Source organism: Bos indicus x Bos taurus, chromosome 3 (genome assembly GCF_003369695.1).
Source record: "Bos indicus x Bos taurus breed Angus x Brahman F1 hybrid chromosome 3, Bos_hybrid_MaternalHap_v2.0, whole genome shotgun sequence".
NCBI classification, from domain to species: Eukaryota; Metazoa; Chordata; class Mammalia; order Artiodactyla; family Bovidae; genus Bos; species Bos indicus x Bos taurus.
Genome location: NC_040078.1, coordinates 57,545,589 through 57,613,813, shown reverse-complemented (window position 1 = coordinate 57,613,813; position 68,225 = coordinate 57,545,589). Strand labels below are relative to the sequence as shown.

The 68,225-nt window shown below is 37.0% G+C and overlaps 1 protein-coding gene across 3 annotated transcripts; it reads left to right on the top strand.

The window, feature by feature from the left end:
- Window positions 1–39,916: 39,916 nt before the first annotated feature.
- LOC113889664 (calcium-activated chloride channel regulator 1-like) lies at window positions 39,917–65,445 on the top strand. 3 transcript variants are annotated; one of them, XM_027536657.1, is made up of 15 exons: window positions 39,918–41,215; window positions 42,078–42,258; window positions 43,283–43,423; window positions 43,617–43,764; window positions 44,531–44,639; window positions 47,821–48,001; window positions 50,013–50,240; window positions 51,043–51,267; window positions 55,185–55,362; window positions 57,000–57,100; window positions 57,457–57,681; window positions 57,799–58,069; window positions 58,664–58,834; window positions 59,354–59,593; window positions 64,567–65,445. In XM_027536657.1, exons 2-15 carry the CDS (start codon window positions 42,100–42,102, stop codon window positions 64,905–64,907), a joined length of 2,718 nt encoding a protein of 905 aa, XP_027392458.1. In that variant the 5' UTR covers window positions 39,918–41,215; window positions 42,078–42,099; the 3' UTR covers window positions 64,908–65,445. The 3 variants fall into 3 exon arrangements, with proteins under 3 accessions (XP_027392459.1, XP_027392458.1, XP_027392456.1); XM_027536655.1 differs by having other exon boundaries at window positions 39,918–41,211; window positions 64,567–65,063; XM_027536658.1 differs by lacking the exon at window positions 42,078–42,258 and having other exon boundaries at window positions 39,917–41,215; window positions 64,567–65,063.
- Window positions 65,446–68,225: the final 2,780 nt, after the last annotated feature.

The window sequence follows — 68,225 nt, the reverse complement described above, 5'->3', positions numbered from 1 at the left end:
ATTGACTATGCCAAAACCTTTGACTGTGTGGATCACAATAAACTGTAGAAAATTCTGAAAGAGATGCCCCCTGAGAAATGTGTATGGAGGTCAGGAAGTAACAGTTAGAACTGGACATGGAACAGCAGACTGGTTCCAAATAGGAAAAGGAGTACATCAAGGCTGTATATTGTCATCCTGCTTATTTAACTTATATGCAGAGTACATCATGAGAAATGCTGGGCTGGAGGAAGCACAAGCTGGAATCAAGATTGCTGGGAGAAATATCAGTAGCCTCAGATATGCAGATGACACCACCCTTATGGCAGAAAGTGAAGAGGAACTAAAGAGCCTCTTGATGAAAGTGAAACAGGAGAGTGAAAAAGTCGGCTTAAAGCTCAACATTCAGAAAACAAAGATCATGGCATTTGGTCCCATCACTTCATGGGAAATAGATGGGAAACAGTATCAGACTTTATTTTTGGGGGCTCCAAAATCACTGTAGATGGTGATTGCAGCCATGAAATAAAAAGACACTTACTCCTTGGAAGGAAAGTTATGACCAACATAGACAGCATATTAAAAAGTAGAGCCATTACTTTGCCAACAAAGGTCCATCTAGTCAAGGCTATGGTTTTTCCAGTAGTCATGTATGGATGTGAAAGTTGGACCATAAAGAAAGCTGAGCACCGAAGAATTGATGCTTTTGAACTGTGGTGTTGGAGAAGACTCTTGAGAGTCCCTTGGACTGCAAGGGGATCCAACCAGTCCATCCCAAAGGAAATCAGTCCTGAATATTCATTGGAAGGACTGATGTTGAAGCTGAAACTCCAATACTTTGGCCACCTGATATGAAGAACTGACTTATTGGGGGAAAAAAAAAAAAAAACCTTGATGCTGGGAAAGATTGAAGGCAGGAGGAGAAGGGGATGACAGAGTACGAGATGGTTGGATGGCATCATGGATTCAATGGACATGAGTTTGAGTAAACTCCAGGAGTTGGTGATGGACAGGAAAGCCTGGCATCCTGCAGTCCATGGGGTCGCAAAGAATCGGACACGACTGAGCAACTGAACTGAACTGAACTGGAAGGTTGTTGCTGTGCTATGAAAGACATTGGCATTCTTGGACTCCTGAGGAGAGGAATTCAATCTGGGGCCAGTGACAAGACTTGATGGCTCAGAGATTTTGTGTAATAAAGTTTTCTCAAAGTATAAAAGAGATAGAGAAAACTTCTGACATAGACATCAGAAGAGGGCAGAAAGAGTGCCCCCCTGCTAGTCTTTAGCAGGAAGTTACGTACCTACTAGCAGGCTGCTAATTAGAGAAAGGAAATGTCTCAGAACTCAGAGAGTGGCACCAGGCCCCACACCCACAACATGCATTTTGAGATAACATTGGCACAAGGTGAGTCATCCAGGGCCATAAAACAATTGATATGAATCTTGAAGAAAGGCAGGTTTCCAAGCAGAGACACAGTCTCATAAACACAGCTTAAGAGAACATTTGCATAAGTAAAACATACTTGTTTGTCAAGTCGGTTCTGAGTCTTAGGTGGAACTGACTTGAAGAAAGACAGAATCTAGGGTAAATACATAGTTCATTAACACAGCTTAAGAAAAACATTTCCATAAGCAAAACACATTGGTTAGCTCAAGGTTTGAGAAAAGTTAAGTTCAGGTGGAACCAGGTGTCTTCATGGCAACACAGAATTTTAAAGGAAACCTTCTTTTAATTTTGTATAAAGAAGGGAAAAAAATCTGATACTTGTAGTTTGTTTCCTCCTGCTGCTTAGTGGTGGTTTAGTCACTAAGAAAGAGAGAAAAAACCTCTGACACTTGCAGCCTATTTCCACTGTTTGGAGACCCCTAGCCTTCCTGCCTGTTACCCTCTCAGAACAACTACAAAGCAACCTCTAAGCGACAGCCGATGACCCCAGGCCTCCGAGTGGGGGCAAGCTAAGCTCCCTGGAATGAGGTAGGAGAGAAGATGGAGACACAAAAAGGGAAAAGATGGAGAACTTCTAAATGGGAGTTTGGGCCCCAAGGGAAGGAGTCGTAAAGGAGGAAGAGATTCTAGAGCACTGGGAAGCTCCCTCACAGGGGGGCCCAAAGGGGAGTTGTGGAATCTCAGGCAAAACAAAGGACCTCAAGGGCAGAAAACAGAGAAAGTTGCACTTCTCAGCCCATAAACAGCCTCAGTTTTCCAGACTGAGCCTTAGTTAGCTTTGCTTTTAATTCATCAATATCACTTTTGGTTTCCCTTGCTCACCAAGTCAAACTCCTGTGGCCCCAACCAGACAGCAGGCTCAGGGAACCAAGAGAAGTCCACAGAAGCCCCAGGTGCAGAGGGCCAGCCCAGGGTGCCAAGAGACGTGTGGAATTCAAACGTGGAATTCAGAGCACACAAAACTTGCAGTGCAGAGGGCAGGTCCAGAGAACAGAAACACGTGAACACAAGCCCCGTGACATAGAGGCGGGCCCGGGGAGCCAAAACAAGTGCAACAAATCTCACGGTCTAGAGGGCAGGCCCAGTGAGCCGAAGCTAGTACACACATGCCCTGCGACACAGAAGGCAAGCTCAGGGGGCTGAGGGAAGCCCACACAGGCTCCATGATGCAGAGGGCAGGGCCAGGGAGCTGAGAAAAGATCCACACAAGCCCCTACCTAGCAACCTTCAGCTTGCAGTGCAGGGTAGGGCCAGGGGACAGGAGCACTGGCAAAGATTCCAGGGACAAGCAGGGGGCTGGTGGCAGTGAAGATATGCTGATATGGTCACTTTGACACGACTGAAGAAATAAATGTGTCTAACACTGCCAAAGCCAGGAGGACTGCCCAAAGACATACTGAACCCATAGACACCCCAAAGCCTACTACTGGACACTGTGCTGCCCTTCAGAGAGATGAGATCCAGCTCCATCAACTGGAACATAGCCACAAGCTCCCCCAACCAGAAAAACATCACAGGACACTAATCCAACCCCATCCACGGAGGCAGACTTCACAACCAAGAAGAACTACGACCTTGAGAACCTTTTTTTTTCTTTTTTCTCTTTTAAATCACACTATTCATTCTCCCTACATATGTCTGCCTTCACATTAACCTTTAGCAGTACTGTGGAGTGTTCCTCGTTGTTTTTCTTGTTAAAAACAAACAAAAAAAAAGTTTTTAAGGTTTTTTGTTTTTACCCTTTTACTTGTGATTTTTCTGATTTTGTTTTTGATATATTTGACTGCTTTTCTTAAAAAATACCAGCTGGAGCTATTCTTCAATATATATAAATCTTTTTCACATATGTCTCTTTACCTTTGCTTTTCTATTTTTTCATTTCTCTCTTTTTTTTAACTCTCTATTCCACTGCTTCCTTACCCCTTTCCTCTTACATCTCCTCTTTTTTTTCTTTTTCTTCTCCCTTTTTTCCATCTCTCTTTTTTCACCATGTAAGTTAAATTGCTGTGCTCTCTTTGCTATATTCCCCAGTTGGCAAAAAGTTCAGCCTCAGTTTTCCAGATTGAGCCTTAGTTAGCTTTGCTTTTAATTCATCAATATCACCTTTAGTTTCCCTTGCTCACCAAGTCAAACTCCCGTACTCTTTTCTTTAGAATACTTTGGTTATAACTGTATGTGTGGAAGTGTGTGTATATGTCCCATTATTTCTGTAATTACCTGCTTGATCTGCTTGATCTCCTTCCACTGGAACACAGGTACAAGTCACCCCTAACAAGAAGTCAACACAAACCACTCCTGCAACCTTTCCCTCCAAGGGCAAAAACCAAATGAAGAAGGAATACACTTGTAAAGCCTAGGAAAAGGAGACTTCACACAGAGCAAAATAGGGGGGAAAAAACAAAAAGACAGAGAAATACAGCACAAATGAAAGAACCAGGTACAAACTCACAAGACCAAAGAAACAAAGAGGAAATAAGCAATCTACCTGAAAGAGAATTCAGAGTAAGATAGTAAAATGCTCCAAAGACTTGAAAACAGAATGGAGAAAATGGAAGATACAATTAACACAGTTAATACAATCACCAAGGACATAGCAGAAATAAAGAATAAGCAAACAGAGATAACACAATTACTGAAATTAAAAATATTCTAGAAGGAACCAATAACAGAATAACTGAGGCAGAACAGCTAAGTGAGCTGGAAGATAGAATGGTGGAAATAACTGCTTTAGAGCAGAATAAAGGAAAAAGAATGAAAAGAATTGAGGATAGTCTCAAAGACCTTTGAGACATTATTACATGCACCAACATTTGAGTTATAGGGGTCCCAGAGGAAGAAAAAAAAAAAAAAGAAAGGCACCGAGAAAATTTTTGAAGAAATTATAGTTGAAAACTTCCTCAACATGGGAAAGGACATAATCAAGCCAAGAAGCACAGAGAGTCCCTTAGAGGATAAACCCAAGGAGAAACACATCAAGACACATATTAAGCAAGCTAACAGAGATTAAACACAATGAAAGAATATTAAAAGCAGCAAGGAAAAAGCAACAAGTAACATACAAGGGAAATCCCATACAATTAACAGTGGATCTTTCAACAGAAATTCTGCAGATCAGAAGGGAATGGCAGGATATATTTAAAGTACTGAAAGAGAAAAATCTACAACCAAGATTACTATATCTGGCAAAGATCTCATTCAAAATTGACAGAGAACTCAAAAGCTTTATAGACAAGCAAAAGTCAAGAGAATTTAGCACCAGCAAACCAGCCTTACAACAAATACTAAAGGGACATATGTAGCCAGCAAACGCAAGAGAAAAGAAAAACCTACAAAAACAAACCCAAAGCAAACTAAGAAAATGCCAATAAGAACACATATATCAATAATTACTTTAAATGTAAGCAAATTAAGTGCACCAACCAAAAGATACAGACTGACTGAATAGATACAAAACAAGACCCATATATATGTTGCCTACAAGAGACCCACTTCAGACCTGGAGACACATACAGACTGAAAGTAAAAAGATGGAAAAAGATATTCCATGCCAATGGAAACCAAAAGAAAGCCGGAATGGCAATCCTTATTTCAGACAAAATAGACTTTAAAATAAGGACTATTATAAGAGACAAAGAAGGACACTACCTAATGATCAAGGGATAAATCCAAGAAGAAGACATAACAATTGTAAATATTTATGCCCCCAACATAGGAGCACCTCAATACATAAGGCAAACTCTAAATAGGCGTAAGAGGGGAAATTGACAGTAATGCAATAGTAGTAGGGGACTTTAACACCTCACTTACACCAATGGACAGGTCATCAAAAGAGAGAATCAGTAAGGAAACGCAAACCTTAAACGAAACATTAGACCAAATGGACCTAATAGATATCTTCAGGGCTTTCCATCCAAATGCAGAAGGATACACTTTTTTCTCAAGTGCAGGAACATTCTCCAGGATAGACCACATCTTGGACCACAAATTTCTCAGTTAATTTAAGAAAATTGAAATCATATCAAGTATCTTCTCTGACAACAGTGCTATAATCACCAAACTTGCTAAGAGGCTAGAATTTAATTATTTCAACCACTAAATAGAAAGAAGAATTATATAACATGGTAGAAGTGCTAATTATTGCTACAATGGCAGTCAGGTTACAATATATAGATGCATGTAAGTAACATATATATATTAAATGTATACAATTTAAATTTATATATCATATATATTTACTTTTTAATAAACGAATATCTTATAACTCTATTTGCCAATGACATCTCAATAAAACTAGAGGAGAGAAAAGAAACTGATCCATAGTTAAGCAATCAATCAATAAAACTACAGTAATCAAAGGAGTGTGGTATTGGCAGAAGGGCAGACACACAGATCAGTGTAACAGAATAGAGTCCAGAAATAGACCTACACAAATACAGACAGTTGATTTTTGACCAAAAAAAAAAAAAGCAAAAGAAATTTAAATGAGAAAATAGCAATTCAACAAATAATGCTGAAAAGGTTGGACGTTCATAGGCAAAAAAAGAAATAATATTTGTAACACATATCTAAGGATTTATACAAAAATTCTCAAAAATTAATCATAGATCTAAATATAAAAAATAACACTATAAAATTTCTAGAAGAAAAGCAATTAGAAAATCTATATGATTTGGAGATGAGTTGTTAGATAGAAATCAAAAGTATGATGATATAAAAAAATTGATAATTGACTTTATAAAAAATGGAAAACTTTTACTCTGCAAAAGACACTGCTAAAAATGAAAAGACACCTGGGGGAAATGCTTTAAACCACATGTCCAATAACGGATGTGTAACTCAGCATGAAAAATATAAACAACTCAAAAAAGTGAGCAATAGGATCTGAACAGATATTCACCAAAGAAGTTATACAGGTGGCAAATAAGCATATGAAAAGACAGGCTTTGCCTGCAATAATATTTCCATGATGTTCTAATGATGATTTCTATTTTTCATTCCTTCCATATTTATTAACAGCAATGCTTTAAGATTTTTTGTCTTTTTTTTAAATTATTTTTATTGGACTATAGCTGCTTTACAATTTTGTGTTGATTTCTACTACGGGTAAAATGAGTCAGCTATACATATACATACATCCTCTCTTTTTTAGATTTTCTTTCCATTTAGGTCACCACAGAGCATCTATTAGAGTTCACTGTGATAAGCATTAGGTTCTCTTTTGTTATCTATTTTATACATAGTATCAAAATGCATACATGTCAATCCCAATCTCCCAATTTCTCCCACCCTATCATTCCCCTAGTATCCATACACTTGTTCTCTACACATGTGTCTCTATTTCTGCTTTGCAAATAAGATTATCTATACAATTTTCCTAGAGCAATGCTTTAAGATTTATCATTTCTCCTTTCTCCCTATTTTTATTCATGTCATATGGACTCAAGAACATTTATTTTATTTAATTTATAATTGAACACTATAAATACATGGTATAAATTTACCAGTTCAAATATTTTAAAGTGTAAACCCTTAACTATACACTGAGTTGGCAGCCATGTGGTAATATTGAGATTAGAAAAACTTTGTTGCCAGAGTTAACTTCAAGTGCCCATCTTGGTAAAAATCTACCACTGAAGACATAGTCATTACAATTACTTTTTATAATAATGTAGAAATGTAACTAATCCAATTCAGTGTCTTTTAATACATTCACAGTGCTGTGCAATCATCATCATTATCTAACACTAGAATATTTCATCACCCCAGAAACAAATCCCATTCCCATTAAGCAGTCACTTCCTATTTCTTCTCACCTCCCCCAGGCTCCTGGCAATGACTAGGCTACTTTCTGTAACCATGAGTTAACTTATGCTAAACATTTAATATCAATGGAATCATAAAATATAAGGCCTTTTTGTCTAGCTTGGCATCATGGTTTCAATGTTCATTTATGTTATAGCATGTAAAAGTAGAGAAATAGATTTAAGGGGCTAGATCTGATAGATAGAGTGCCTGATGAACTATGGACGGAGGTTCATGACATGGTACAGGAGACAGGGATCAAGACCATCCCCAAGAAAAAGAAATGCAAAAAAAGCAAAATGGCTGTCTGAGGAGGCCTTACAAATAGCTGTGAAAAGAAGAGAAGTGAAAAGCAAAGGAGAAAAGGAAAGATACCTATTTGAATGCAGAGTTCCAAAGAATAGCAAGAAGAGATAAGAAAGCCTTCCTCAGTGATCAATGCAGAGAAATAGAGGAAAACAACACAATGGGAAAGACTAGCGATCTCTTCAAGAAAATTAGAGATACCAAGGGAACATTTCATGCAAAGATGGACTCAGTAAAGGACAGAAATGGTATGGACCTAACAGAAACAGAAGATATTAAGAACAGGTGGCAAGAATACCTAGAAGAACTGTACAAAAAAGATCTTCACGACCAAGATAATCATGGTGTGATCACTCACCTAGAGCCAGACATCCTGGAATGTGAAGTCAAGTGGACCTTAGAAAGCAACACTATGAACAAAGCTAGTGGAGGTGATGGAATTCCAGTTAAGCTCTTTCAAATCCTGAAAGATGATGCTGTGAAAGTGCTGCACTCAATATGCCAGCAAATTTGGAAAACTCAGCAGTGGCTACAGGACTGGAAAAGGTCAGTTTGCACTCCAATCCCAAAGAAAGGCAATGCCAAAGAATGCTCAGACTACTGCACAATTGTACTCATCTCACACACTAGTAAAGTAATGCTCAAAATTCTCCAAGCCAGGCTTCAGCAATACATGAACCATGAACTTCCAGATGTTCAAGCTGGTTTTAGAAAAGCCAGAGGAACCATAGATCATATTGCCAAAATCTGCTGGATCACTGAAAAAGCAAGAGAGGTCCAGAAAAACATCCATTTCTGCTTTATTGACTTTGCCAAAGCCTTTGACTGTGTGGATCACAATAACTGTGGAAAATTCTAAAAGAGAATCAAGATTGCCGGGAGAAATATCAATAACCTCAGATATGCAGATGACACCACCCTTATGGCAGAAAGTGAAGAGGAACTCAAAAGCCTCTTGATGAAAGTAAAAGAGGAGAGTGAAAAAGTTGGCCTAAAGCTCAACGTTCAGAAAACGAAGATCATGGCATCTGGTCCCATCACTTCATGGGAAATAGATGGCAAAACAGTGGAAACAGTATCAGACTTTATTTTTCTGGGCTCCAAAATCACTGCAGATGGTAATTGCAGCCATGAAATTAAAAGACACTTACTCCTTGGAAGGAAAGTTATGACCAATCTATATAGCATATTAAAAAGCAGAGACATTCCTTTGCCAACAAAGGTCCATCTAGTCAAGGCTATGGTTTTTCCAGTAGTCATGTATGGATGTGAGAGTTGGACTGTGAAGAAAGCTGAGCACCGAAGAATTGATGCTTTTAAACTTGTGGTGTTGGAGAAGACTCTTGAGAGTCCCTTGGACTGCAAGGAGATCCAACCAGTCCGTTCTAAAGGAGATCAGCCCTGGGATTTCTTTGGAAGGAATGATGCTAAAACTGAAACTCCAGTACTTTGGCCACCTCATGCGAAGAATTGACTCATTGGAAAAGACTCTGATGCTGGGAGGGATTGGAGGCAGGAGGAGAAGGGGACAACAGAGGATGAGATGGCTGGATGGCATCACCGACTAGATGGACATGAGTTTGAGTGAACTCCAGGAGTTGGTGATGGACAGGGAGGTCTGGCGTGCTGTGATTCATGGGGTTGCAAAGAGTCAGACACGACTGAGCGACTGAACTGAACTGACTTAATGTAACAGTACTTCATTCCTTTTTATTGCTGAATAATATTCCATTCCTGGATATATCATATTTTGTTTATCTGTTCATAACTTAATGGACATTTGGGTTGTTTCTATCCTCAGGATAGTGTTTTCCTATATAGAATTCTTAAATTGGCAGGTTTTCTTCTTTCAGCATTTTCACTAAACCATCCCACTGCCTTCTGACCTACATGGTTTCTAATAAGAAATCAGCTATTAATCTTACTGGAAAATCTCTTGTAAGGATCTCACCATAGATCTCTGAATTTATTTTTTTAAGGTTTACTGATCTTCCTGGATATACAGATTCATGTCTTTATCAAATTTGGGAGACAAACTTCAGAAAACCTTAAAGCATTATCTAGTCTAGCTGAACATATATAAACCCAGTGACTGAGAAATTCCACTGAGAATTATATATCCCAAAATAATATGTGCACATGTGCACTAAGAGACTTCTTTAAAATGTTGTTATTAATAAAAGTCAAAAATTTTGAACAATTTTTATTATCCACTCAGAGTTTACACAAATGTTTACTGCTGTTTTATTCATGATAACCAAAATGTAGGAGGAAAAAAATAAATGTTCTTCAACTGGTAAATGGATAAGCAAATCGCAGTGTCTTAATACAGTGAAATTCAATAATAAACAGTAATGAACAATGTGCCACAATATGGATGAATTTCAAAAACACACTTACTGAAAGGAACCAGACACCAAAAAACTCAAGAAACAAAAAACAAAGTATGCAATTAGATTATATGAAATCATAGTTACTATAAACTAAAACACTGACAGAAATTAGATTAGTGGTTGCTGGGGGCTGGAGTGGGAGAGAAGGGCTGACTAAAAGGGGAAACTAGGGAACTATTTGACAGAATGGAAATGTTCTATACCTTGACTGTGATTATGTTTCATGGGTGTAAAAGTTTTCAAAATTTAAAGAAGTGTATGCTAAAAATGGAAACATTTTTGTATATAAATTGTACTTTAATAAAGTTGATTTTATAAATAGATTATTCTTGTTACCATGTGGAAACTGGATTTGGGCCAGACAAGGGTGGAAGCAGGTATGCTAATTACGAGGTTACTGCAGAGATAAGAGTAGCTTGGATGAGTGTGGTAATCACAATGATAAAAGTTAATCTGTATGTGACATTTATTATGGGCCAGGCACTGTTCTCTGTACTTTGTGTGCACTGGTTTAGTTCATGCTCCCACTTCTTATATGAAGCATTAATAAGTACTGTTATTATGTTAAAGCACAAAAAGCTTAAGTGACTTGTGTCAGTCAGTTCGGTCACTCAGTTGTGTCCGACTCTTTGCGACCCCATGAACTGCAGCACGCCAGGCCTCCCTATCCATCACCAACTCCTGGAGTTCACGCAAACTCATGTGCATTGAGTCAGTGATGCCATCCAGTCATATCATCCTCTCTTGTCCCCTTCTCCTCCTGCCCCCAATCCCTTCCAGCATCACAGTCTTTTCCAATGAGTCAACACTTCACATGAGGTGGCCAAAGTATTGGACTTTCAGCCTCAGCATCAGTCCTTCCAATGAACACCCAGGACTGGTCTCCTTTAGAATGGACTGGTTGGACCTCCTTGCAGTCCAAGGGACTCTCAAAAGTCTTCTCCAACACCACAGTTCGAAAGCATCAATTCTTTGGTGCTCAGCTTTCTTCACAGTCCAACTCTCACATCCATACATGACTACTGGAAAAACCATAGCCTTGACTAGATGGACCTTTGTTGGCAAAGGAATGTCTCTGCTTTTTAATATGCTATATAGATTGGTCATAACTTTCCTTCCAAAGAGTAAGTGTCTTTTAATTTCATGGCTGCAATTACCATCTGCAGTGATTTTGGAGCCCAGAAAAATAAAGTCTAACACTGTTTCCACTGTTTCCCCATCTATTTCCCATGAAGTGATGGGACCAGATGCCATGATCTTCGTTTTCTGAACGTTGAGCTTTAGGCCAACTTTTTCACTCTCCTCTTTCACTTTCATCAAGAGGCTTTTGAGTTCCTCTTCACTTTCTGCCATAAGGGTGGTGTCATCTGCATATCTGGTTATTGATATTTCTTCTGGCAATCTTGATTCCAGCTTGTGCTTCTTTCACCCCAATGTTTCTCATGATGTACTCTGATTATAAATTAAATAAGCAGGGTGACAATACACAGCCTTGACGTACTCCTTTTCCTATTTGGAAACAGTCTGTTGTTTCATGCCCAGTTCTAACTGTTGCTTCCTGATCTGCATACACGTTTCTCAGATCAGGTAGATCAGGTGGTCTGGTATTCCAATCTCTTTCAGAATTTTCCACAGTTTATTGTGATCCACACAGTCAAAGGCTTTGGCATAGTCAATTCACAGAAATAGATGTTTTTCTGGCCCTCTCTTGCTTTTTCAATGATCCAGCGGATGTTGGCAATTTGATCTCTGGCTCCTCTGGCTTTTCTAAAACCAGCTTGAACATCTGGAAGTTCACAGTTCACGTATTGCTGAAGCCTGGTTTGGAGAATTTTGAGCATTAGTTTCCTAGCGTGTGAGATGAGTGCAATTGTGCAGTAGTCTGAGCATTCTTTGGCATTGCCTTTCTTTGGGATTGGAATGAAAACTGACATTTTCCAGTCCTGTGGCCACTGCTGAGTTTTCCAAATTTGCTGGCATATTGAGTGCAGCACTTTCACAGCATCATCTTTCAGGATTTGAAAGAGCTCAACTGGAATTCCATCACCTCCACTAGCTTTTTTCGTAGTGATGCTTTCTAGGGTCCACTTGACTTCACATTTCAGGATGTCTGGCTCTAGGTGAGTGATCACACCATCATGATTATCTGGATCATGAAGATCTTTTTTGTACAGTTCTTGACTTGTGTAGTTAGTATTAATAAAAAAGCTGGTAGTGTGGCTTCAATTCACACACTTAATTATTATGCTCTATAGGATAGATTCAGAACAAATTTTGAAGGTACAGTTGTCAAAAGTTACTGATATGTAGGATGTGCTACATGTGGAAGATGATGATGCCATAATGGTATGAAGAAAATTGGGGAAGCATCATGATTGAAGGGAATAAAACGAAGAGGCATCCATTAAGTAATTGAAAGCAAAATTGGACTCTTTTCTGTATTAAACAAAAAGGAACTTCGTTTCCAGTTGAAGCCTCTGAAGAAAACAAACCACTATTATTCAGGGTTTCCAGGAGGAAGTTCAGGAAATAGTGGAATATCACAAATAGAAACATTAAGGATCAATTGACTAGAACCCAGAGTATGGTCATTGAAGTTCAGCTGTTGCTCCTTGGCTGGCTTTTAGAGGTGTAAGCCTTAGTAGGAAGCTGTCATTGATTCATTGGGAGGGAAATAACAATTGTTTTCTGTTACTTTTTACAGCAAAAGTAACTTACAGTGATGAAAGATCATTCTACTTCTTTATAAGAGAATAAGAATTTGTTATTGTCAAGAAATAAAAAATACTTAAACTCTATTTACGATATATCAGGTTTGAGATACTTATTAGCCATCCCAATAAAGATGACAAGAAGATACTAAGTTACATGCATCTGGAATTTCCAGTACAGACACATCAAGTCTGAGAGTCATCAGCTGATAAGACTGAATGAGATCACCCTAGGGAAATAAAGAGCTAGATAGAACCCTAGATGGGAAGAAGTCTCCAAACTTCTAGAATAGGCAGAGTAGGAGGAAATAGCAAATATGTTTGAGGACAGCTGACCAGGACATCTGAAAAATTTTCTAAATATCCAATAAAGTATTTACAGAAAATATTCAAGTACTTAGAGGGATAAAACTGGAACAACTTTACCTGAAAAATTCTGAGTATTCCATTGCAAATAAGTCAGAAATAAAGAAAATATGTTTATGAAAATGAAATATAATGATATCACTGAGTTCCCACTCCATGTATGGCATTATACAGGCACAGAAAGAGTGAGGTGAGTGAGAAGATTTCTCTTAAAATGAAGGTTTGAATTTATCTTTCCATTCATTCTACCAAAAAAAAACTTTTTAGCAAATGTCTTTGAGGTACTTGACATATGCTTGATTAAAAGAAATATAGATGTGAACAAGGCAAACATACTCAAGAAGTATAATGGAAAAGATAGTATCAGATACACTATTTTAGTGCAGAGAGTGCTTTGGGTACTTAAATCAGGGAGAACTAACCTAATCTAAGGGTCATAGAAAGTCTAAGAGAGTAAAATTTCAGCTAAAACTGTGAGTAGAGATTCACCAAGAGAGTAAAAACTAATGTTCAAGGCAAAGAGAACAACATGTGCAAAGAGTCAGGCAAGAGAGCCTCAGGTCGACTAGTCTGATCAGAATAGGAAATGCAGCTGAGGAATTAAGTATGTGGGTTTTAATGAGGTGGGGGCCTTGCAAGTCTCACTAAGGATTTTGGACTTTATCATAAGGTAACTAGGATTAATACCATCAGAACTTGTTTTCAAAAGTTCACTACTGTAGGTGATATAATCTATATAATTAAAAGTATCTGTAGGATCACAGAAGAGGGAAAGGTCACCTGATCAGGTTAGCTCCCCAGAAAAGAAACATTTAAATTGAGATTTGAAGCATGTGAGAGATTTTACCAGACAGTGAAAGAGAAAAGGCATTCCAGGAAGAGGAAACAATAAGGGCAAAGATGCCAGTATACAAAAAGAGCTGGGCACACTAAGGAACAGGAGGCAACCATAAAGGACTATAGCAGAAAGTGGAGAAAACACAGAGGGAAACAAAGCCAAGGGGCACATCCCTCATATCTATGTACAAATGATACAATATGGAACAAATACCACATATTTAAATATTTAAAAGTTATAAGTCATGCCAACAAACTATTATATAAAACTTGTTCTACTCTCTATATATCTGCTGGAGAAGGGAATGGCAAACCAGTTCAATACTCTTGCCTTGAGAACCCACGAACACTATGAAGATGCAAAAAGAACTCCGAAAGATGAACTCCCCAAGTCGGTAGGTATGCAATATGCTACTGGAGACCAGTGGAGAAATAACTCCTGAGAGAATGAATAGATGGAGCCAGAGCAAAAACAACACGTAGTTGTGGATATCACTAGTTATAGAAGTAAGGTCTGATGCTGTAAGAGAAATACTGCATATGAACCGGGAATGTTAGGTCCATGAATTAAGGCAAATTGGAAGTGGTCAAACAGGAGATGACAAGAGTGAACATAGATATTTTAGGAATCAGCGAACTAAAATGGACTGGAATGGGTGAGTTTAACTCAGATGACCATTATATCTACTATTGTGGGCAAGAATCCCTTAGAAAAAATGGAGTAGCCATCATAGTCAACAAGAGTCCAAAATGCAGTACTTGGATGCAATCTGGAAAATGACCAAATGATCTCTGTTCATTTCCAAGGCAAACCATTCAGTATCACAGTAATCCAAGTATATGCTACAACCAGTAATGCTGAAGAAGCTGAAGTTGAATGGTTCTATGAAGACCTACAAGACCTTCTAGAACTAACACCCCAAAAAGATGTCCTTTTATTATAGGGGAATGGAATGCAAACGTAGGAAGTCAAGAAACACCTGGAGTAACAGGTAGATTTGGCCTTGGAGTACAGAATGAAGCAAGGCAAAACCTAACAGAGTTTTGCCAAGAGATCAAACTGGTCATAGAAAACACCCTCTTCTAGCAGCACAAAAGAAGACTCTACACATGGACATCACCAGATGGTCAACACTGAAATCAGATTGATTATATTCTTTGCAGCCAAAGATGGAGAAGCTCTATACAGTGAGCAAACACAGGACTGGGAGCTGACTGTGGCTCAGATCATGAACTCCTTATTGCCAAATTTAGACTTAAATTGAAGATAGTAGGGAAAACCACTAGACCATTCAGGTATGACCTAAATCAAATCCCTGATGATTATACAGTGGAAGTGAGAATTAGATTTAAGGGACTAAATCTGATAGACAGAGTGCCTGAAGAACTATGGACTGAGGTTCGTGACATTGTACAGGAGACAGGGATCAAGACCATCCCCATGGAAAAGAAATGCAAAAAAGAAAAATGGCTGTCTGAGGAGGCCTTACAAATAGCTGTGAAAATAAGAGAAGTGAAAAGTAAAGGAGAAAAGGAAAGATATAAGCATCTGAATGCAGAGTTCCAAAGAATAGCTAGGAGAGATAAGAAAGCCTTCCTCAGTGATCAATGCAGAGAAATAGAGGAAAACAACACAATGGGAAAGACTAGCGATCTCTTCAAGAAAATTAGAGATACCAAGGGAACATTTCATGCAAAGATGGACTCAGTAAAGGACAGAAATGGTATGGACCTAACAGAAGCAGAAGATATTAAGAAGAAGTGGCAAGAATACAGAGAAGAACTGTACAAAAAAGATCTTAATGACTCAGATAATCATGATGGTGTGATCACTCATCTACAGTCAGACATCTTGGAATGTGAAGTCAAGTGGGCCTTAGAAAGCATCACTGTGAACAAAGCTAGTGGAGGTGATGGAATTTCAGTTGAGCTCTTTCAAATCCTGAAAGATGATGCTGTGAAAGTGCTGCACTCAATATGCCAGCAACCTTGGAAAACTCAGCAGTGGCCACAGCACTGGAAAAGGTCAGTTTTCATTCCAATCCCAAAGAAAGGCAATGCCAAAGAATGCTCAAACTACCACAGAATTACACTCATGTTGCATGCCAGTAAAGTAACACTCAAAATTCTCAAAGCCAGGCTTCAGTAATACATGAACCGTGAACTTCCAGATGTTCAAGCTAGTTTTAAAGGCAGAGGAACCAGAGATCAAATTGCCAACATCCGCTGGATCATCAAAAAAGCAAGAGAGTTCCAGAAAAACATCTATTTCTGCTTTATTGACTATGCCAAAGCGTTTAACTGTATGGATCACATTAAACTGTGGAAAATTTTTAAAGAGATGGGAATATCAGGCCACCTGACCTACCTCTTGAGAAATCTGTATGCAGATCAAGAAGCAACAGTTAGAACTAGACATGGAACAACAGACTGTTTCCAAACAGGAAAAGGAATACATCAAGGCTGATTATTGTAACCCTGCTTATTTAACTTTTATTTAACTTATATGCAGAGTACATCATGAGAAACACCGAGCTGGAAGAGGCACAAGCTGGAATCAAGATTGCCGGGAGAAATATCAATAACATCAGATATGCAGATGACACCAGCCTTATGGCAGAAAGTGAAGAGGAACTAAAGAGCCTCTTGATGAAAGTGAAACAGGAGAGTGAAAAAGTTGGCCTAAAGCTCAACGTTCAGAAAACAAAGATCATGGCATCTGGTCCCAACACTTCATGGGAAATAGGTGGCAAAACAGTGGAAACAGTTGCAGATTTTAATTTTTTGTGCCCCAAAATCACTGCAGATGGTGAATGCAGTCATGAAATTAAAAGACACTTACTCCTTGTAAGGAAAATTATGACCAACCTAGATAGCATATTAAAAAGCAGAGACATTCCTTTACCAACACAGGTCCATCTAGTCAGGACTATGGTTTTTTCCAGTAGTCATGTATGGATGTGAGAGTTGGACTATAAAGAAAGCTGAGCACCGAAGAATTGATGCTTTTGAACTGTGGTGTTGGAGAAGATTCTTGAGAGTCCCTTGGACTGCAAGGAGATCCAACCAGTCCATCCTCAAGGAGATCAGTCCTGGGTGTTCATTGGAAGGACTGATGTTGAAGCTGAAGCTCCAATACTTTGGCCATCTGATGCAAAGAGCCGACTCATGTGAAAAGGCCCTGATGCTGGGGAAGATGAAGGCAGGAGGATAAGGGGATGACAGAGGATGATATGGTTGGATGGTATCACTGACTCAATGGACAATGAGTATGGGTAAACTCCAGGAGTTGGTGATGGACAGGGAGGCCTGGTGTTCTGCAATCCATGGGGTCGCATAGAGTTGGACACAACTGAGCGACTGAACTACGTATCTTCAAATTTAAAAAATGGTTGAGTGAGAGGTTGTTTACTGTAATTAAATATAGTGAATTTACTCTCATTCAGACCTTTATTTACACTTAACAGTCCAAATATTGTTATATCTGTATAGGAAGTTTGCCAAGTCATCTAGTTCTAAATCAAAGTTCATTAACCTTAAGGCTAAGAAAGTTACATAAATCTTGACAGTTAACAGTAATTAACAGGCAACTGCTAGGTTCTAGGCCTAGTTACTTCTTTTAAAAATGTTTTCAGTATTCTCTGCACATCTGACAAGAGTAATCAAATATGGATATAAAACTGAACAGTTTGTTAAACTCTTTACTAAATGTAAAAATTGTGAAGTGCTCTTGAGTGAGGTTAGTCCCACTGGAATCTTATAGGGGTTTACATGGCACATAAACAAATTCTTTACTATATAAACACAATTTTCTAATGTTTTTTATACCAAAGTCTAACAATGTCATAGCTTCTTTCATCATTTCTGTTGATTCTTGCTCAAATTATCCCATATCTTTTTTTGCTTTCTTATCACTCTAGTCTATTCATACCTGAATGGACTTGAATGGTTTTACTGTATTTTTTTAGTTTCTGCTTGTTTGAGAAATTCTTAGTTTTTCTTCTTCTATTTCTTCTTCTCTATTCTAAATAATAATCTTGATGGATATAGATTCCTAGGTTGCAGGTTTTTCCCTTTCAGGACATTGAGCATATCATTCCCTTCTGGCCTGCAAATTTTCTGCAGAAAAATCAGCTAATGTCCCTACATCAGTTCACTTATAACTGACTCTTCTCTTTTTGCCTTTAGAATCGTCTTGCTATCTTTAAGTTCTGCCATTTTAATTATAAGATGTAGTGATGTGTTTGGGTTCATCTTATTTGGGATCCTCTGTGCTTCCTATACCTGGATATGTTTCTTTCTTTAGGTTTGAGAAATTTTCAGCCATAATTTCTTCAAATACCTTTTTGATTCCCTTTCCTCTTTCTTCCCCTTCTGAAATCCCTATTATTTACAGGTTGGCAAGCTCCATAGCTTCATAGTGTCATAGCAGCCATCAGTGCTGGTCTCTCTCTACCCTGTTTGTCAGCAAGCCAGCACCCGTGCACTTGTCTCAAGCAAAGTTCAGGCCACTCCAGCTCCCTATCTGTCCAGGGACCTTCCAGGCAGTGAAAGGGGTTTCCAGAATGAAGGAACCTTTCCTCTTTCAAAGCTCCCTCCCAGGGGAGCAGGTCCATCCTGATTCTTTTTTTTTTCCTTTTCATTCTACCTGGTTACATTGGGGATCTTCCTTGAAGCTTTTTGTTGTACCAGCTTTTATCTGGTACTTTGTGATAATTGTTAATGCAGATTTATTTTTGATGTGTTTGTGGTGGGGGATGGGGGAGGTGAGATACACAATCATTCTACTCTGAAATCTTAATCTTTGCCCCCTTCAGTCATAGCTTCCTGATATCTTCAATTCTTCCCTGAATCCAATCTTACTTCTTTGAACACAAATAATATATTTAGATATGCAACAAAGAGAGAGACAGACAGCCAGACAGACAGGCAAACCAATATACATACGTTAGATTTCAGAGAGTTATAGATCCAAAAATGTCTAAAGGAATTAAATTTCAGAGGGAAAATTATTCATAGGAGCATTGGCACAGGATAGGGTCTATGTCAGGCAGAGGGATTCTGCTGCAGTAAGAAGCTAGTAGTGCCTTTAAGAACTACACATGCTGGTGTGATAGACTGTAATCTGTATGAGTCCCAAATACAGAAGTAATTCTTCCATTCCTCTACCAATTCTGTTCCATGGGACTTCTGTGGAGACTGCAACAGAACAAGAGGCTGGTGGCTACACTTAATAGCAGAGAGTCTCACGATGCTTAGACCCCAAAATCCTTTTTAGAGGGAAACTTCTGTAATACACACAGAATAGATCTGATTCTCAAGATATTTGAAACTACATGTGAATTCTAATTACCCCAAACTACAACCCATTCCTGACTCAGGTGGACTCCTTAAAAAACAAAGGGCATGCCTTTTTTGGGAGAAAGCAATACTTAACCCAATCTCTAGAGTACTTTCAAGCACAATGTCAAGGATATAATAAGAAAAAATGGTGCGTGGTGCAAAGAATCAGAAAAATATGAACCATGGACTTCCCTGGTGGTATGGATAGAATCTGCTTATGAATGCAGGGGACATGGGTTCAGTCTCTGATCTGGGAAGACCCCACATCCTGCAGAGCAACTGTCCATGTGCCACAACTACTGAAGTTTGTATGCTCTAGAGCTTATGCTCCACAACAAGAGAAGCCACAGCTGTAAGTCCATGCACTGCAATTAAAAGTAGTCCCACTTGCTGCAAGTAGAGAAAGCCCATATACAGCATTGAAGATCCAGCACAACCAAACAAATAAATAAATACAAATACAAAAAAAAAGAAAACACAAGTGTTTATATAAAATAAGAAAAATATGAACCATAAATTTAGAGAAAAAAATTTAAATATGCTAAAGAAATGAATGAAAGAGTAGAATTTCAACAAATAAGTGGAATCCCTAAAACATCTCTCAAAGCAGAGCCTACTTTTCATAAATGGGGTTTAAAAAAAAAAAAAACAGAAGAGGTCAAAGCTTGGTTTCAAACTATATACTCTCTGCTCACTCCAAGACTTGACAACATCAGGAAACAATCCTTAAGAAAGGATGCTAGCTAGATTGGTCATGATGAAGCTTGCCTCTAGTGACACTGAGAAATATCAATAACATCAGATATACAGATGACACAACCCTTATGGCAGAAAGCCAAGACAAACTAAAGAGGCTCCTGATGAAGGTGAAAGAGGAGAGTGAAAAAGCTGCCTTAAAATACAACATTCAAAAAACCAAGATCATGGCATCTGGACCCATCACTTCATGGCAAATAGATGGGGGGAACAATGGAAACAGTGAAAGACTTTATTTTCTTGGGCTCCAAAATCACTGTAGACAGTGACTGCAGCCATGAAATTAAAAGACTCTTGATCCTTGGAAAAATAGCTATGACAAACCTAGACACTGTATTAAAAAACAGAGACATCACTTTGCCAACACAGCTCCATATAGTCAAAGCTATAGTTTTTCAAGTTGTCATGTGTGGATGTGAGAGTTGGACCATAAAAAAAGTTGAGTGCTAAAGAATTGATGCTTTTGAACTGTGGTATTGGAAACCAAAACAAAATAAGACTTTAAAATAAAGAATATTATAAGAGACAAAGAAGGACACTATATAATGATCAAAGGATAAATCCAAGAAGAAGACATAACAATTGTAAATATTTATGCACCCAACATAGGAGCACATTAATACATAAGGCAAACAGTAACAGGCATAAGAGGGGGAATCAACAGAAATGCAATAATCATAGGGGACTTTAACACCCCATTTACACCAATGGACAGATCATCAAAATAGACAATCAATAAGAAAACACAAACCTTAAATGAAACATTAGACCAAATGGACCTAATAGATATCTTCCGGACTTTCCATACAAATGAAGTAGAATATATTTTCTTCTCAAGTGCACATGTAACATTCTCCAGGATACACCACATCTTGGGCCACAAATCAAGCCTCAGTAAACTAAAAAACTGAAATCATATCAAGTATCTTCTCTGACCACAACACTATGAGACTAGATATCAATTACAGGGGAAAAAACTGTAACAAACAAAAACTCACGGAGATTAAACACTACATTACTAAATAAGGAAGAGGTTACTGAATAAATAAGAAGGGAAATCAAAAGATTCCTAGAAACAAATGACAACAAAAACATGGTGACCCAAAACCTATGGGATTCAGCCAAAGCGTTTCTAAGAAGGAAGTTTATAGCAATACAATCCTACCTCAACAAACAAGAAAAGCATCAAATAGACAGCTGAACTCTACATCTAAAGCAGCTGAGAAAAGAACAACAACAACAACAAAAACCAAAGTCAGCAGAAGGAAATAAATCATAAAGATCAGAGCAGAAATAAGTGAAAAAGAAATGAAGGAAACAATAGCAAAGATTAATATAACTAAAAAATGGTTCTTTGAGAAGATAAACAAAATTGACAAACCATTAGCCAGCCTCAACAAGAAAAAAGGGAGAAAAATCAAATCAACAAAATTAGAAATGAAAAAGTAGAGGTTACAATAGACAACACAGAAATACAAAGGATCATAAAATAATATTATGAGCAACTATATGCTAATACAATGGACAACATAGAGGAAATGGACAGATTCTTAGAAAACTTCAACCTCACAAGATTGAACCAAAAAGAAACAGAAATTATGAACAAGTCAATTATAAACACAGAAATCGAAACTGTGATCAAAAATCTCCCAAAAAACAAAAGCCCAGGGCCAGACGGGGAATTCTATCAAACATTTAGGGAAGAGCTAATGCCTATTTATCTGAAACTCTTCCAAAAATTGCAGAGGATGGAACACTTCCAAACTCATTCAACCAGGCCACAATCACCCTGATACCAAAACCAGGCAAAGACAACACACAAAAAATAAAATCACAGGCCAATATCACTGATGAACATCGATGCAAAAATCCTTAACAAAATTCTAGCAAATAGAATTCAACAACACATTAAAAAATGCATACACCGTGATCAAGTTGGGTTTATTCCAGAGATGCAAGGATTCTTCAATATACACAAATCAATCAATGTGATACACCATATTAACAAACTGAAAGATGAAAACTATATGATCATCTCAATAGATGAAGAAAAAGCCTTTGATCAAATTCAACACCCATTTATGATACAAATTCTTCCAAAAATGGACATAGAAGGAACCTACTTCAACATAGTAACGGCAATATATAATAAGCCCACAGCAAACTTTATTCTCAATGGTGAAAAACTGAAAACAATCCCTCTAAGATCAGGAACAAGACAAGGGTGTCCACTCTCACCACTATTATTCAGCATAGTTTTGGAAGTCCTAGCTATGGCAATTAGAGAAGAAAAAGAAATAAAAGGAACTCTGATGGAAAGAAGAAGTAAAACTCTATTTGCAGATGATGTACTATACACAGAAAACCCAAAAGAATTATCAGAAAATCACTAGACCTGATCAGTGAATTTAGCAAATTCTCAGGACAAGGTTAATACACAGAAGTCACTTGCATTCCTCTATATTAACAATGAAAAATCAGATAGAAAAATTAAAGAATCAATCCCATTCAGAATTGCAACAACAACAACAACAAAATCTAGGAATAAACCTACCTAAGGAGACAAAAGACCTGTATACATAACATTATAAGACACTGATGAAAGGCATCAGACTTTTGGAGGGCAAAAACCAAATCTTCTGTGCACCAGGAACCAGGAGAAAGGAACAGTGTCCCCACAAGAGACTGAGCCAGACTTGCCTGTGAGTGTCCAGGAGTCTCCAGCAGAGGCGTGGGTTGACAGTGGCCTGAGGAGGGGTCAGGGGAACTGAATACAACAGTGCATGCACAAGTCCTTTTAAAGGAGGTCACCATTATCATCATTACCCCTACAGTAGTTTGGCTTCAGGTCAAACAAAAAGGAGGTAAACACAGCCCTCCTCATCAACAGAAAAATTGGATTAAGGACTTATTAATCATGGCCCCATTCATCAGAATAAGATTCAGTTTCCCTCACAGTAAGTCTCTTTCATCAGGAAGCTTCCAAAAGTGTCTTATCCTTATCCATCAGAGGATATTCAGAATGAAAACCACAATCACAGAAAAGTAACCAAACTGATCACATGGACCACAGCCTTCTCTAACTCAAAGAAACTATGAGCCATGCCATGTAAGGCCACCCAAGACAGACAGGTCATAGTGGAGAGTTCTGACAAATGTGGTTCCCTGGAGAAGGGAATGGAAACCATTTCAGTATTCTTGCCTTGAAAACCCCATTAACAGTATGAAAAGGCAAAGAGATATGACACTGAGGGATGACCTCCCCAGGTTGGTAGATGCCTAATATGCTACTGGAGAAGAGTGGAGAAATACCTCCAGAAAGAATGAAGAGACAGAGCCAAAGTGGAAACAACTCCCAGTTGTAGATCTGACAGTAGGTGGGAGCAATCTAATGCTGTAAAAAACTATATTGCATCAGTTCAGTTCAGTTCAGTCGCTCAGTCGCGTCCGACTCTTTGTAACCCCATGAATTGCAGCACGCCAGGCCGCCCTGTCCATCACCAACTCCCAGAGTTCACTCAGACTCATGTCCATCGAGTCAGTGATGCCATCCAGCCATCTCATCCTCTGTCGTCCCCTTCTCCTCCTGCCCCCAATCCCTCCCAGCATCAGAGTCTTTTCCAATGAGTCAACTCTGCTCATGAGGTGGCCAAAGTACTGGAGTTTCAGCTTTAGTATCATTCCTTCCAAAGAAATTCCAGGGCTGATCTCCTTTAGGACTAGGAACCTGGAAAGTTAGGTCCATGAATCAAGGTAAATTGGAAGTGGTCAAAAAGGAGATGGCAAGAGTGAATATTGGCATTTTAGGAATCAGTGAACTAAAATGGACTGGAATGGGTGAAATTAATTCAGATGACCATTGTATCTACTACTGTGGTAAGAATCCCTTACAAGAAAAGGAGTAGCCCCAATAATCAATAAAAGAGTGTGAAATGCAGTACTTGGGAGCAATCCCCAAAATGAAAGAATGATTTTGTTCATTTCCAAGGCAAACCATTCAATATCACAGCAATCCAAGTCTATGCCCCAACCATTAATGCTGAAGAAGCTAAAGTTGAACAGTTCTATGATGACCTACAGGATCTTCCATAATGATCATCAGAAAAAGACGTCCGTTTCATTAAAGGGGACTGGAATGCAAAAATAGGAAGGCAAGAGATACCTGGAGTAACAGGCAAGTTTGGCCTTGGAGTACAAAATGAAGCAGGGCAAAGGCTAACAGAGTTTCACCAAGAGAACACACTGGTCATAGCAAACACCCTCTTCCAACAACACAAGAGATGACTACACATGGACATTACCAGATGGTCAATACCAAAATCAGATTGACTATATTCTTTGCAGTCGAAGATGGTAAAGCTCTATACAGTCAGCAACAACAAGACTGGGAGCTGACTATGGCTCAGATCATGAATTCCTTATTGCAAAATTCAGACTTAAATTGAAGAAAGTAGGGAAAACCACTAGACCATTCAGGTATGACCTATATCAAATCCCTTATGATTATACAGTGGAAGACATATAGATGACTAAAAAATGAAAAGATGCTCAACATCATTCATTATTAGAGAAATGCAGATCAAAACTACAATGAGATACCACCTCACCAGTCAGAATGACCATCATCAAAAAGTCTGCAAACAATAAATGCTGGAGAGGGTGCAGAGAAAAGGGAAACCTCTTGCATTTCTGGTGGGAATGTAAATTGATACAGACACCATGGAAGACAGTATGGAGATTTCTTTAAAAACTAGGGGTAAAACTACTATGTGAAGTTGCTCAGTCATGTCCGACTCTTTGTGACCCCGTGGACTATAGCCCACCAGGCTCCTCTGTCCATGGGGTTGTCCAGGCAAGAATACTGGAGTGGGTTGCCATTTCCTTCTCCAGGGGATCTTCCCGACCCAGGGATCGAACCCAGGTCTCCCGCATTGCAGACAGATGCTTTAACCTCTGAGCCATCAGGGAAGCCCCAAAACTACTATATGACCCACCAATCCCACTACTAGTCATATACCCTGAGGAAGCCATAACTGAAAAAGACACATGTACATCAGTCTTCACTGCAGCACTATTTACAATAGCTAGAACATGGAAGCAACCCAGATGTCCATCGACAGATGAATTAATAAAGAATCTATGGTACATGTATACAATGGAGTATTACTCAGCCATAAAAAAGGAATGCATTTGAGTTAGTTCTAATAAGGTAGATAAACCTAGAGCCTGTTATACAGAGTGAAGTAACCCAGAAAGAGAAATATAAATTGTATACTAACACATACATATGGAATCTAGAAAGATGGTACTAATGAATTTATTTGCAAGGCAGCAATGGAAAAACAGACATAGAGAACAGACTTATGGACACAGGGGGAGGGGAAAAGGGAGAGGGTGAGATGTATGGAAAGAGTAACATGGAAACTTACAATACCATATGTAAAACAGATAGCCATGGGCTTTTGCTGTACGACTCAGGGAACTCAAACAGGGGCTCTGTAACAATCTCAAAGGGAGGAACGCAGAGGGAGATGGGAGGGAGTTTAGGGAGGGAGGGGACATGGATGCACCTATGGCTGATTCTTGTTGATGTGACAGAAAACAACAAAATTATGTAATTATCCTTCAATTAAAAATAAATAAATAATTTTTTTAAATGTTCCAAACAAGATAGATAAAATGAAGTATACTCCAAATTACGTCACAGTGAAAGGGCATAATATTAAATAGAGACAAAAAACGGAATGCTTCCTAAAATAACAATTAGACTAACTGGTAACTTCTTAACCACAAAAACGGGAGGCAGATAATAGTTAAATTTTTCATTATGCTAAGATAAAATAATTATCAAACTAGAATACTATACACAGGGGAAATAGTTTTAGGAATGAAAAAGAAGTAAAGATATTTCAGGAAAACAAAAACTGAGAAAAAAATGATAAAGGATACACTGAAGAGTAAGGAAAGTGGCCCTAGATAGAAGATCTGAGAAATAAAAAGGAATTAAGAACAAAGTCAGCCAAAATACAAGTAAATACAAACAAAGATTACTTACACAACAAAAATTAACTCTTATTTAGACATGCAAGGACTTCCCTGGTGGTGGTCCACTGGTTAAGAATCTGCATGCCAATGCAGGGGAGGTGGATTCAATCCCTGAATCAAAGGTTCCACATGCCACGGGCAACTAAGCCCTGTGTACAACAACTACTGAACCCATACACCCTAGAACCTCTGCTCTGCAACGATAGAGTCCACCACAATGAACACCACAGTAAACAAACAGAAATAGAGCATATAACTTTCAAACTATTGGAAGAGAATAAATGGCAAGAGAACCGCCTGATGGTCATGAGCCCAGTCTGTTAGCTTAGCAAGTTAAAGCCAACCACAAGAAAAACTGTTTCTGCAGATTTTCTTTGTATACAGAACAATTAGTAGCACACAGAGAATATTTTGTTTTATGGTTAGAGACTATGGACCTAAAACTCAGATAAAATATCTGTTTAGCATGTGTATTACTAGAGTTGATATCAGAAAATAATGTGTTACTTCCAGCATGAATGTACAAGTAATATTTTAAAACCTACTCAAATTGTATGACTTCGAAACAGGGAGTTCTCTTCATAGACCAAGATCCACACTTGAGTTCTTAGCTTTATTGTATGGAATCGACCTGTGGCACTATTTATTATTATAATAAATGGGCACCCCATTTATTAGCCTATATAACAATGCTTTCTATTTGAATAGAATTTTGTATACACACACAGTACTCACATTTGCATTCAATTTCCATGAAACATCTTAGAGGTAGATCTAAATTTATGTTATAAATGAGGAACTAAAGGCTTATACAAATTGACACAGTGTGTAGAAAGTAAATTAGTAGCATATATAAACCTCAAACACTGGTCTCCCAGGTGCCTATTTGTTGTTGTTGTTCAGCAGCCAAGTCATGTCAGACTCTGCGACCTCAAGGACTGTAGCTTGCCAGGCTTCCCTTTCCTTCACTGTCTCCTGGAGTTTGTTCAAACTCATGTCCATTGAGTCAATGATGCCATCCAACCATCTCATCCTCTGTCGCCCCTTTCTCCTCCTGCCCTCAGTCTTTCCCAGCACCAGGGTCTTTTCCAATGAGTTGGCTCTTTGCATCAGGTGGCCAAAGTATTGAAGCTTCAGTTTCTGCATCAGTCCATCCAATGCATAGTCAGGATTGATTTCTTTAGGATTGACTGGTTTGATCTCCTTGCAGTCTAAAGGACTCTCAAGAGTCTTCTCCAGCACCACAGTTCAAAAGCATCAATTCTTTAGCAGTCAGCCTTCTTTATGACCCAATTCTCACATCCTACATGACTACTGGAAAAACTACAGCTTTCACTATATGGACCTTTGTCAGCAAAGTGATGCCTCTTCTTTTTAATAGCCGTCTAGCTTTGTCATAGCTTTTCTTCCAAGGAGGAAGTGAAGTGAAGTGAAGTCGCTCAGTCGTGTCCAACTCTTTGCGACCCCATGTGACTGTAGCCTACCAGGCTTCTCCTTCCATGGGATTCTCCAGGCAAGAATACTGGAGTAGGTTACCATTTCCTTCTCCAGGGGATCTTCCCAACCCAGGGATCGAACCCCAGTCTCCCACATTGGAGGCAGACGCTTTAACCTCTGAGCCACCAAGGAAGCCCAGGGATGCTTCCAAGGAGGAAGCATCTTTTAATTTCATTTCTGCAGTCACCATTCACAGTGATTTCAGAGCCCAAGAAAATAAAATCTGCCACTATTTCCACTTTTTCCCCATCTATTTGCCACAAAGTGATGGGACCGAATGCCATGATCTTTGTTTTTTTATTTTTTTATTTTTTTTTTGATCTTTGTTTTTTTAATGCTGAATTTTAAGCCAGCTTTTTCACTCTCTTTTACCCTCATCAAGAGGCTCTTTAGTTCCTCTTCATTTTCTGCCATTAGAGTGGTATCATCTCCGCATCCGAGGTTGTTGATATTTCTTATGGAAATCTTGATTCCAGCTTGTGATGCATCCAGCCTGGCATTTCTCATGATGCACTCTGCATAGAAGTTAAATAAGAAGGGTGACAATATACAGCCTTGACGTACTCTTTTCTCAATTTTGAACTAGTCTGTTGTTCATGTCTGGTTCTAACTGTTGCTTCTTGACCTGCATACATTACAGATTTCTCAGGAGACAAGTAAGCTGGTCTGGTATTCCCATCTCTTTAACAATACCCATCATTGGGTATGCTAAAGCCTTTGACTGGATCACAACAACAATCCAGTCAAAGGCTTTAGCGTACCCAGTGATGTAGAAGTAAATGTTTTTCTGGAATTCCTTTGCTTTCTCTATGATCCAGTGGGTGTTGGCTATTTGATCTCTGGTTTCTCTGCCTTTTATAAACCCAGGTTATATCTCTGGAAGTTTTTGGTTCACATTCTGCTGAAGCCTAGCTTGAAGGATTTTACCCATTACCTTGCTAGTATGTGAAATGAGTGCAATTGTCTGGTAGTTCGAACATTCTTTGGTGTTGCCCTTCTTTGTGATTAGAATGAAAACTAACCTTTTCCAGCCCTGTGGCCACTGCTGAGTTTTCCAAATTTGCTGACATATTGAGTGAAGCACTTTAACAGCATCATCTTTTAGGATTTGAAAAGGCTCAGCTGGAATTCCATCACCTCCACTAGCTTTGTTCATAGTAATGCTTCCTAAGGCCCACTTGAAATCACACTCCAGGATGTCTAGTAACCAGGATGGTGAGTAACTGTACCATCATGGATAAACCAGTCATTAAGATCTTTTTTGTATAGTTCTTCTGCATATTTTGCCACCTCTTAATCTCTTCTGCCTCTGTTAGGTCCTTGCCATTCCTGTCCTTTTTGTTGCCCATCTTTGCATGAAATGTTCCCTTGGTATCTCTAATTTTCTTGAGGAGATCTCTAGTCTTTCCCATTCTGTTTTTTTTCCTCTATTTCTTTGCATTGTTCACATTGCAATATGAAATAAGTAGGCCTTTTTATTTCTCCTTGCTATTTTCTAGAACTCTATATTCAGTTGGGTAATCTCAAAAATGACAGAATGGTCTCAGTTCATTTCCAAGGCAAACCATTCAACACCACAGTAATCGAAGTCTATGCCCAAACCACTATGCCAAAGAACCTTGTAGGTCTATAAAGAACTACAAGACCTCCTAGAACTAACACCAAAACAAGATGTCCTCTTCACCACAGGGGATTGGAATGCAAAAGTAGGAAGTCAAGAGATACCTGGAATAACAGATAAGTTTGGCCTTGGAGTACAAAATGAAGCTGGGCAAAGGCTAAGAGTTTTGCCAAGAGAATACACTGGTCATAGCAAATACCCTTGATGCCTATAGAATACTTTAAAAATATTTCCAAGTGCCACTTTACTAAATTTCTTTCTCCAAAAGAAGTTTAATCATAATGTATTACAAAATATTTAATTTTCAAAATGATTTTTTTGCTATAAATTGTCTTCTCAACCCATTATGCCAATATTTTAGTGTATATGTCTATGTGTTTATGTATATATGTATCAAACTACTTAAATGAGTTAATTTCAAGGAAGTAGAAAATATTGATTACTGATAGACAACTATGATTAGGTGATCTAATACTGTATCCCTTTCTTGGTTCTCCTCTTCGTTCAAATTTTTTAAACTATTCTTCACATGTTATCCATAAGTTTAACAAATATAACATCAATAAAAAAATCTTTCTTGGTTGTTAAGGCAAGAATGGCTAAAATGTAAGCCAATTATGTCTTCTTAGAAACATTTTACTGTTTATTAATAGGGCTTCTTGAGTACTTTAATGAAAAAATACTATTAAAAGCACATATTTATTAGTTGCATTTAAATTTTATGCAATACTGATTTTACTGAAATTTTATAAATAAGTGTTTTCAAACATGCACTGATTTAGAAAATATCACAAATCAAGTAAATTGATACTCTTATCATCACTGTGTATATCTTATATTTTGAATGGATCTTTTACATTCGCATGATCTTTTAATATCATGCTCTGATGACCTGGAAAATACTGATGCAGTGAGTTAGGCAAACCTTATAAATGTTCACACATTTCATTATATAATATCAAAAACTCACATCAATTAATACCACCCACTACCAACATTATGAGAAAAGTCTTTAAGCTATTTGCAATAACAGATATGTTTTCCAAATTCTAATTTTTAAAAGCTCAAATTTTATCATTGTCAACAGATATTGTTGGTTGTATTCTTCTGCATGACATTTTGAGAAAGTATTTGCCAAATATCTGTGTCTGTATAACCACAGTTTGTCAAGTAAGAAGTGGTGTTTTGTTTATGAAAACCTTGCACATTTTGTCCAAGTAGTTTTCCTAGAGTACAATCACCATACTTTGCCATGCAGCAGAAGTGCTATATCATCACAAAGAATATTAAAAAGTGTGTTCAAGGTTAGGAATTTAATATAACTAACTTTTAATGATTCATCAATTCCACTCTTAAGTGAAAGAGGCATTATTTTATACTGCAAGTATTCAGCAGTGAATAATTCAATGATTATAAGTACAGTTTTGTGTCTCTACTTATATTTCTGCTAAGCTCCCAGCAGTTTTATCCTCTACATCCTTTGCATTATCAAGTGTTAACAAGTTTATAAAATACAAATACTATAACTTCTTAGTATCATCATCAAAATAGTTTTGACCTTTTAGATCCTCTGAAAGGGTCTTGGAGACCTTCAGGGGTCTGCAAACCACACTTGAAGACTATGGGCTTAGATCAACCTGGATTCACCCCTGAGTTTGAGATAGGTGTGACCTTTATTCCAGTCACGTGAAAATTGAAAACATCTGAACAAAACTGAAATTCTGTTAACTATAACATCTAAGAATGGTTGGACTGTAGCATAACTGGGTGTGTGAGGTTGTGATGGTTCATAAATCTCTGAACCAGTGTACTGTACCCACAGGTGATGAAAGGTTGTTGCTGAACCACGAAAAGCCAGGATTCTTGGCCTCCAGAGGAGAAGAATTCAATACCGGGCCAGAGACGAGACTTGATCACTCAGAGCTTTTGTGTAATAAAGTTTTATTAAAGTATAAAGGAGATCGAGAAAGCTTCTAACATAGGCATCAGAAGGGGGCAGAAAGAGTACCCCCCTGCTAGTCTTCAGCTGGATGTTTTATAGTCACTAGTCACTAGCAGTCTGTTCGGAGAAGGCAATGGCACCCAATTCCAGTTCTCTTGCCTGGAAAATCCCATGGACTGAGGAGCCTGGTGGGCTGCAGTCCATGGGGTCGCTAAGAGTTGGACACAACTGAGTGACTTCACTTTCACTTCTCACTTTCATGCATGGGAGAAGGAAATGGCAACCCACTCCATGTTCTTGCCTGGAGAATCCCAGGGACGGGGGAGCCTGATGGGCTGCCATCTATGGGGTTGCACAGAGTCGGACACGACTGAAGTGACTTAGCAGTAGCAGCAGTCTGTTAATGAAAGAAAGGAATGTCTTAAAACTCAGAATGGCACCAGGCCCCTCATCCATAAGATGTATTTTGGGATAATCTTGGCACCAAATGAGTCATCCTGGGCCACAAAATGATTGACTTGAATCTTGTAGAAAGGCAGATGACCATACACATAGTTTCGTTTACATAGATTAGGGGAACAATGTCTGAGTATAACATAATGGTTTGTCAATTAGGTTCTGAGCCATTACAGTCTGGGGTAAATGCATAGTATATTAACATAGCTTAAGACAAATATTTCCATAAGAATGCATTGGTTAACTCAAGGTTTGACAATAGTTAGCTTCAGGTGGAACCAGGTGTCATTATGGCAACACAGTATTTTAAGAGAAACCTCCTTTTAAATTTGTATCAGTTCAGTTCAGTTGCTCAGTCATGTCCAACTGTTTGCAACACCATGAATCACAGCATGCCAGGCCTTCCTGTCCATCACCAACTCCGGGAGTTCACCCAAACTCATGTGCATCGAGTCGGTGATGCATCCGGCCATCTCATTCTCTGTTGTCTCCTTCTCCTCCTGCCCAATCCCTCACAGCATCAGGGTCTTTTCCAATGAGTCAACTCTTCACATGAGGTGGCCAAAGTATTGGAATTTCAGCCTCAGCATCACTCCTTCCAATGAACACCCAGGACTGGTCTCCTTTAGGATTGACTGGTTGAATCTCCTTGCAGTCCAAGGGACTCTCAAGAGTCTTCTCCAACACCACAGTTCAAAACCATCAATTCTTTGGCTCTCAGCTTTCTTCACAGTCCAACTCTCATATGCACACATGACTACTGGAAAAACCATAAACTTGACTAGACAGACCTTTGTTGGCAAGGTAATATCTCTGCTTTTTAATATGCTATCTAGGTTGGTCATAACTTTCCTTCCAAGGAGTAAGCGTCTTTTAATTTCATGGCTGCAATCACCATCTGCAGTGATTTTGGAGCCTAAAAAAATTAAGTCTGACACTGTTTCCACTGTTTCCCCATCTATTTCCCATGAAGTGATGGGACCAGATGCCATGATCTTCATTTTCTGAATGTTGAGCTTTAAGCCTACTTTTTCACTCTCCTCTTCCACTTTCATCAAGAGGCTTTTTAGTTCCTCTTCACTTTCTGCCATAAGGGTGGTGTCATCTACATATCTGAGGTTATTGATATTTCTCCCAGCAATCTTGATTCCAGCTTGCGCTTCCTCCAGCCCAGCATTTCTCATAATGTACTCTGCATAGAAGTTAAATAAGCAGGGTGACAATATACAGCCTTGACGTACTCCTTTTCCTATTTGGAACCAGTCTGTTGTTCCATGTCCAGTTCTAACTGTTGCTTCCTGACCTGCATACAGATTTCTCAAGAGGCAGGTCAGGCAGTCTGGTATTCCCATCTCTTTCAAAATTTTCCACAGTTTATTGCAATCCACATAGTCAAAGGCTTTGGCATAGTCAATATAGCAGAAATAGACGTTTTTCTGTAAATTTGTATAGAGAAGCAAAAAAAAATATCACTAGTTTGTTTCCTCTTGCTGCTTAAGAGAGATAAAAAATGTCTGACACTTGCAGCCTATTTCCTCCATTTGGAGACCCCTGGCCTTCCTGCCTGTTACCCTCTCAGTGAACTCTGTTAACATTTCCTTCTTTGTATCTCACATTACAAAGAATAGCATTTGCTTTTAACTCATTTTATGTAACTCTTTGAAAGGTAATATATTAAAAAAAATAATTTGCTATTTTGCAACACTTCTGTGAGGCATACAGGAAAATATCTTTCAGGAGAAGAGACAATAGGAAAAGAATAAAGAAGTAAATTTTAATAAAGATCATTAAAAGAAACTTTATTAAAGATTAAGTTTTTGGAATTTGATGACAATATGATTTTTTTCACCTCTTTTAACCATTACAATTTCAACTTAAGAATTGTTTATCGGAAAGGTTTTCTGTCCTCAAAATAATTTTTAAAAATGAATAATTAAATTCTGAAAGACTTGTACTTAACCTGAAGTATTTATGACAAAACAATCTTTTGAAAATTCCATTATTCAATCTAAACTTCAAAGAAGATAAAAATTCTATTTATTTATAATGACTGGTCATAACAATCCACATTCACTTGGATCTTGTACTATCAAGTACTAGTCTGTAATATAAACAAAAAGAAACTGCTTTCAATCTAATTTTCTAGGCGATACTCTCTGATTCACCTTTTTGAAAAGTATATATCTTACATATACTTTAAAAACATACATTCTGAAACTGGATACATGCCTGTTCAGTCACTCAAGTCATATCCAGCTCTTTGCAAACCCAACTGTAGCCCACCAGGCTCCTCCATCCATAAGATTTTCCTGGGAAGAATACTGAAGTGGGTTGTCATTTCCTCCTCCAGAGAATGTTACCAACCTAGGGATCGAACCTGTGTCTCTTGCACCTCCTGCACTGGCAGGCAGATTCTTTACCACTGATCCACTTGCGAATTCCATAACTGGATGACCTGAGTTCAGATCCCAAATCTGCAAGTTCTTTAAAGGCAAAGCCTATGTTTTACTCATTTCTGTACTCTTAAAGAGTAAAACACTGAGCAGCCATTATGGAAAACAGGATGGACATTCATCAAAAATTAAAAAAACAGAACTACCACATGATCAAGCAATTCCACTCCTGGATGTTTATCCAAAGAAAAGAAAAACACGAAATAGAAAAGATACATGTACCCCTATATTCACCCCTATGTTCAGCATTATTTACAATAGCCAAGATATGGAAGCAACCTAAGTGCCCATTAATAAATGAACGGATAAGGAAGATGTGGTATAAATATGTAATGGACTATTACTCAGTCATAAAAGAGAATGAAATCGTGCCATTTGTGACAACATGGATAGACCTAGAGGGTATTATGCTAAGTGAAGTAAGTTCGCGAAAGACAAATGCTGTGTGGTTTCATTTACATATGAAATAGAAAGAATACAGCAAAGTAGTGAATATAACAGAAAAGAAACAGATTCACAGATACAGAGAACCAATAATTACCAGCGGGAACAGGGAAGAAGGGTCAGACAAGATAGAGTACGCGATTAAGAGACTATTGGGGAAATCATTACAGGCTTCAAAGGCAAAAATAGGCCTTTGGCTAAACAGAGATCCTGAAAGGAGTTACATATTAAGCTGCTAACCAGCAGAAATTGTGAAAGTAGGTCTTGGGAACCAACAGATAAGAAAAGCAGTAAGTCACGGAGCTTCTTCAGCCTTGGGAATATGGCCAGTTTCCAGGAATGAGTGAACATGCTGAGACTTTCAACTAAAGATAACAGCCAAAGTTGCATATTTATACTTAAGCTGATGATTATCACTTGGAGATAAAATATGTCAATATTTAGAAGATTTATGTAACTCAGTGCTAATGCTCCAGGTAATGGAAAAATCACTTCTTACTACAAGCTTAATATTCAGTTGCTTCTGGATGAATGTTGTTCAGTGAATTGTATATTTGGTATAGTCATTCTCATCAGAGGAGTTTCAGGTTCCCCTATAGGCATCTGGTCCCATCACTTCATGGGCAATAGATGGGGAAACAGTGGAAACAGTGTCAGACTTTATTTTTCTGGGCTCCAAAATCACTGCAGATGGTGACTGCAGCCATGAAGTTAAAAGATGCTTACTCCTTGGAAGGAAAGTTATGACCAATTTAGATAGCATATTCAAAGGCAGAGACATTACTTTGCCAACAAAGGTCTGTCTAGTCAAGGCTATGGTTTTTCCTATGGTCATGTATGGATGTGAGAGTTGGACTGTGAAGAAGGCTGAGTGCCAAAGCATTGATGCTTTTGAACTGTGGTGTTGGAGAAGACTCTTGAGAGTCCCTTGGACTGCAAGGAGATCCAACCACTCCATTCTGAAGGAGATCAGCCCTGGGATTTCTTTGGAAGGAATGATGCTAAAGCTGAAACTCCAGTACTTTGGCCACCTCATGCGAAGAGTTGACTCACTGGAAAAGACTCTGATGCTGGGAGGGATTGGGGGCAGGAGGAGAAGGGGACAACAGAGGATGAGATGGCTGGATGGCATCACTGACTCGGACGTGAGTCTGAGTGAATTCCGGGAGTTGGTGATGGAGGGAGGCCTGGCGTGCTGCGATTCATGGGGTCGCAAAGAGTCGGACTCGACTGAGCGACTGATCTGATCTGATCTGAAAATCACTGCAGATGGTGATTGCAGCCATGAAATTAAAAGACGCTTACTCCTTGGAAGGAAAGTTATGACCAACCTAGACAGCATAGTCAAAAGCAGAGACATTACTTTGCCAACAAAGGTCCATCTAGTCAAGGCTATGGTTTTTCCCATTGGTCATGTATGGATGTAAGAGTTGGACTGTGAAGAAGGCTGAGCACTGAAGAATTGATGCTTTTGAAATGTGGGGTTGGAGAAGACTCTTGAGAGTCCCTTGGACTGCAGGGAGATCCAACTAGTCTATCCTAAAGGAGACCAGTCCTGGGTGTTCATTGGAAAGACTGATGCTGAGGCTGAAATTCCAATACTTTGGCCACCTCATGTGAAGAGTTGACTCATTGGAAAAGACCCTGATGCTGGGAGGGATTGGGGGCAGGAGGAGAAGGGAGCAACAGAGGATGAGATGGCTGGATGGCATCACCAACCCGATGCACATGAGTTTGGGTGAACTCCGGGAATTGGTGATGGACAGGGAGGCCTGGCATGCTGCGATTTATGAGGTCGCAAAGAGTTGGACACAACTGAGGGACTCAACTGAACTGATGGGTCTGTTACTCAAGATGTTGAGGACAGTTTTCAAGTTAGTTTTCTAGTTTTTATAAGAGCCCTCATCAAGTTTAAGTAATTGCTATTTGAGCCACTCCTAAGGTCACAGGACTTGATTTGTACTCTATAACTGAACAAAGACTTACAAAAAGAATAGTTTGTGCTATATCAACTGGTATTGGCATAAAGATACCTCCTGAACACTTTGGACTAATTAAAGAATGATCTAGTCTAGCCTTTAAAGGTATTTGTGTTTAAGGGGGATAAGTGACCCTGATTATCAGGGAGATATTAAAATAATTTTTCAGCATGAAAGTAATGATTTGTTCATTAATAAACATGGTAGAGTCAATTTTTATTCTCCCCTACTATATTGAAAATTTAAAAAAAAAAAGGAGAACCTCTCACTTTGTTAACTGTTCAAGGAGGTGGAGGAGTTGGATCCACAAATGAATGTACCTCAATTTTAGCTACAGTCTGGGTGAAGTAACCTAACGGTCCTCCCATACCTGCTGGTATAACAGGGGAAGGATAGCACCATGTAAAAATGATCCCTGGACAAGAAAGATGTAAATATATTCCATTAAATCATTGTTATTCTTGTGAATATATTGTTTTTGAAAGTCTAACTGTAATGTGGATCACAAACCAAGCCTCAACCCCAGTATCTATGCTATGATCAAAGGGACACAAAAATGGAAACTTTAGATGGAGAAATTCAACTTGTTATATTAAGATAACTTCACCTGCTCTGCAAATGAAGACTGTCCTGTTCTACCTGACTTTTTTGTACAAAACCTGTTTGGTCAGGGGTGGACACTAATAACCTGTGGGCTCAAGCTTCTGTATGTTCTACGACTTCTTCTTCTCTTACAATTTTATTGAGCCCTCAAGGCTCTGAACTGAGAACTTCCAGAGATACAGTCAGTTCAGTTCAGTCACTCAGTCGTGTCCAACTCTTTGCAATCCCATGGACTGCAGCACTCCAGGCCTCCCTGTCCATCACCAACTCCAGGAATTTACTCATTGAGTAAATTACATCATTGAGTCAATGATGCCATCCAACCATCTCGTCCTCTGTAGTCACCGTCTCCTCCCGCCTTCAGTCTTTCCCAGCATCAGGGTCTTTTCCAGTGAGTCAGTTCTTCACATCAGGTGGCCAAAATATTGGAGCTTTGTGGATTTAGAAAAGGCCAAACTGCCAACCAATTGCCAAACTGCCAATTTAGAGACCAAATTGTCAACAGCCGTTGGGTCAGAGAAAGCAAGGGAATTCCAGAAAAACATCTACTTCTGCTTCATTGACTATGCTTAATGACTCTGTGAATTACAACAAACTGTGGAAATTCTTAAAGAGACGGGAATACCAGACCAACTTACCTGCCTCCTGAGAAACCTGTATGTAGGTCAAGAATCAACAGTTAGATAAATACAGTATACTAACGCATATATATGGAATTTAGAAAGATGGTAACAATAACCCGGTGTACGAGACAGCAAAAGAGACACTGATGTATAGAACAGTCTTATGGACTCTGTGGGAGAGGGAGAGGGTGGGAAGATTTGGGAGAATGGCAATGAAACATGTAAAATATCATGTAGGAAACGAGTTGCCAGTCCAGGTTCGATGCATGATGCTGGATGCTTGGGGCTGGTGCACTGGGACGGCCCAGAGGGATGGTATGGGGAGGGAGGAGGGAGGAGGGTTCGGGATGGGGAACACATGTATACCTGTGGCGGATTCATTTTGATATTTGGCAAAACTAATACAATTATGTAAAGTTTAAAAATAAAATAAAATTAGAGAAAAAAAAAAAAGAAATAAGTCATACAAAGAAAGACAAAAAAAAAAAAGGAAGGGATTGAGTACCTTGTAATTAAAATATGTAGATAATAATGGTTGCTAGACCTTGCTTGCTCTTGGCCTCTTGGAACTATTAGATACATGCTGTACATGATATTACTGAGAATGTTCAATCTTATGATTCCATGAATGTGGTATCAAACTTAGAGATGATTTCTAGGTAGCTAGATACAATTATGATTTTATTTCAATTTTCCAAAACATGAAAAAGATAAACCTGAAATCTAGAGCACAATTTTAAATAAGTTCTTACGAAGTATTTGCATCATGAGTTTCATGTCAGGCAGTTGATCATCAATATTTATTAGCTTTGTTGTTCAGTGGCTCAGTCATGCCTGGCTCTTTGCAACCCTGTGGACTGCAGCATGCCAGGCTTCCCTGTCCTGTACCACCTGTCTGAACTTGCTTAAACTCATGTCCATTGAGTCAGTGATGTGGCTAATTTGTTAAGCTTTCTTTTTCTAATTTTAAAAATGAATAAGTGTTGAACTTTATTAAATGACTTTACTACATTTAAAAAAAAAAAAAAAGAACTGGACATGTAACAAAGGACTGGTTCAAAAGTGGGAAAGGAGTTCGTCAAAGCTTTATGTTGTCAACCTGCTTATTTAATTTATATACAGTTCATCATGTGAAATGCCAGGCTGGATGAAGCACAGGCTGGAATAAAAATTTGGGGGAGAAATATCAACAACCTCAGATATGCAGATGATACCATCCTAATGGAAGAAAATGAAGAGGAACTAAAGAGCCTCTTGATAAAGGTGAAATAGGAGAATTAAAAAGCTCACCTAAAACTCAATATTCAAAAAACTAAGATCATGGCATCCAGTCCCATAACTTCATGGGAAATAGATGGGGAAAAAGTGAAAACAGTGGCATATTTTATTTTCTTGGGCTCCAAAATCATTGTGGACAATATCAGAAGCCATGAAATTAAAAGATGCTTTCCACTTGGAAGGAAAGCTATGACAAACCTGTGTGTGTGTTAACTCGCTTCAGTCGTGTCTGATTCTGCGACCATATGGACTCTAGCCCACCAGGCTCCTCTGTCCATGGGATTCTCCAGGCAACAATACCGGAGTGGGTTGCCATGCTCTCCTCCAGTGAATCTTCCCAATAAAGTACTATAAATTCCTGTAAAAATACTACTATTCTACATCTATACAATGGAAATATTACACAAAAGGTACCTTTAACACAAGTTTTCTTGTTAATACGGTTTAATAACTCATAGAGTAATGGAAGAGGCACCTTGATGGATCTTGTTATTGTCTTAGATTCTCATCTGATGTTTTATTTCATACATTTGTTAAGATTTTTCAATCATGTACCCAGGTAGGCCATCATTACCAGAAATTAATACTACATTTAAATATAACCTTTCCTATTCAATCTAAATGCAAATAAAATGAGCATGGTATGATATTCTATTAGGGACTAGTGGCACTGTGACAGGTTTAGTGAATTCTATGAATGTAGAGACTTTAGAATCTAGATTATAACACACTGATAAAGATATAGCCCAAGCTTTAACTATTAATGCTAAATGGATACCTACTACTTTCAAACCATATTAGCTCAGTTAAGATTATGAAAGTTTCTTACTATTGTTCAATGCTTCATTAATAGATTAGATCAAACTGTACATATAATTTAAAAGTTTAAATGGACTATGTGTTCTAATCAAACACTGTATTACCTTGTTCAAAAGGACAAAGCCCAAGAAATACTAATGTCTACCAAAGTATATGCTTAGAGAAAAATATTTAAAGAATGAATAACTAAAGATCATTATATATTAATCATTATATATTAATAAAGGAAAAGCTGGACGTGAGAAAGCTTGGTGCAATGGGACTATATTGCATTATAATGTACCATTGCCTTTGGAAAAGAATTTTGGTTACCCCATTTCACAGAAAACTGTTTGGATTTCAATAACCACACCCACTGATTAACGGACTGTGGGAGAGCTGCCAAGGGACTACTCTGTGGCCAGACTTCTTGTATCTGGGAATCCTGCTTATTAGAAAACTTGATCAAATGGACTATTTTTCCTCAATCTTATAAAATACTTCTTGAAGTCACTTTCCAATTTATTTGTGTTATAATCAATGATTTAAACACAACCTCTAATTATTGGCTAGAAGTTCCATTTTCAGGATGTTTAGCACATATAGATCATTTATATAAGAAAGGAACCACATACTATTGCTCTCCTGTAAAAGAACAATTGTTGCAGACTCAAATGTTAATTCCTACTTTACCTGTCCCCGATATTAGCTTACCATTAGAACTCCTACATAAAATCCTAGAAGAAGCAAAAGAATTACAGATTTATAAAAAGAATTTATAAATAAGCATCACTCTACTTTATTAGAACATTTTATTGTTACTATTACTGCAGCTAACAAATTAATGGATGTAGGTATTAATGTCCAAAAGCATACTTCTCATTCTCGGTGGGACATTTTCTTTTCTCAGTCTCCCACTGAGCCATATTGTTTTCTGCATTGTTTAACTCACTGTTGATGATCTTGATTGTATTGTTCTTATTAACCATATGGAAATGTTATCTATCTTAATGCATTACGAAAACTGCTAGAGAGACCTTTCCTTATTCTTCTGCTCTTCAGTCTAAACAATGCTGAGGCTGAATGTTGGGGAAAGTAATAGAAGTAGTCTTGTTCAGACTTCAGAGGAAATGATAGGCCTTGACTGAACAGAGACCTCGAAAGGAGTTACACAACAAGCTGCTAATCAGCAGAAATGGTGAAAGTAGTTTTGGGGAACTAACAAATAAGGAAGGGAATAAGTCACAAGGAATGGAATGAGTTACGAAGTTTCCTGAGCCTTGAGAATCTGGCCAGCTCCCAGGGATCAGTGAACATTCTGAGACATGACTAGCGATACCAGCATTTAGCTTATTAGTCAGAACTGTATATTTACATGATGATTATCAGCTTGCAGTTTGGCAATAAAAGTAGGACTCCTTTGGACGGCACCTTGAAGTCTCACGTGTGGGTGGACACATGTCTGGGACTTCTCAATTGAGGACTCCAGAGTGCTATTCCAGGGTCTTCCAGCATTGCCTGAATCTGGATGTAGGTATGTCCCCAGTTTGGTGATGTATATATTTGTTTCTTGCTATACTACTTGTGGATCTTCCAACTGGTACTCCAAACTGGATCTAGATGTAGAAGCTTTTCTAATTTGGTGATATATGTTTGTGTGTGTGTGTGTGTATATATATATATACACACACACATGTATTTCTTGTGGCAATGTATATGTGTGTGTGTTAGTCACTTGGTCATGTCTGAGTCTTTGCGATCCCATGGACTGGAGCCTGCCAGGTTCCATGAAATTCTCTAGGCAAGAATACTGGAGTGAGTTGCCATTCCCTTCTCCAGGAAACTTCCCAACCCAGGGATCGAACCCAGGTCTCCTGCATTGCAGGCATTTTCTTTACTATCTGAGCCACCAGGGAAGCCCCCTGGCAATGTACATATGTATATATAATTATCTCTATATTACTTGTTCTCATACGGTAACATTACTAACATAACAACCTTCCTTATTTCCTGCTTATTTAAGAGTAGAGTGGTTATTTTACTGGTCAATTCTCTGAACCTGAAAGTGTTTCAGCAGACCATAAATCTTTTGGCAGAACAGCGATACAAATGACTATGTATAAAATAAATAAGCTACAAGGGTATATATACATGCATATATATCTCTATGTTACTTGTCCTCATACTGTAACTTACTACTAACATAATAACCTTCTTTATTTCTTGCTTAAAATGTAGAGTGGTTATTTTATTGGTCAGTCCTCTGGGCCTAAAAATGAGTGTTTCAGCAGACCATAAATCTTTCGGCAGAACAGAGTACAAACTGCTGCTGCTGCTGCTAGAGTCATATCTCTGAGTTAACAGATACATAAATACTTTCCTTACATTTCCAATAGGTTTACTGTAACATGTGCAAAAATGGTGCTCTGTCTGAATGTTATTCTGTTCCTAACTTTGCATCTCTTGCCTGGAATGAAAAGTTCAATGGTAAATTTGATTAACAATGGGTATGATGGCATTGTCATTGCAATTAACCCCAGTGTGCCAGAAGATGAAAAACTCATTGAAAACATAAAGGTGAGATAAAAATTTATTCATTTATTTTTATTTCATTAAGTATTTTCAACTCATGTTGCTTAGTCATAAACATTCACACAGAGTTATAACTTTCCAAAACTGCTTTGACAATACTCATCATTTATATGGCATGTATCTAAACTGTCAAGATTAATATCTGCTTAGTGTAAGTATTATGTATCATATATTAGTAGCATTAGTTAGTCCCTAATGAATCATGAAATTCAAACTACTAATGTTTTTTCAATACAGTAAGCTAAAATAAAGACCTTCAAGCTACTGGAGAATGATTTTCAAGTTTTATCTTTATGAAGTTTACTTTTTATAAGGTTTACATAACTAACCTACATTTAAACCCTCTCTAGAGGTCATTATCTTATACATTTTTTCAATTTTTTTCATTCTTCATATTTGTTCAATTCTGAAAATTTTGAAATTCTTAGATTACTAGTTACCCTTGTATAAACTGAGAGAAGTTAAGTGATTTTTATAATCATATAATAAGTAGCAAAAACAGAATTTGAAGCAAATAACCTATATATTTTTAGAAAATTACTGCTTGATATAACTTTGCATTTTATGAGCACATTCCATATGAGAAGATAACTCAAAATGAATCTAGCAAAATAGTTTTTTCAATTAACAGCAATTTAAAACCTACCAAACTTCAAACTTCCAGCCCAATTTTAAGCATCTCTGTTCAGTTCAATAAGCAACTTGCTAACAGACTCTGAATCTTAATCACCTTTATATCTCACCTAACACCCTCACTCTCAGTTCCAACCCATCATGCTGAATGCAGATATGGATAGATAAAAACTAAAGAATTAATTTCTAAGTACACAAAAATGAAAGTCTACAGACTAGAGAGATACAGTAAAGTATAATCTATTTTTCAGTTAGTCTTTGACAAAATATTTGGGGAAGGGTGCTTATTGTTTGTATGTATACTCTCAAGTTCATTGTGAAATTGTTACTACAAGGTAATTACAATTAAATTGTTACTACAATTTAATTTTGTCAGGAAATGGTAACTGAAGCTTCTACTTACCTGTTTCATGCCACCAAACGAAGAGTTTATTTCAGGAATGTGAGCATTTTAATTCCAATGACCTGGAAATCAAAATCTGAGTACTTCATACCAAAACAAGAATCATATGACCAGGTAGGGAATTTTATTTAGCTCCTAAACTATTTCTTTCTCCCTGTGATTTTTAAAAATTAATACTCATAATTTTTTAGTAATTACTAATGACTACTATTTAAATTAGCAATTTTGCTGGTCTTACTTTAGATGAAAAATTTCTTGTTTCTCTTGTTATTGGGGTCTGTTTTGGTTTGTTTGTTCTGCTTTTTAGGCAGATGTCATAGTTGCTAATCCCTATCTAAAATATGGAGATGATCCCTATACACTTCAATATGGAAGGTGTGGAGAAAAAGGAAAATATATACATTTTACTCCAAACTTCTTGTTGACTAATAATTTCCACATCTATGGGTCCCGAGGTAGGGTTGTCTATTTTATACTTCTATTTTTATTTCCACTGGAAACAAATGTAACATTGTGATTAATGTATTCTTAAATTTTTTAAAGGAAAAAATACCTTTGTTTGGAAATTTATTGGTTATGTTCAACTAATTATATTTCTTTTTCTATGTGTGTTTAATAATAAAATTAATTTTAAAAAGCCATTTATTGATACCAACCCAGTTTAACTTCTTTGGGCTAATGAAAGTTGTCAATTTCTAGATTTCCTTGACTGAATTAGATTGATTATGTGGGAAAGGGAGACTTAAAATATAAGGAGATTGGATTTAAATACAGGATTCCCTACTATCCCAAAGCAGTGTTCCTATGCAACCGTTCATAAGTCAAAATGGTATACAGCATGAAGCAATTACCTGAGGACACATCTTGCTAACAGATGCACAAAATATGTCGAGATATAGCACAGATGTTCACAGACAGAGTTCAGATCTATAGGGTTTGATACCAAGATGCTAAGCACAGAGAAGCTTGATGATGCTGCTCTTCCTGCTCTGTTTGTGTGCTGTTGTAAAACTGCTGGCTGCAAAACAAGTGCTGAATACTATTTTAGCTTTTGACCTTTTTTTCATAAAAGCAAAAATCTTCTTTGAATTTCTTTCCATTAGTGAAAACAGGTACTAAGATGGATTCTTCATAAAAGTGAAGTGGTTTAAATGAACTTTCAAAAAGCAGGGATATCTATAATGTAAATGCAAATTTATAAGTGGCAATATTCTCTCATAGGCAGAGTATTTGTCCATGAGTGGGCCCATCTCCGCTGGGGAATATTTGATGAGTATAATGTGGACCAGCCATTCTATATTTCCAGAAAGAACACTATTGAAGCAACAAGGTATCATCCTACTGAACAAATCTGTTTTCAAATTTTTTCATTTATGACTTTTTAATTTTCTATACTAGGCCAACAAAGGTTATCTCAGTGGCTGAGTGCTTGCCCAATTAATGGCAAAATCCAACCTGTTGCACTACAAATATGTTGAATAACTTCTGTGTATTACACTTTGGAATAAAGATCAACCAAAATTGGGGAATAATTTCATTATTCATGGGGTTGTATTAAATAGCTGAGGAAAGAAGAGAAGTGAAAATCAAGGGAGAAAGGGAAAGATATACTAAACTGAATGCAGAGTTCCAGGAAATAGCAAGGAGAGCTAAGAAGGCCTTCTTCAATGAACAATGCAAAGAAGTAGAGGAAAACAATAGAGTGAGAAAGACTAGAGATCTCTGCAAGAAAACTGGAGATATCAAGGGAATATTTCATGCAAGGATGGGCATGATAAACAACAGAAATGGTAATTGACCTAACAGAGGCAGACGAGATTAAGAAGTGGCAAGAATACAGAGAACAACTATACAAAAAAAAAATCTTAATGATTGGAATAAAGACAATGGTGTGGCCACTCACCATGAAACAGACATTCTGGATTGTGAAGTCAAGTGGGCCTTAGAAAGTATCACTACAAACAAAGCCAGAGGAGGTGATGGAATTCCAACTGAGCTATTTCAAATCCTAAAGGATGATGCAGTCAAAGTGCTGCACTCAATATGCCAGCAAATTTGGAAAACTCAGCAGAGGCCACAGGACTGGGAAAGGTCAGTTTTCATTCCAATCCCAAAGAAAGGCAGTGCCAAAGAATGTTCAAACTACTGTACAATTGCACTCATTTTACATGCTAGTAAGGTTATGCTCAAAATCCTTCAAGCTAGGCTTCAGCAGGATGTGAACCAAGAACTTCCAGATGTATAAGCTGAATTTAGAAAAGGCAGAGGAAACAGAGATCAAATTGCCAACATTTGGTGGATCCTAGAAAAAGTAAGGGAATTCCAGAAAACCATCACCTTCTGTTTCATCAACTATGCTAAAGGCTTTGACTATGTGGATCACAACAAACTGTGACATATTCTTAAAGAGATGAGAACACCAGAGCACCTTACCTGGCTCCTGAGCAACCTATATGTTGATTAAGAAGCAACAGTTAGAACCTGACATGGAACAACTGACTGGTTCAAAGGTGGGAAAGGAGTAAGTCAAGGTTGTATATTGTCACCCTGCTTATTTAACTTCTATGCAGAGTACATCATGCAAAATGTCAGGCTGAACATATCACAAGCTGAAATCAAGATTTTCAGAAGAAGTATCAGCAACCTCAGATACATAGATGATACAACTGTAATGGCAGAAAACAAAGAGGAACTAAAGAATCTCTTGATAAGAGAGAAAGAGGAAAGTGAAAAAGCTGGCTTAAAACTCAACATTCAAAAAAGTAAGATCATGGTATCTGGTTTCATCACTTCATGGCAAAAAGGTGGGGAAAAAGTGAAAACAGTGGCAATTTTTACTTTCTTGGGCTCCAAAATCTTTGTGAACACTGACTGCAGCCATGAAATTAAAAGATGTTGGCTCCTTGGAAGAAAAGCTACGACAAACCTAGGTAGAAGAGACATCACTTTGCCAACAAAGGTTTGTATAGTCTAAGCTATCATTTTTCGAATAGTCATGAATGGATGTGAAAGTTGGACCATAAAAATGACGCTGAAGAATTGATGCTTTTGAATTGTGGTGCTGGAGAAAACTTTTAAGAATCCCTTGGACAGCAAGAAGATCCAATCAGTCAATCCTAAAGGAAATTAGTCCTGAAGGACTAATGCTGAAGCTGAAGCTCCAATACTTTGGCCATCTAATGTGAAGAGCCAACTCACTGGAAAAGACCCAGATGCTGGGGAAGATTGAGGGCAGGAGGAGAAGGGGGCGACAGTGGATGAGATAGTTGAGTGGTATCACCAACTCAATGGACATGAATTTGAGCAATCTCTGGGATATGGGGAAGGACAGGTAAGTCTAGCGTGCTGCAGTCCATGAGGTCGCAAAGAGTTGAACCTGACTTAGCAACTGAACAACAACAAATTATCAGAAGAAAAAGAAAGAAAAAAGTTGTAACCTAAACCTTAAGATCTGAGAATTAGAGTTCAACTTCCTACACAATCTTTCATTCCATTTGATTCATAGCTTTTCAATGTGAATCTGTTTCATTGAAATTAACTAAACTGTTACAACCTCCTGTTAAATATATTTCATTTTCATTTAATCTTGAGCTTAAAGAAAAGGAGTACTTTTCATAAGTGAGAAAACTGATTTTATAAGGAAAAAACTGGACAGATTTAGATAGGTCCTATTTTTGAATAGATGAGATATTTAAATTAAAACTATCAGGCACATGGAGTAGTTAATGAGTACGAAAGAACAACTGAAATCAGTGTAATAGGAAATAAGTCTTTAGGATAAAAATTAGAAAAAAGAAGTGTGGTAGAAAAATGCCTTTGTGTTGTTTGCTTTATGTGTACTAAGCCACCTAGAATTTTTCACAGCCTAGGCTTTCAACCCAGGACACTAATTAATCTCACCTCTTCCCATGCAACTCCTCCCAGCACCACCACCCTTATTCAGACAACGCTTGCTCATCCTTTAAGGTTCAATTTAAATGCTTCTTCCGTAAGTGTCTTTCCTTTCCATCCACTTGGGGTTATATATCCTTGAGACTGTTTCCAAAGCAATGTGCATGGGCTTCTCTCACATACAAATATACATAATACTTGTATTTATATATGTGTATATGTAAACACTTATATAGCAATATACATGTCTATCTATAAAAGTATATATGTAGCATACATAAGAAATTTAAGAGAGTGTTAAGAATAACGTTGAATCTTCCCTACCCATTAGGGAGCAACTCCTCTGTGTCTCTTAATTCAATTTCCATGTGCCTGTAAGGAATTATCATCTTTAGCTCAAGGTCACAAGCAACAACTATTGATAAATAGAAACTAACATCATTGTTCTTGTTGAAACTGATAGTAAATGGGTAGGACGCTCTGCCTACTTTTGTTAAAATGGAATGATGGTACATGGTCTATAGCAAAATATCACTGAGGGAATGATTTTAGGATATTAATATTAATTCATAATTTATCTGGCCTTCATGGATAAATGTAATCTAATTCTTTCACTATAGATGTTCAACTCATATTACTGGTATTAATGTGGTTTTCAAGAAATGCCCTGGAGGCAGCTGTATAACAAGTCTATGCAGACGTGACTCACAGACAGGGCTGTATGAAGCAAAATGTACATTCCTTCCAAAAAAATCCCAGACTGCAAAGGAATCCATTATGTTTATGCCAAGTCTCCATTCTGTAAGTACCTTCTTTTTCTAGTCTCACAAAGGAAGCCTCTGGGGAAAATTAATTAGGGAAGCTGAATTTTCCATACCAATAGAAATAAGGAAAGTTACTAAGACAGTTAATTAACAGCTATTTTATTCAGTCCTGCCAGTGTGTATCTGGAAATTATTCCACCCTTTCTCACTATTCTGTTTTCTTTTGTTTTGTTTTTCCTTCAGAGGTAGAACTGTATCCTTCTTATTAGCATCACAGAATTTCTTATAACATTGCTTTCCTCAGTTGACTTCTGTGGATTTATGTCTAGAACTGCAACTTTACTTTTAATTTTTTCTTCTAAGTGTTATTCAATTCATACTACTTTTCCAAAGTAATTCATTCTGTAGCTTTGGAAAGTACTGACAGTCTCTGTTTTCCATTACCTCCACACTAAAGTACACTAAGTTTTGCAAAGTGATATTTTGAAAACATAAATGGCTCTGTCTCTACAGAACAACAAAAGCAGAATGGTTCACAATCACCAATCTGACCAATTAAAAAATAACAACACAATAATTCAAGTTCTAATGCTAATGTTTGACTTGAAATATCTGGTTAAATGTATGAAGCTCAGAAGAGAAGAACAAGTGCCTTGGAGTTAGACAGAGCTGATATAAAACTCCAGTCTGTCATTTTAAAGCTGCATTGCTAAGAGCAAATTGCTAAATCTAAGATTTTAATTCTCTAGCTTTTTAAACGAAAATTATAATACTCACTTTACAGTGTTACTGTGGTTAGTTTTATAAGAATTAATATAAATAAAGTATGATCACAGTACTTAGCATAAGGTGAGTACAAAATAAACTTAAAATTTTTCATTTTTTAAATGTATAAAATATTTGGATAATAGGGAATTGTCTCTTTCTCTGGGTAAATTCAACTTAATTAATGTAAGCATATTATAGTTACCTAATGAAAGTTTCCAAACACATAAAAAAGACTTTTAAATACAAAACCTATGAAGTTATCAAAAACAACTAATCAAAATAAAGCATACTACCTCTAGGTTTAAAAGGCGCAAGTTTTCATAAATAAAATTACTAATAACATAGACTTCTAAGGGTAGAGGTTTGTAAAGGCCTATTATTTCCAATAAGATTTAAAATTGTGAAATCTAGGGCATTAATAATGAAAGACTTGAGTAAAAATGTAGACTTTATATTTTCTTCTAAAACTCCTATAGAAATCCAATGAGATATTTAAGTATAAATTGTTTTCCAGCCTAATAAAGTTCCCTTCTGGGAGTATTTGAAGTGTGATTCTAGATCTTTCATTATAATCTGTTGCATCTGGATCCACAAAGGTAGCTAAAGAATTGAGCATCCAATAGATATCAGATCACGTAACACAAGAGGATAATTGGAAAATGTACTGTCTGCACCAAACTATAAATTCCAAAGCATTTGCCTCTGAGGAGATAACTCATGCTGCCTACCTGGAAAATAAATAACAATGAAGAAAGAAAACCATGTAATTGAAATATGTAGCACGACTAGCTATATAAGATACGGCTCAGAGATAAGTACTGTACCCTAACTATATATCTTGTATGTAATAATATTCCCTTCTAATTATTGTAACATAAACTAACTACACTGCGTAGCATCTATGCCTAGGGCATAAGCTCAGACCCAGGAGAAATATGCTCTGAAATAATAAATATTCAAGTCCATTATGTTCTTCCTTGAAATTTCATTACTCCCACAACTTAGGCAGTTGTCTCAGCCATCATCGTCCCCCAGTGTTATGATCAACCTATACCTAAAAGAATCACCAAATGACTTTCCAGTGCATACTGACAGTTTCACTTTGCTTTCTCTCCACTCAATATACAAAATGGATGTGAGAATGTTAGATTATGAAATAATTTTTACTTGTCAAGAGATAAAATCTGTGGAGGACGTATAAGACAGCCAAGTATATGTTTGGAAAGGAAGATAATGGTTCATCAGTTACCTATTATTGTCTTTCAATTGATTTTTTCCAGGTGACTGAATTTTGTACAGAAAAAACACACAATACAGAAGCTCCAAACCTACAAAACAAAATGTGCAATGGCAAAAGCACATGGGATGTAATCATGAACTCTGTTGACTTTCAGAATACATCTCCCATGACAGAAATGAATCCACCGACTCATCCTACATTTTCATTGCTCAAGTCCAAACAGCGGGTAGTCTGTTTGGTACTTGATAAATCTGGAAGCATGTCTGCAGTAAGACATTTATTTGTTAGCTCTCCTAATTAAGATATTTAAGCTAATAGAAATACAATTTAATCTTAGGTTCAGCTCTACTAAGCTAAGTAAAAAATATTTTTATTATTCTAACAAATTTTAGTACGACGATTTTATGTGGACAAGCACTAGAGGATAATATACTAAAATAAAATAAATGTTAAAGTTATTGTATCATGGATGATGTCTATTCTTTAACTTTTAGTTCTAACAAACAGGAAGTAACACAACTGAACAAAGAAAAAAGACAAAAATCACCCATAATTCCACCACTGAGCATGTCATTCCTATTTTTTTCTGCTCATGTATTTGTCTTTCCTCCTCAAAAATGTGATATCTTACATAATTTTTATAATATGATTTTTTTACTTACTATACCTTAAATACTCCCCAAGGGAAAAAATGATTACATGACACAATTTTTAATGACTGTATCATATGCACATAATATAATTTAGTCAACTTCCCATTACTGGATATTTTTGTATCCAGTACAAAAATTTTCTTATCAAAAATTATATTGCAAAAAACATTTTTGTGTGCATCTTAAAATGATTTCCTTATTGTTAAAAAAGAAGGTATAAATTTTTAAAGACTTTTCCAAGTAAGGCATGACTAATTTTTAATTTTTCATTAATATTCTTTTTAATATAATGAAGCTAAACTCTAAAATAGAGTAATCAATTATTATCATGATCTCTGACCCATAAACTTTGTCTTTCACCAATCTGTTAGGATTGGAGGAAACTCAGGAATTGTTCAGACATCTTTTTTCTTACAGGAAGACCGTCTCTTTCAAATGAATCAAGCAGCAGAACTATACTTGATTCAAGTTATTGAAAAGGGATCTTTAGTTGGGATGGTTACATTTGACAGTGTTGCTGAAATCCAAAATCATCTAACAAGAATAACTGATGATAATGTTTACCAAAAGATCACCGCAAAACTGCCTCAAGTAGCTAATGGTGGAACTTCAATTTGTAGAGGGCTCAAAGCAGGATTCCAGGTAAAATAAAAATGCTTTTCTAAATACCATTCACATTTATTGTTCCTTTTAATTTTCTCCAGCTCTCTTAGAACAAGTGTCATGAGCTTAGAGGTCTCTCATTTAAATAATTTTAGAAGAATTTCTATTGTCCATACTCCTGAAAAATGGAGTTCCACTGAGAAGTGATTAAAGGGAAGAAAAATTCTGTGAGCACATAATCATCATGATTTTACTGAGAAACTCCTCTTTTTTTTAGCATTACATAGCCTGAATCACTATGAGGAAAAAAATAATGCTGTTAAGGAGATTGTAGAAGAGGGAGATTAGTAATATTTTTATAGTATGGATAAAGAAAATCTCAGTTCATCAAATTAAATTGACATTTAAAAATCACAGAAATAGAGGTAGTTCCTCAAGCATAGTACCAAATTCAAGATATGTGGGTAGAAGTTTATTGAAATAAAAATTGTGAAATCAAAAGTTGCAAGCAACTTTTGAGCACTATATTCAACTGCATCCAGTACTCATCTGAATTTCTTCCAACATAAGACAGCCCTGTTTTAGCCTATTTATATTCTTTCAGTCACAAAAACAGAAAAGTATTTCCTTCCCTTCATTGATTCTCTCATTGCCTCAGCTAAAAAGTGGAGATTATTACTTGTATCTGGGCCACTAGTTAATGTCATCTCTTGGCTTTGCTCGTGATGTATATTTGCTGTAAAGCATATTGGTTTAAGAAAACACATAACTTCCAGACCCAGACAAACCTGAGATTGTGGTTCTATTATTCACTAGTAAAAGGACCTTGGATGAGTTATTCAACTCAGAAAATCTGTTTCTTCAATTAATGAAATATGGAAAGTAATAGTTGTTGTTGTTCAGTTGCTAAGTCGTGTCTAGCTCTTTGCAATCCCATGGACTACAGAACGCCAGGCCCCTCTGTCCTCACTATCTCCCGGAGTTTGCTCAAACTCATATCCATTGAGTCAGTGATGTTATCTAACCATTTCATCCTCTACCATCCTTTTCTCCTCCTGCCCTCAATTTTCCCTAGCATCAGGGTCTTTTCCAATGAATCAGCTCTTGGCATCAGGTGGCTAAGGGATTGGAGTTTCAGCTTCTGCATCAGTCCTTCCAAAGAATATCCAGGGTTGATTTCCTTTAGGATTGACTGGTTTGATCTCCTTGCTGTGCAAGAGACTCTCAAGAGTCTTCTCCTGCACCACTCGAAAGCATCAATTCTTTGGCATTCAACCTTCTTTATGGTTTAACTCTCACATTCGTACATGACTACTGGAAAAACCATAGCTTTGTCAGCAAAGTGATGTTTCTGCTTTTCAATACATTGTCTAGGCTTGTCATAGCTTTCCTTCCAAGGAGCAACCATCTTTTAATTTCATGACTACAGTCAATGTCTGCAGTGATTTTGGAGCCCAAGAAAGAAAATCTGTCACTGTTTGCACTTTTCCCCCTTCTATTTTTCATGAAGTGATGACACCTGAGGTCATGATCCTCAGACAACCACTCTGCCTTCTTGCATTTCTTTTTCTTTGGGGGAAAAAGAAATAATAGTACTTATTTCATTTAATTATGAGAACTATGTCAGACTAATAATTGCTCCCCTAATGTTCATAGCAGCATCATTTAAAACAGCCAAGATATGGAAGCAAATCAAGGGTTCATCAAGAGATGAATGAATAAAGAAGATGTAGTGCACGTAGGGCTTCCCTGGTGGCTCAGACAGCAATGCAGGAGACCTGGGTTCAGTCCTTGGGTTGGGAAGATCCCCTGGAGAAGGGCATTGCAACCCACTCCAGTATTCTTGCCTGGAGAATCCCCATGGACAGATGAGCCTGGCGGGCTACATCCATGGGGTTGCAAAGAGTTGGACACGACTGCATGACTAACCACAGCACAGCACAGTGTGTAGGTATGTATATATACATATATACAATGGAATATCACTCAGCAAAAAAAGGGAGATTCTGTCATTTTCAACAATGTGGATGGACCTACAGGGTATTACGCTTAGTAAATAAGTCAGACAGAAAAAGACAAAAACTGTGTTATAAATTATATGCTGAATCTAAAAAATAACACAAACAACTGTATATAACAAAACAGACTCACAGATACAGAGAAGAATCTAGTGGTAATCAGTGGGGAGAAGAGAGAGGAGGCTGCAATATAAGGATATTGTATTAAGAAATATAAACTACTATGTATAAAATAAATAAGCAACAAGGATACATTGTACAGCACAGGGAAACATAGTCATTATTTTGTAATGACTTTAGAATATAATTCACAAAATAGAAAATTTGTATGTTGTACACCTGAAACTAACATAACATTGTAAATCAACTATAATTCAATAAAAATATTAAACAAGTACCCAAGAAAGGATTGCTATTAAAAATCATAATTCTTATGTATGTTTATTCAATTCTAAAATATGAGAGTGCTATATTTTGGGAATGTGTTACCCTGTTTGCACACATTGATTCATATATGTTTTTATTAATATGCTTTGATATATTTCTTACAACATTTTGACCAGACTCTATAGCTGAAGAGATTATATCATATCATCAATACATTCAAACAAGTAAAAACCTCTTAATTACTTATATAATGAAATCATGTTTTTACTTACAGAATCATAATAAAATGTCTGAAATTTATTAAGCACATATTACATTAGTGCCTATGTTAAATGCTTTACATTCATAATTTTACTTTATTGTTATCATTACTATTTAGTCAGGCACTATTACCATGCCCATTTTGCACACAAAAACTGATTTTCAGAGTAATTAAATATCTTTCTCAAGATCATATAGTCAGTAATTGGCAAATCCATGGTTCAAAACCTGATCTTTCTTACTCTGAAGTTCAAAAAAGTAATCATTACACTGAGCTATTTATTGGGCTTCCCTGATAGTTCAGTTGGTAAAGAATCTGAGCTATTTATAGAACCCTACTATAAATATAAATTATATTTATATACATAAATGAAAGACTGCTGCTGCTGCTAAGTCGCTTCAGTCGTGTCCGACTCTGTGAGACCCCATAGACAGCAGCCCACCAGGCTCTGCCGTCCCTGGGATTCTCCAGGCAAGAACACTGGAGTGGGTTGCCATTTCCTTCTCCAATGCATGAAAGTGAAAGTGAAGTCACTCAGTCGTGTCCGACTCCTAGCGATCCCCTGGACTGCAGCCCACGGGGCTCCTCCATCCATGGGATTTTCCAGGCAAGAGTACTGGAGTGGGGTGCCATCGCCTTCTCCAAAAGACTAAACACTAGCTATTCTACTTGGCAAATGGCAGAGCTAGAATTTATTCTCAATTTGTCTGAGTAAATTGTCTTAGTCACTACTCTTAGTAAAAAAAATCGGGAAAATACTCCTCCAAATTATAATACTTGATAAATTCATGAACTCTTCATGACACATCAATTTTTTTCCAGGAAACCCTGAGATTCAATTATCAACTAGCTTTTATGCACTAAAAAGCACAAGTCACATCATTTAACTTTGCACACTGGCCTTCAGTCACAGCTTTACAAATGTCTAGTCTGCAAACTTTCAAAACTGTCTGGGTCATCCGCCTCTGTCCCAAGTACCTCCTGAGATAATAATAATAGCTAACATTCACTGAGTATTTACTGTGAGTTAGATAGTGTTCTAAGTGTTTTATTCTTTCTTTCTTGGGTAGTTTGCGTATATGTGAAAGCACTGTTAACATCCTGCCTTTGGAAACCTACATGACCATTGTACATTATACTCATTTTCAAACCAACTCAACCTGGAATGACAATACAAAGTTTCCCTTTGCCTACTCTGATGCATAATGACTTCTCCAAGACCAAAGAACAAGTTTATTCTTAGTTTTTTTAGATATAATCTAATTAATAATCTGGGTTTTCACTATCAGGCAATTATCCACAGTGACCAGAGTACTTCTGGTTCTGAAATCATACTATTAACTGATGGGGAAGATAATGAAATAAATTCATGCTTTGAGGATGTAAAACGAAGTGGTGCAATCATCCACACCATTGCTCTGGGACCCTCTGCTGCCAAAGAACTGGAGACATTGTCAAATATGACAGGTAAACCTTTGAAATAGAATTTGAATACATACATTTTCAGTTTCTCTCATTCCAGGAGCTCTTTCCCCTTAAACTACAAACTGCTCAAAATTTTCCTGTCTTAAAAAATTAATCTTTGTCCTTTCCTTGTCCTCATCCTTCAAATTAATGTCTTTCTTCTCCCATTGCCATTTTCTATTTCTACCTATAACTAGCTTCTTTTAACATTAGTCAACATTTTCTGTCTTCATTCATTTCTCATCACTTTTACCAGTACCATCAAGATGACCTTCTTTCTCCATGGTCACTATGGACTTACTCAAGTGCAGTTCCAAAATTCTTGGAATATTCAGTATCTTACCTGCTTAATCTTATAGTAGAGATTCAGATAGCACTATTTCATTGAGGAAGAAATGTAAGACCTAGAGAACACAAATTATTTGCCCAAGGCTATAGTCAGAGACCTGAATACCAAATCTTGCTCTCTGTAATCCATTCTTTTCCAGCTTCTGACACCTAAATTATCTCCCTCTTCATTAATTCCTGTATCATTTATTATCTGCATTTAATCAATTTTACTTTATTCTAAACTGTCATTCTCTAATTGTTTTGGTGTATCTTAGATATAACCAGAGAATAAGCAGCTAGTTTAAAAAAAATATCTTTAATTTTCATAACATTATTTAGAGATTACATCAGCTTTACTAATGTGGCAAGCACTTAAATCTAATGATTAAAAACTTTTTTTTTGGCCAGTTTTTCCTTTTTTCTAATATATTTTGAGCAAGGTTTACTTATTGTAGCATTACATCTAGGATACTGATATAATAAAAGTTCCTAAAGTCTGGGAAATTCATCTTTTGTAAGTTTAGAAAGAAATTTTAAAATGTATTTTAGAGTATATTGATAAGAGCATAATAGCAAATGATTTTCCCACTTAAAATTAGTATCATATGGAATATTCAGTCAGTTCAGTCACTCAGTCATGTCTGACTCTTTGTGACCCCATGGACTGCAGCACACCAGGCTTCTCTGTCCATCACCAACTCCCAGAGCTTACTCAAACTCATGTCCATTGAGTTAGTGATGCCATCCAACCTTCTCATCCTCTGTCGTCCCCTTCTCCTCCTGCCTTCAATATGGAATATTATGCAGTCATACAAAAGAACAACATATTGTCATTTGCAGCAACATGGATGGACCCAGAGATTGTCAAACTGAGTGAAGTAAATTAGAGAAAGACAAATATCATATGATATCACTTATATGTGGAATCTAAAAAACTAGTACAAATGAACTTATTTACAAAATGAAAACAGAGTACCATATGTAGAAAACAAACATGGTTACGGTTACCAGGGGCAAAAGGAGTAGAGGAGGGATAAACTGGGAGATGGGGATTGATATATGAACACTACTTTGTGTGTGTGTGTGTGTGTGTGTGTGTGTATGTACCTGCTATATAGCACAGGGAACTCTCTACTCAATATTCTGTAATGATCTATATGGAAAAAGAATCTAAAAAAGAATGGATAAATGCATTTGTATAACTGATTTATTTTGCTGTATACCTGAACTAACACATTGTGAATTAACTATACTCCAATAAATTTTTTTAATAAAATAAAATTATAAAAGTAAACAAAATTCCATTTTAGGAGGATATCGTTTTTTTGCCAATAAAGACATAACTGGCCTTACTAATGCTTTCAGTAGAATTTCATCTAGAAGTGGAAGCATCACTCAGCAGGCTATTCAGGTTGGTATCTTTAAAAAATTCTTTGCCTTTTCACACTTGTAACACATTTTTATTATCCTAAATAGTAGTTTCTTTCTCTAATAAATAACTTATCTGCCTGAAAACATTTTGGGTGTCCAGAAAACATCCTTATTGAATTTGCTTTATGTAATATTTACAGACACTTTTTCTTTGATCCTTCTATTTTTATCAATATAAATGCATTTTATTTGCAAAATTCTTCAAAATAATTCTTAGTTATTTTAATTAAAATCTTAAAAGTATATTTAGAATTACTCTGAACTGACTAAACTTTGAAATGTTGTAACTGGAATAACAAATCAGTTTCATGTGATTTGTTTATATTTATGTAACAGTTGGAAAGCAAAGCCTTGAAAATTACAGGAAGGAAAAGAGTAAACGGCACAGTGCCTGTAGACAGTACAGTTGGAAATGACACTTTCTTTGTTGTCACATGGACAATACAAAAACCAGAAATTGTTCTCCAAGATCCAAAAGGAAAGAAATATAAAACCTCGGATTTCAAAGAAGATAAGTTAAATATTCGATCTGCTCGTCTGCAAATACCTGGTATTGCAGAGGTAAGAATATTTTTTATTTTCTCCATGCTTTAAGGAAAAAAATGAAAATAACATCTCACATGGGAGTAGGAAAATATTACAAAAGCTCTCAAATAGTTTTTTTTTTTTAATTTTTAGACAGGTACTTGGACTTACAGCCTTCTAAATAATCATGCCAGCTCTCAAATGCTAACAGTGACAGTGACCACTCGAGCAAGAAGTCCTACTATACCCCCAGTAATTGCAACAGCTCACATGAGTCAACATACAGCACATTATCCTAGCCCAATGATTGTTTATGCACAAGTCAGTCAAGGGTTTTTGCCTGTACTGGGAATCAGTGTAATAGCCATTATAGAAACCGAAGATGGACATCAAGTAACATTGGAGCTCTGGGACAATGGTGCAGGTAATAACAATCTGCATCTACTTCCACTGAACTTAAAATCCTACTATAGTCACATGCCTCAAAAGTCATTATTTCCTATATATGCTAATGAAACATATTTTAGGTGAATTAAATTTAATTTTAATGTTTTTAAAGCTTTTTAACTTTTTACTTAGTTATCTTGTCTAGGTATAGACATGAGTACATTTATCTTCTTTGAATTTTATAAGTAATTTTATTTTTTCCATGTAAAATGAAAAAAAAATTTTTATTTTTTCCAAGAGCACAATAATTTTTTATTTTCGTTAGTGTCAGTGTTTTGCATATCTTTTTCCAGTTTAGTTATATTTTTCTTTTTTGTTAGGATTATCTTATGAAATAATAATAGCTAATATTAACTGAATGCTTACTATGAATTAGACCTTTTCAAAGTCAAGATTTAGCAAGTTGTCAACCCAAGCTTCGAATTCAAGTAGTCTGATTCTAGGATTCATATATTTTAGAAAATTGTGCTATGCTATCTCACAAAAGAGCTTCCATCACTAGTGCTCATACACAGCTGATATTGTCATATTTTACTTTGTTGTATGTCTAATATAACATTTCAATATCAAGGTGCTGATACTGTCAAGAATGATGGCATCTACTCAAGATACTTTACAGATTACTATGGAAATGGTAGATACAGTTTAAAAGTACATGCACAGGCAAGAAACAACACGGCTAGGCTAAATTTAAGACAACCACAGAACAAAGTTCTATATGTTCCAGGCTACGTTGAAAACGGTAAGTAGCATTAAAACAGAAATGTGTCATTTATTTAGGTAAATTAATGTGGCAAGCATTCAAAATAAAAGGTACTGTGGGAAACCTAACTATATAGTTATATAATCACCTCTTTGTTTCAAAACCATATTTATGATAAGGGAACTAGCATAGGACTACACTTACAATATGCTTTCTTTACATCTCCCAAGTTCACTTCATTTATATTGAAAAAAATTTACTGTGGCAAGCACTTTGCTAGATGTTGGAGCTACAAAAATTAGTAAGGCACCATCTTTGTCATTGGAGAATTTAGAATCAAGAAGTAAGACGGATAAGTTAAATGATAGGACTAACACTTCATAATGTCTCCTCATCAATTTTAAAATGACACCAATAGAACAAGCTTTTTTTTTTCACTAAAAGCTGTTACTTTTTCAATGGCTGCTATCAATCAACATTAACTATCTACAGCTGCAAATGAGATTATATGAAAAGACATCACAATATGAAAAGTTACAAAATTTCTTTTTTTGGTAGGTAAAATTATACTGAACCCACCCAGACCTGAAGTCAAAGATGACCTGGCAAAAGCTAAAATAGAAGACTTTAGCAGACTAACCTCTGGAGGGTCATTTACTGTATCAGGAGCTCCTCCTCCTGGTAATCACCCTTCTGTGTTCCCACCCAGTAAAATTACAGATCTTGAGGCTAAGTTCAAAGATGATTATATTCAACTTTCATGGACAGCCCCTGGCAATGTCCTAGATAAAGGAAAAGGTAAGTTTGATATTACATTTTAAAATATTACATACATTGGCTTTCATTTGCTAAATATTTTCTAATGTCCTATTTATAAATAACATGCATAGATGGTCTACTATGGGTCACCCATTTATGTATGTGAAAACATAAGCCTGAAGAGATAATGAACTGCCCCAAATTACTTCTATATTTAATAAATTAGTAGTTAAACTCACTCTTATCAGATCGTGTTGTGCCAAACTGCCTCTCAAAATATGAACCATCTTAGAAGACTGACTTAACAGCTTTCTTTTGCATTCCTTTCTCCCTAACAGGGAAAATTTTTTCTAAGTATATCTGTACTTGAACAATTTCATTCATTCATTGATCTTTTTTTAAATTTTCAAATGTTGTTAGGTTCATAAGAAATAATCCCTATTGTCAACAGTTAGGTGGAAAAGACACTTTCTGCAAATAAACAGATAATTTTACAGAATATGATGAGATACGCCATTGGATAGCCAGTTCTAGTTGAGAGTTAAGATCACAAGGTATATCTTAAAGGGCTTTTCAGGGAAGACTATAACTGACCTAAGTCTTAAAGAATGAGAGATGTTAGGAAAGTTAAGTGAAGATGTCCCAGAGAGAGAGAGAGGATAATATGCAGAGATTTAGCTATGAAGTTTGAATTAAACTTCAATGCCAAATTATCTTATTCATTCAAGTTCAGTTCAATCATTCACTCATGTCTGACTCTTTGTGACCCCCATGGACTGCAGCACACCAGGCCTCCCTGTCCATCACCAACTCCCGGAGTTTATTCAAAGCGTATTCATGTCCATCGAGTGGGTGATGCCATCCAACCATCTCATCCTCTGTTGTCCCCTTCTCCTCCCACCTTCAATCTTTCCCAGCATCAGGATCTTTTCCAATGAGTCAGTTCTTCACATAAGGTGGCCAAAGTATTGGAGTTTCAGCTTCAGCATCAGTCCTTCCAATGAATATTCAGGACTGATTTCCTTTAGGATTGACTGGTTTGATCTCCTTACAGTCCAAGGGACTCTCAAGAGTCTTCTCCAACACCACAGTTCAAAAGCATCAATTTTTCGGTGCTCAGCTTTCTTTATAATCCAGCTCTCACATCCATACATAACTACTGTAACTTCCTCATAATAAATTGCCCACATTCTTAAAAGTTTAAATCACTTTTAGCTTTGCTTTAAATTTAACTGAATTAAATTAGTGTTTATTGAATGTCTACCATATTCCAGTGTTGTGCTAGACTAGCAGATTCTCATAGGATAAAGCCAATCTTGTTATTTTCCCTTTAAGGTGGTAAAATGAAAGCAATATGCATATCAACAGACAATATCTCAGAGGTTGTTAGTGCTGAAAAGTCACTTTTAATGCTCTTTCCCTTGTGTTATAATACATCCCTTACTATAGGCTCTCTCAAAAGAAATAATGCTTCTTAATCTTTCACTTCCTATGTAGCTATATTTCTCTTTGTCATTATTATACAATGAAAAAAATCATTCTGAAGTCAAAGGAAACATAAAATACCTATGAAGAGCTCTTTGTACTTCAATACTGAGACTCTTATCATGACAGCTTCTGAAATACACTTGACCATTAAAAATATGGTGAAAAGAAAAAATACTGCCACTTAGAAATCCATAAATGAAACTATCTGACTAAATGTTTAATTCTAAAATTGAATTCAGTTAAGACCAAGTCTTTAGATCAAGACTGGATTCACAATAAATGTTCCTTATACTGATTATAGAAACTAAAAGATGGAAGAAAATATTTCATACATACATTGGGAAAGAAAGAACTTCACTGTGTTTAACCTCAAATACGTAAAACAGGTGGGATCTGATCTCCCTCTCTCCTGGTAACAAATAGGAAGATGTAGTTCTACCAGATTTTACCCCTACTCGTTACAAAAGGAAGTATTAGCAATATGAAAAAATAAATAATTATCTATATAATTTTAAAAGAAAAACTTAAGCTTGAAAGTGAAAGTGGAGTCGCTCAGTTGTGTCCGACTCTTTGTGACCCCATGGACTATAGCCTACCAGGCTCCTCCATCCATGGGATTTTCCAGGCAAGAGTATTGGAGTGGGTTTCCATTTCCTTCTCCAGAGGATCTTCCTGACCAGGGATCAAACCTGGGTCTCCCACACTGTAGGTAGATGCTTTACCATCTGAGCCACCAGGGATCTGTGATAAACTTAAGTTTACTGGGACCCAATTTCCATACCAGTCATATATGCAAATCAGACTAGATGACTTGGAAATACTAAAACATGTAGATATAATTTTAATATTTTATGATCCACTAATTTTGTCATTTTGGGCATCAACTGAATAACTGTTTTTGGCCAAAAAGTAGTATTTTTATTAAAGTATAATTGACCTACAACACTAAGTTAGTTCCTGGTATATAATATAGTGATTTGATATATCTATACAATACAAAATGATCACCACTTTAAGTCTAGTTACCATCTGTTACCATACAAAGTTACTATAGTATTATTGACTATACTCTCCATTCCATACATTTCGTCCTCATGATTCATTTATTTTGTAACTGGAAGTTTGTACCTTTGAATCTCCCTCACCTATTTCACTCATTCCCCCTACTCACCTCCCATTTAGCCAATGCTTGTTTGTTCTCTGTATCTATGAGCCTATTTCTAGTTTGTTATATTTGTTCATTTGTTTTGTTTTTTAGATGCCACGTATAAGTGAAATCATATGGTATTCATCTTAGCTGTCTGACTTAATTCACTTAGCATAATACCCTCTAGGTCCATTCACGTCACAAAACACAAGATTTCATTCTTTTTATGAGTGAGTAATATTCCATTACAGGTTTGTTTGTACACACACCACATCTTCTTTATCCATTCACCTATCAGTGGATACTTAGGTTGTTCTATATCTTGGCTACTGTGAATAATGCTGCAACAAACATAGAAGTGCATATATCTTTCTAAATTAGTGTTTTTGTTTTCTTCAGAAAAACATTCAGAAGCAGAATTGCTGAATTGTATGGTTGCTCTATTTTTGATTTTAATAATATCCATACTGTTTTCCATAGTGGCTGTACCAATTTACATTCCCGCCAATAGGATGAGAAGGTTCCCTTTTTCTCCACCTTCTTACCACACTTGTTATTTGTTGTCTTTTTGATAATGTATGTTCTGACAGGTGTGAGGTAGTTTTAATCTGCATTTCCCTGATGATTGCTAAGACTGAGCACCTTTTCATGTCTGTTGGGGCCTAGAAGTAATTAAGGAGGCCAAATACATGCCAAACACAGTACCAGGTACTCTAGTTCATACAAAAGGAGTATAAAACATATTTTTGTCCTAAAGAATAGTACATTCAAATTGGAAAGATAAACTGAACCTCTATAAAACTGGAAAACTAAATTTCATGCAATAGAGTTCAGGGAAGAGAGTTACCAAGGGATGAAATACATGACCAAGACTTCATGAAGAAAGTGGACCTCCTGTTGGGTGGGCCTTGAAGAATAAGTACAATTTGCATAGATAGGGAGAGGGAGGCACATTCCAGGGATTCATGTCAGGGAGAAAAGGAATCAAATAATATGATCAAAGTCAAGAAAGCAAAATATCACAATGAAATATTTAAATTAAATATTTAAATATTACTTAATTCACTTAATTCACATTAATTCACATTTAATTCATACATTTCGTCCCTGTGGTTCATTTATTTTGTAACTGGAAGTTTGTACCTTTTAATCTCCCTCACCTATTTCACTCATTCCCCCTACTCACCTCCCATTTAGCCAATGCTTATTTGTTCTCTGTATCTATGAGTCTATTTCTAGTTTGTTATATTTGTTCATTTGTTTTGTTTTTTAGATGCTATGTATAAGTGAAATCATATGGTATTCATCTTATGAATGGATGGATGGATAGTTAGATCCACAGAAATTAAATGCAGAGAGGATATGAAGAGTAGTGGACTAGATCAGATTGATAGGACCTATTTATTAGAAGACCCAAATGTGAGGCATAGGGCCTGAATTTAAAAGAAAATAATAAATTTAAGCTATTCACCACATACTAGAAAATATTCAATATTTCATGAAAAAATAAAGTCACTGCAAAAAAAGATATTTTATGTCTTATTGTTCATCACATTTCATGTTAAAATATATTTCTTTATTTATGGCTCCTGTAGATTTCTAAAGCATTTTGAATGAAACATTTGTCAGCATCTTTCTTTCCTTTCTTGATAAAATAACAATAATAATAGCTAATATTTCAAACATTTATTAAGTTCCAGACATTGTGCTAAACACTTTTCATGTATTATTATACATTGCATTATATAATGTTCATATATAAAATTCCATAAATATTTGTTGAATTGAATGACTGATTCTCTTTTTCACAGATAAGAAAACTAAGGTAAGAAAGATTAATTAAAGTTTTCTTTGTTACAGCTAGAAAGTAGAACTAAGGTACAAATTAAAGTCTGCCTAGCTCCTAAACATGTTTAATTTTTAGTACACATTCTAAATTCTCTGCCTTCCTTTGCTCTTTGTCTTTATCCCTGGCTCCCACTCTACTTATCTGCTTTCCTACTCATACATCCTAGTACTCCCTTTCTCAGCTTAATGAAAAATAATATAGACAAAGGGTATTGAATGTTACTGAACGTCATTACTATATTCAAACATTATTGTGTTCCTTGTTCTAAATCAAAAGTAGACTCAGTTCTTCATACTTCTATTTTTAAATCTATATTCCATTTTTAGTAATATACAATTCTGAATTAAATTCTTTGTGATTAGATAACTAGATAAAAAACTGTTCATATATGTGTTCTTAAAGAAGATGGAATAACCAGACAAAAAAACCAGTGTGCATTCCTGATGGACCCCTAAATATAAACTGATGTGATAGCAATAAGGCATCCTAGTGATCTTAACATACATGAAATATCTATTTATTTTCCAGCCAACAGCTACGTTATAAGAATAAGTAAGAGTTTCATGGATCGTCAAGAAGATTTTGACAATGCGACTTTAGTGAATACTTCTAATCTAATACCTAAGGAGGCCGGCTCAAAAGAAAATTTTGAATTTAAGCCAGAACATTTTAGAGTAGAAAATGGCACCAAATTCTATATTTCAGTCCAAGCCATTAATGAAGCCAATCTCATCTCAGAGGTTTCTCACATTGTACAAGCAATCAAATTTATTCCTCTACCAGAAGACAGTGTCCATGATCTGGGTACCAAGATTTCTGAAATCACTCTGGCAATTTTAGGATTACCAATGATTTTCTCTGTATTTTAAACTAGGAATTGTGTCAGCACTGATAACCAATGTTATACATAGTTGGTACACATTTATTTAGGATTTAATTTGCTATTTTCTTGTTCTTCAGTTGCTAAATTGTGTCCAACTCTTTGCGACTCCAGGACTGCAGCATGCCAGGTTTCCCTGTCCATCACCAACTCCCAGAGCTTGCTCAAATTCATGTTCATTTGAGTCAGTAATGCTAACTATCTCATCCTCTGCTGCCCTCTTCTCTGTTTACCTTCAATCTTTCCCAGCATTAGGATCTTTTCCAATGAGTCAGCTCTTAGCATCGGGTGGCCAAAATATTGGCATTTTCAGCAACAGTTCTTCAAATGAATATCCAGGGTTGATTTTCTTTAGGATAGACTGGTTTGATCTTGCAGTTCAAGGGACACTCTGGAGTCTTCTCCAGCACCGCAGTTTGAAAGAACCAGTTCTTTGGTACTCAGCCTTCTTTATAGTCCAATGCTCACATCTATGCATGACTCCTGGAAAAACCATAGCTTTGAGTAAATGGATCTTTGTTGGCAAAGTGATGTCTCTGCTTTTTAATACACTGTCTAGGTTTGTCATACCTTTCCTTCCAAGGAGAAAGGGTCTGTTAATTTCATGACTGCAATCACAATAGTCAGTGATTTTGGAGTCCAAGAAAGAAAATCTGCCACTGTTTCCACTTTCCCCCCATCTATTTGTCACAAAGTGATGGAACCAGATACCATGATCTTAGTTTTTTGAATGTTGAGTTTCAAGCCAGTTTCAAGCTCACTTTCCTCCTTCACCTGCATCAAGGGGTTCTTGAGTTCCTCTTCATTTTCTGCCATCAGAGTGGTATCATCTACATATCTGAGGTTGTTGATCAGTTCAGTTCAGTTCAGTCGCTCAGTCGTGTCTGACTCTGCGACCCCATGAATTGCAGCACGCCAGGCCTCCCTGTCCATCACCAACTCCCGGAGTTCACTCAGACTCATGTCCATCGAGTCGGTGATGCCATCCAGCCATCTCATCCTCTGTCGTCCCCTTCTGCGCCTGCCCCCAATCCCTCCCAACATCAGAGTCTTTTCCAATGAGTCAACTCTTCACATGAGGTGGCCAAAGTACTGGAGTTTCATATTTCTCCCCAAAATCTTGATTCCAACTTGTGTCATACAGCCTGGCATTTAACATGATGTAGTCTGCAAAGAAGTTAAATAAGCAGAGTGACAGTATACAGCCTTGTTGTACTTCTTTTCCAATTTTGAAACAGTCAGTTGTTCCATGTTCAGTTCTAACTGTTGCTTCTTGACCAATATACAGGTTTCTCAGGACACAGGTAACATGCTCTGGAATTCCCATCTCTTTAAGAATATGCCACAGTTTGTTGTGATACACACAGTCAAAGCCTTTAGCATAGTCAATGAAGCAAAAATAGATACTTTTCTGGAATTCCCTTGCTTTCTCTATGATCCAGCAATGTTGGCAATCTGATCTCTTGTTCCTCTGCCTTATCTAAATCTAGCTTGAACATCTGGAAGTTCACAGTTCAACCCTGCTGAAGCCTAGCTTGAAGGATTTTGAGCATAATCTTACTAGCATATAAAATGAGTGCAACTGTACAGTAGTTTGAATGTTCTTTGGCATTGCCCTTCTTTGGGGTTGGAATGAAAACTGATCTTCTTCAGTCCTGTGACCACTGCTGAGTTTTCCAAATTTGCTGGCACACTGAGTGCAGCACTTTAACAGCATCATCTCTTAGGATTTTAAATAGCTCAGCTGGAATTGCATCACCTCCACTAGCTTAGTTCATAGTAATGCTTGCTAAGGACCACTTGACTTCACACTCCAAGATGTCTGGCTCTAGGTGAGCGACCACACTATCATGGTCATCCAGGTCAATCAGATCTTTTTTGTATGGTTCTTCTGTATATTCTTGTCACCTCTTCTTAATCTCTTCTCTCTGTTAGGTCCTTACTGTTTCTGTCCTTTATCGTGCCCATCCTTACATGAAATGTTCCCTTGGTATTCTCCAAATTTCTTGAAGAGATCTCTAGTCTTTCCCATTCTATAGTTTTTCTCTATTTCTTTGCATTGTTCACTGAAGAAGGGCTTCTTAACTCTCCTCACTATTCTCTTGAACTCTGCATTCAGCTGGGTATATCTTTCCCTTTCTCCTTTGCCTTTTGCTTCTGTTCTTTCCTCAGCTATTTTCAAGGCCTCCTCAGACAACCACTTTGCCTTCTTCCATATCTTTTTCTTGGGGATGATTTTGGTCACTGCCTCCTATGCAATGTTACAATGAACCTCCCTCCATAATTTTTCAGGTACTCTGTCTATCAGATCTACTCCCTTGAATCTATTCATCACCTCCACTGTATAAGGGATTTGATTTAGGTCATACATGAATGGCATAGTGGTTTTCCTTACTTTCTTCAATTTAAGCCTGAATTTTGCAATAAGGAGCTCATGATCTGAGCCACAGACAGCTCGTGGTCTGGTTTTTGCTGACTTTATAGAGCTTCTCCATCTTCAGCTGCAAAGAATATAATCAATCTGATTTTGGTATGGACCATCTAGTGATATCCATGTATAGAGTCATCTCTTGTGTTCTTGGAAGAGGGTGTGTGTGCTATGTGTTGCTATGTGTTGCTATGCCCAGTGTGTTCTCTTGACAAAATTCTATTAGCCTTTGCCCAGCTTCATTTTGTACTCAGGGACAAACTTGCCTATTCCTCCAGGTATTTCTTGACTTCCTACTTTTGCATTACAATTCCTGATGATGAAAAGGACATCTTTTTGGTGTTAGTTCTAGAAAGTGTTGTAGGTCTTCACAGAACCAATCAACTTCAGCTTCTTCTGCATCAGTGGCTGGGGCACAGACTTGGATTACTATGACATTGAATGGTCTGCCCTGGAAATGAACTGAAATCATTCTATTGTTTTTGAGATTGCATCCAAGTACTGCATTTCAGACTTTTTTGTTGACTATGAGGTCTACTCCATTTCTTCTAAGGGATTCTTTCCCATAGTAGTAAATTCACCCATTTCCATCCATTTTAGTTCACTGATTCCTAATATATCAATGCTCACTCTTACCATCTCCTGGTTGACTACATCCAACTTACCTTGATTCATGGACCTAATATTCCAGGTTCCTATGCAATACTGTTCTTCACAGCATCAGACTTTTCTTTCACTACCAGACACCTCCACAGCTGAATATTGTTTCTGCTTGACTCAGCTACTTCATTCTTTCTGCAGCTATTCATAATTGTACTGTGTTCTTCCCCAGTAGCATATGCTCTTCCAACCCTGATAGCTCAGTTGGCAAAGAATCCG

Coding starts and splice junctions, on each gene's coding strand:
- LOC113889664 (XM_027536655.1), top strand. Junction 43,424..43,616: donor AACAAGAATCATATGACCAG/GTAGGGAATTTT, acceptor TCTGCTTTTTAG/GCAGATGTCATAGTTGCTAA. Junction 58,070..58,663: donor GCTCTGGGACAATGGTGCAG/GTAATAACAATC, acceptor TTCAATATCAAG/GTGCTGATACTGTCAAGAAT.